The sequence below is a fragment of the Pomacea canaliculata genome, linkage group LG5, assembly GCF_003073045.1.
Source record: "Pomacea canaliculata isolate SZHN2017 linkage group LG5, ASM307304v1, whole genome shotgun sequence".
Classification (NCBI taxonomy): domain Eukaryota; kingdom Metazoa; phylum Mollusca; class Gastropoda; order Architaenioglossa; family Ampullariidae; genus Pomacea; species Pomacea canaliculata.
This window is the reverse complement of record NC_037594.1, coordinates 11,596,710-11,668,798: the sequence shown is the minus strand read 5'-3', so window position 1 is coordinate 11,668,798 and position 72,089 is coordinate 11,596,710. Positions and strand designations below refer to the sequence as shown.

The 72,089-nt window shown below is 42.6% G+C and overlaps 1 protein-coding gene across 2 annotated transcripts; it reads right to left on the bottom strand.

The window, feature by feature from the left end:
* Positions 1 to 29,987: 29,987 nt before the first annotated feature.
* Positions 29,988 to 70,414, bottom strand: LOC112564290 (octopamine receptor beta-2R-like). 2 transcript variants are annotated; one of them, XM_025238997.1, is made up of 2 exons: positions 65,703 to 70,414; positions 29,988 to 31,327 (listed from the first exon to the last, which is right to left on the bottom strand). In XM_025238997.1, exon 1 carries the CDS (start codon positions 68,790 to 68,792, stop codon positions 67,584 to 67,586), a length of 1,209 nt encoding a protein of 402 aa, XP_025094782.1. In that variant the 5' UTR covers positions 68,793 to 70,414; the 3' UTR covers positions 29,988 to 31,327; positions 65,703 to 67,583. The 2 variants fall into 2 exon arrangements, with proteins under 2 accessions (XP_025094782.1, XP_025094783.1); XM_025238998.1 differs by having other exon boundaries at positions 29,988 to 31,308.
* Positions 70,415 to 72,089: the final 1,675 nt, after the last annotated feature.

Sequence of the window (72,089 nt, the reverse complement as noted above, 5' to 3'; positions counted from 1 at the left end):
AAGGTAAGTACTGTTCACTATCACCGAGACACCCAGACAATGAAAGACTACATTCAACACTCTAGGGGACTCATGGCGCTCAGTCAGCATTGCTCGGGGTCACGTTGAAATTCCATGATCCCCCAGAACGAGTATTTGAAGCTGGAACTGACAATTTCGATTGATTCTTCCCACAATCAACCTACACTCTCTCGACCGAAACCACCCAATTTTATTTTTTTATTTTAATTTTTTTTGGGAGGTAGGGGGAAGTTGCGGGGAAGGGTGTGGCCGAGGGGGATTTGGTGGTTGTCACGTTAATTCTGTTACAATCGATCTACAGCGAGCTCAAACTTTGGAAAAGTTGAAGAAATGTAATTTTTTCTTTCACTCCTCCAGGGAACGGAACGAAGAAAGTTTGTTTTCTTCGATCAGGCGATATTTATATATACTTAAAAAAACCTCTTTTGCTCCTCATCACCCGTGTTCAATATTTGGGCGTGATTATTATATCTGAATCAAGCGGACTACAAATAAGTCAGACTTCAAAGTCAACTCTTCAGGGCAAGTAAATCAAATACTTGTGGGATTGCTGCTAACGGTTATGACTTGCGACTGAGACACGCAGACGCCAAGATGCACGCGCCATGCAGTTGCCTTTTCCTTGACCGTCTTCAGTCCGGACTGTCCACGCACTCACAGACCGGCATCCACAAACACATGAATATGTTGTCACAGACAAACGCAGACACTGAAGCAGGTACACACAGGCTGTAAACTGATGTAAACAAACAACACAGTCGTACAAACACACATTGCTTCTTAAAGTACCCTTGCTGTTAAAATATTTGTAAATTAACTTTTTAACAGACTTTTTAAATTAACAGAAGCAACAGGGTTAATATTTTTATGTGAAAATCGGATCCATGCACAAAGCAATAAATGTTCATGCAAATGACCATACCAGCAAATGTTCATGCATGATCAGAATTGTTAATGTCCATGTTCATGCAACAAACGTTCACGCTAGGTCAGTCATTCGTACCAGTCGTTTTTTTTTTGGACAAAAGGCAGTCTCACCCCAGAGAGACAGATCCGGTTGAACTCGGGACGTGAACCTAGAATTGAAAGTGCAATCCCTCCACCTTAAATGATTGCCTCCCTTCTCCAGACAAGAAAAGGTAGATTGCCTCCCTTCTGCATGCAAGAAGGACGATGACATGGGAAGACGCAGCCAGGGCCGATGTGGTCCACCCACCACCAGCTCTATGTGCCTGGTGTCAGCAGGGCCACACACCGTCGACATCAGGATGGAGGAGCAGATTTATCTTCGTGAGACCTGACTGCGGGGTCACGTCTGGCAGCAGTCCTGGACAAATAAGACAAATGCTGAATAAGCAGGACCGAATCCCAAGACTTATTTGATTGTTTCTCAGTAGACCTGCACCGTGTTACATGTTGACAACCAGCTTCATTTATATATATATATATATGTAATAAACAGTAGCACTACAAACAACAAAGAAAGTGAATGAAAGTTTTACAAATTAAAAAAAATTGTTTTAGAAAATCTGTCGGTCATGATTAACGTTTTCTGTTTTGTGGTTATGTTCTTGAAAAAGTAAAACAGCTTCAGCTCGTTCTCTTGTCATCAATTATATCCTTAACCCCTCGATACATTCTTGAAGAGAACAGCTTCCCTCTCCCGCCCCAAAATTTATGTCGGTGTGAATCAAATATTTTTTAAGAACTCTCGCCTCTGATTAAAAATGTTTGGAAATAATTGCGGCGATATCCGGTTGAGACTGTAGTTCTACTAGAAATGTTTAGATGTAGGTCCGCCACATACTTTCACTATCCTAACAAGATAAGAATTACTCTAGGGAGCCCTAGTCAGTGCTAGGACTGTTCCTAGTCTCTTGCTAGCCTTTTCGTCTGAGATGTTGGTGTCGTTTGCATGCGCCACGCACGGCGGCGTCTTCCGAGAAGGTTCCAGAGGCCACACAGTCGCAGGACAAACATCAGCGATAATCGTTAAGTCTTTGCCAGATGGCGCTGCGAGTAGTCCTTCACGTTTTAGTTGTTTCCACCTCTCCCGAAATTAATTTCATTTGAAAAGGTACTTCCACATCAATCAATCATTATACATAGGGTGCTGGAGACTAAAGGGAGCTTATTCTACCCGCAGACGTGACTCTACAAACAAAGTTATTCATTGGCTGCTGCTGTCGAGATGGTGGCAACCGGTCTTCATCTCTCTCTCCTCCTCTCTATCTCTGTGTGTGTGTGAATGAACAAGTAAGAGAGAGAGAGAGCAAACAAGTGGCCAGGGGAGCTAACTCCTCTACCCTGACTACTGGGCTCAGAAACCACGTACTGTAGTCTTTGATGAAGAGCCAGAAAGATTTCTTTCCAAACACAGACCTAGCTATTATGGAAATGGACGGGTTTGTGTCTGTATATTCAGGTATATTGCACGTGTTCCCAATCAGGTTGGCATGGCTTCAAGTTCCGCTTTGATATTACTCGCCAAGATCGATGGTGGGACTGCTGCCGACTTCCTCATGAATTAAGTGCCCCTGTAAAATTGTCTCCTCATCAAGAAGGACTGGATGCCATTCACTTTGGTTAGAATTTCTTGAGAAAATAAAGATATCTGGCATGGAGGATAGTCATGTTTAAAGGATATTTTGCGGTTTTAGTAGCATGCAGTAACTGAGACATTTTGAAATTTGTTGTAATCAGTTGTGTTTGTGTGGGATACAAAAATGAAGAATCTAACATCGTAAATGAATTAAGGGGTCTAACCATTATGGTAGGCTAAGAGTATATTGTGGTTTTTGTATAAAGTCTCTTGCACCAAACCTGATGACTAGAAGTTGTCTTACTGTCTGTATCAGAGTTGAAGAGAGAGTACATAGTCTTTACCTGTCTTCTGTGTCTGAGCTAATTATCAACAAAATTGCTTCTAATTTGATTTGCGAGTATTCTAAACAGTAGCTGTTAAATGTGAATGAAGTATTTCTTTTCTGTATGTAAAATTGTAAATACATGTTAGGAAATTAAAAAATTTAATTTTAGACTACAATAAAAACATATCAGTGGCATAAAGGTCAGTAGAATTATATAGTGTAATACTTTATTGGGTAGTAAGGTATACATTAATATATCTGCATACTGCAATTTCCTTTTTCTTAGGTACTTTATGCATAGAGGGAAGACGAAAGTCATCAATTGAGAACAAACCAGTCAACATCGATAGACATATGTTGTATCGCTTATGGATGAAATTTCTGAAATCTGGTTGAATAGAATTCAGTCTTTGTTCTTTTTCCAATATTATCACTCCTTGAGAAAATAATTCCAAAAGTTATGCAGCTAAAGTTGAAAAGGAGTTGTTACTTTCACAATGTTGTAAAAAAAACCCAAACAAACTACAAATTATAATCAATCAGAAATTCCGAGAAAACTTCGAGTTTGTTTGTGTTAAAACAGAAAAGTCAGTAAACAGTTTTGGACGATTTTGATGCGTGCTGTCCTTTTAAGCTCAATTTTAACTATCACTGGTTTCTTGGGAACGGAGCGATTGGAGACTAGTTGTGAAAGTAAAGAAAAAATAGAAAAGGAGCAATAATAAGCGACAATCGCGGCTTGTGCACCTCCTTTCTTTTCATATTTCTTCCTCGGACAGCTGAGTATTCAGACGCTTCAAATGTATTCAAATGTGGTTAACGTGGCTGGAAATTTCAGTTCCGCACAGATAACCACGGATTCTGAAAGTGTAAAGAGGATGAGGGCATTTGTGTAACATCATAGGGTTGGTGTGGGTCGCTTAGCATCAGTTGTCATGGAGAACGATGGCTACAGAGTGGCTTCCTTTACACAAGTTCATCCTCGATTAACAGCTGAATATGCTGAATGTACAAAACCATGTTAAAGACTCGCCTCAGCTCGAAATTTCTCGTAACTGACTCTACCAGATACAAATTCGAAATATCTCAAAGAATAAATATATTCCGCTTCAGAGATACGAGATGAAGCAACATCAAATATAATACAAAACTTTGACATTGTTTTAGTACATGGCTATGCTTTGGCTGTTTGAAAGACGAAAGCTGATCTTTCGACTGTTCGAGAACAAATTTATTTTGAATTAATGTGGTTAACGAAGTTTAAAATGATATTAATTTCCCAGGTAGGAGAAATAACTCAGTTCTTTTAACGAGATGAGCATAAATATAAGCGTTTGGACCTCGCAAGTTGTCATCCGGGCCACAGCAGGTTGCCTAGGCAACCCTCTTAAAATTCTTCCGTTTGTTGCGACCTTCAGTGATGTTAGAAGTTGGGATTCAGGCTACTTTTCTAATAAAAAATCTCACTACGTATTTTTGTGTTACTTTCCAATAAATTTTATCTTTATTTCAAACTCCAGTTAACTTTTAACCATTTTCTGTACACAAATGTGAAAGACGATTTGCTTTACTCGAGTTGGCCTTTAAAAAAGGAAGGTCATAGGGGTCCAGGAAGGGATCGTGTTCCCAATGGTCTTTTTCTTATAATGTTCGGCGCTTTTCGTTTTCATTTCTTTTATTTTTGTCCGGGATCGTCGCTTGTCTGACAGCCGAGTGAACTTGCCTTCAGGCCGCGGGTTTGATGGGACGATGATTTATAATGGGAAGCTCCCTGGTGCCATTTCATCGTTTGAAGGAAACTGAGTCTGACGGACAACTCGTCTTGTGCGGAGCTCTTTTCTGTGAAGGAGGTTTTGTGGTGGCGATGAATGTAGGGCTTTTGTGACAGAACCAAGCGAGTCTGTCTTTAATACAGCAATTGGTAAGCCGTGAAATAGGGAAATCAAAAGGAGGGAAGGATGTCTATGAAGAAGAGGAGGCCTGGCTGCTGTTGAAAGTTCTCGAACAAAGTGTGGAGAATATTAAACAAAAGACTGAAGACCTTCTTTAAAAGGACGTTCCCCTATTTGTATTCATCTACCTCATTGGTCGTGCATAAAACCCAAGTCTGTCCATCTCAGGCACCCTTCAATGAAGCATCTACGAGCTGCTCACAAGTGTTTAAAATAGAATATAACTGACTTTCTTTTTTCCGAAATTTCTTTGGAAGCATTTCTCTGGATTTCGTCAGAATTCCGTTCAGTTCTGTCCCTTGGCCTGGCCTGGGGAGAGGTGATGGGATGGTAGAGGCAAAGTCATCACTGTGACCTGTGACCTTTGTTGAACCTCAGCTAGATGAGGCATGTCAAGGTTTGTCAAAATCTTGTCCATTCCACAGAACATTCTCAGTAATTAGACATTTCAGTTTTGTAAAACAAATTAAAAGAAATGAAATACTAAAAATTGCACCTCAGGGAAAGTTCTTTTTTTAATACTGCAAAACAGAAATCGAAAGACACGTCAGCCATAAATAAGCAAATGTTTTGACTCAAACGTGCATCAAAAAAGGAAGGAGAGTGTTAGTGGCAGCAACAACAAAAACAGAAATTTAATAAACGTCAGCCATTCAACAAGCGAATGTAATATCACTAAATGCATCATAAAAATAAACGGTTTAATTGAATAAAAAACAAAAAGAAATATGAAATAGTAAATTAATATAATGCGATTTATAATATAATTAATATAATACAATATGCAATCTAATACAATTATATGAATTGTAAAAATCATTTTAAGCATCACTAACGTAATAAAATAACTTTTAATGTACACTTTGAAAATAAATTGATTGAATTTTACAGAAAGTGAGGTGCGAGGTTGTAAGATCGAAGCCAAAAGCATAACGAGTTTGAAAGCAAACAGAAGAAATTAAATAAGAATGAAAAATAAGTGAACAAAACAGGGAAAGTATTCAAATAAGGACCGTTAGGGTTTGAGGAGAAAGCAACAAATAACAAATAAAAATAAGAAAAAATAAAAAAAGAGTGTAGTAGCTAACTGGCTAATGTCTGTGACACATCACACTCAGGTAATGACAAACCAGTGGCGGAGGGTGTTCAGGCCAAAGCAGCCTCATCGATTTCGCTTGTCAAAGACATTTATGTCATCGACGAGCCAATGGTGAAATGTCAGATGCGGAATTTCACGGACGTTACCTGAAACAGAAAGTCGATGACGCAAAATTGTGACAAGCAGTATCGAGGGCTTTATGTGATGCACTTCAGCCTGTGATGAAGTCATTTCCTCCATCTCTGGAGGCACGGAGGGTCGTAATCAGCGCACTGCTGACCTTCTGGGGGCGTGGACGTGCGGACCGCTCCTTGTCACTGTGAGCATGACGTCCACCAGGGGGGGGGGCGCCAGGCGGCAGGTGCAGAAATTACCTTCTTGAGCTTTGATTTATTTTAATATGTGTGTGTGTGAGAAGGTTATGATTGTTGAATTTGAGAAAAAATTTTGTTTAGAAGGACCAGCAGTTGACGCTTTGCTCAACCAAAGTAATGCACAAATACTGGTGGAGTTTCAAATTTAATCACGTGATTTTAACAAGGTTTGTTCCCAATTTTATTAATAGATCCGTCATAAATAAACAAATAAATCTACGACTTACCAGTTAATCACTTGTTAGTCAACAACTTTGAACTTAGCTGTAATGAAACTCAAGGGAGCATTTTGTTTGTTGAAAGATATTGGTTAGAAAAAATTGAAAAAAAATTAAAATATGATCAACTCCTGAAGACAACCAAGTTTGCACGCTGACACACACACACAGACACACAAAAAATACACACAGAATAAAACTTTGACATTTGAGTAATACTTAATACCGTACACATAAACAAACTTTCCTTCATCACAAATGATTTCCTCTAATTCCTATAATTGCAGGTAATGTAATAGAAAGCCACACACAGACAACTCAGGATGTCATCTTCCCCTCTAATGATGCTCTAAGATGAGTTGAAAGCTGATGTTTTTACTTCTTAATTTGAAAGTGCGTCCAGTGAATGAAAAAACATCTGAAATTCAAGACATTGTTTCAGTAAATTTAAATTTATTCTGTGAAGCTTTTTATTTGCAGAATAATTACAGAAAAATATAGACAGCGTGTAGCTGAAACACTGCCTTCACTCTGTAAGTCGAGTACATGGACTTTGCTTCAGCTCTTTGTCCGTTTGGCGCCGGCAGTTATTTTCGGGGGGGATGTTGGAGGGAGAGAGAGAGAGGTTTAGTGTCTGAGGACTGAGTGACCATTTCCACCTCAGCTTTTCTCAGGCAAACTGTTAATGGTGACCTGTAATCTCCAGTCTCATTGATGCCCTCACGACTGAGACCCCAGAGCAGAATTGCAGTCGCCAGAGGAGGGTGAGAGACTTTACACATCGTTACAAGTGCAGGGTATTATCGGGGTGGATTGCCATACTCCGGGTTGTGCGGGAGAGGTAGTATATTGAGACAGTCTTACACACACATAGTGTGCATGCAAAGTTACTGTATATAATGAAGGAAGGACTTTACAATTGTTCTTACAAACACTCAGGGATGATGTCTACTGCGAGATGATCGTATGCTGTCATTAGTTTTATTCATTAACCCTCTTGAGGGTTATGGGGAAGTTGACATGATAAAATCTTTGCTATCGAGAGGGTGGAGAGCTGTGTTTCATACTGCAACTTATTTTTTTTGATACTCAGTGTTGTTATGGTATGTTGCAACTTCATTCTACTCTTTTTTTTTGTAGAAAAATGTATGACGATATCCTGACAAGTAACCGTAGGTCTATTGCTTACACAACTTACAGTATTCCGTTTTCCCAGACCAATGGTAGAGAGAGACCCACCCCATTTTTTACTCAGTGAAAAAAAAAAAAAAAAAGAGAAGAAAGGGGAGGCAATGACGGAATAGAAGAAGGAAGGGAAAGAATTTCAGAGTAGATGACGGCGCAGGAAAAGAAAATCAACTTTACATCGATGTGATTTGGAATCAGTAAAGCCTTCACCACCATCGTCAGTCGTTTGCGGAAGGTTGTTTTTACAGCCATGGATGAAAGAAGAGAATTAAGGGGAGAGCATTTCATCGTGGTTAGCGGGAAAAGCGAGCATCTTGGAAACAAGAGAGCTTGGACACAAAGCTTTAAGTAAGCTCCCGGCCACCGAGCTTTGGCCAGGGACTGCGAGGAGCGAAAGAGAAGACTGGCAGTGATGGAGAGAGCGAGGGAAATGAGAAAGGAGAAATCAATGTTCCACGGTTTTTCTTTGTCTGCGACAGACAGATGGAAATATTTTTTACTTCGATGGAAATTTGGAGAAATCAACGTCGTCTTCGCTTTTTTCTTGGCGTTTGCGCTTGAACTCTGACAGAGTGAGCGAGCACCAGGGTATCTCTCTTGCCCTCTTTCCATCACACATACCCTTTTCAGCATTCGTCTTTCTAAAACATTCTATCTTACATCGCCTTCATACATCCATCTTTTTTTGTCTGGCACCCGGTCACCTGCACTTTCTTCATGATTAAAATGTCACACCAGAAGTTTTAATCTTATTCTTCGCCTTTGAACTTCGAACGACTTACTGTAAAGATGGAGTGGGAATCCCCAGAAAAAAACCAAGAAAAAACCTCACCATTTACCCAATAAAACAAGTCAGCGGAAGAAGAAGACAACTTTGTGGTCAACCGGTGTACAATGATCAACATGAAAGGACAGCCACGTCCTGCTCAGAACTCAAACTGATTATTTGCTTTTGTCCTTTGCGGGAATGAAGGATTATTAAACAGCAATAATAAACTCTTTTCGTTAAAATTAAAAGAGTTTTGTGTTTAGTCTAAATGGCTTCATTTTAGCACCACTGGGACTATGTTACTTTATAGCGGAGGACTATAAAATGAACATTAGCTTTGGTTGTGATAGTCAAGTATTTGACTTCAGAAAAGTCTGTATTTTTTAAACTCGTTTGTTGGTGTTAAGACATTTCGGAAGAACTTTGAGGCTTGCAATAAAGATACATCTCATATAAATATTGATAATAATGTTGTTACAAGATAAAACAGCAATCAGACCAGGGAGGCAGGTCCAGGAACTGAACAAAATGCAACTGAAGACAAATGACTAAATTCAACTAAATAATGGCATCCGCGTGTCCACGAAATATTGGACTTAACAGTTAAGTCATATTAACACTCTCTCTTTCACAAAAACAGAGTTCTCGGAAACAAAGAACGAGTCCGTTTGACAATGAAAATATATTATAATCTTGACTTCATTAAACATGATGTTATTTGTTATGCTAGAATTCTAGAATAGTTAATTTTATTCTAGGAAAAGTCCGTCCGAAGTCTCTCGCCATTAACAATAAGTGATATTAGTGGAAATTCTTTTGTGGATGTAATTCTTTCTAAATTCATCTCTGAAACAGAAAAGAGTAAAAGAAAAAAAAAAAAAAAAAGAAAGAAAGAATAAAAGTCAGTTTGCAAATGAAAATATTCTAAAATATTTCTGACATGTTTTAAAAAATTATGTCTGTTAACCAGAGTAATAAAATGAGAAAACAGGTAACATTTTTATTTGGACAAAAAAGTAACTTAATGAAAAAAACCTAACTTGCAGAAATCCACTGGTACCCACGTCCACAGCTTTTGACACGTGGATCCAATTCCGACCTATTTACAAATGACATTTTATACTCTCATTCGGCAGGGATTTGGTGCGGCCCGGACATGACCCATTAATCCCTGGCACTGCAGCCAGTAATAACCGATTTCAAGATGCGAGGAGCGATTGCATGATGCACGCGCTGCGACTCTCTGATCGATGTCCTTTTAAGGGCCGCGGGGCGAGACGAGTGACAGGGAGGCAGAAATGACACGGTATCTGAAAATCACTCTTCAATTACCAGCGTGTTGTTTAATCGAAATTGATGGATGAAAAAGAATATTGAATTGCTGAGTTAGAAATAAACCACTTCCTCGACTTTCAGTTCACACCGATAGCTGGTGGCAAGACTTACATGAACTGGACTGAGTGAAGCACTTATTGGTAGTGCTCTAAATTCGTACAAAATACAATACATAATTGGAATCATGTTGTGTATTTGATAAAACATACCCAAAATAATATCACATATACCCAATGAAATTTTGTAACTGCAATAATAGATTAAATATGTAATGAGAGTTGTGAAGCTTAATTTTTTCATTTATTAAAATAAAGGAAACTTTCCCATTAAACACGCGGGAAAAATGTGGATTAGAAAAGAGGCTAAAACTGAAAACGAATCCCTTGGAGAGGTAATTGCAATGAATACATCGGTTTCTGACCGTTTGGAGTCTGCAAGTGTATGTGGGCGCCTACAAGGCATATCTTGGTAGTTATATGGGGAGGAAGAGTATTCAATGTCGAATAGTGAGATTTTAAGTGAGTTACTAAGATGATGCCTCTTTAGGTTTTTGGCTTGAGCATAGTCCTTGGTCTCGGTGAACACATGCTAGACACGATGAACCTCTCTACTGTCGGAGAAAGGTAGGTAGAGACGGATGTAAGCATTGCTGCAAAACTTCATTAAGAAAAAAGTCTTGCAGCCAAATTTTGTTTGTCGACATCTAAAATGTTATTTGTGTATATTTGAAAAACTGGAAATGTCATAGGTACACAAATTTTGGACACGCCTGAAATCACTTTGAAAATTTCGCTACACAGCTTTTACAGTATTCATACATGTTCACCTTGTTTAAAGGATATTTTATAATTTTCTGCGTGATGGGCTTATTTGTATAAGTTCTGACTGCTACTTACAGCAACTGCCTCTACTGTAGTTGCTTCCAAGCTGATGTCTGTTGCTACATTGTGTTCCTAGTGTCATCTACTCTCAATGTAGTCCTACTCTTCTGTGTGACCATGTCTTGAGCTATCACAACTCCATCCAGTCCACGAAAGTGTCTACCAACTACAGTCATTAACTTTGGATGCTTTTCGATGAAGGTACCATTCAGACATGAAGACCTCAAGCCCAGATACTCACTTACATAGAAGTTTTTGTGTGATTCGTGCCAAAGCAACAAACAGTAGAAAGGTTTGACTGAAATAGTTGTTTATCTTTCAGAAAGCTTGTCGGAAGTGGCTAGGGGTGGCGTGTTTTCTCCGTGGTCATCACACCGGGGTGTCCAAGTCAAATTTCCCACATTTCCATGCATCGTGGTCGCAATTTCCGAGTCACGTGCTTCAGCCGTGGTGATCACGACAGCGACGTAAAGCAGCGGGAAATGTTTTTCAGATTAACTCTCACTATTAAACGATTGGAGGCAAGGTTTCTTTCAAAGACTGTGGCCAGAGAACCAGGGCTGTGGAAAGAAGAACAATGTCGAAATGAAACAGACCAGACCTGACAATTAGACTGAGGCTAACAAAGCTGAAAGTTTCTTTTCCATTAATATGTGATAGTTCGCTACTAGGGTCAGATATATTCTTATGTAATACCTAGCTCATACTATTTCATCAAAACGTATGACTGCTTTCTGATTTCTTATTGTATGGTACTGTTTACAGTGTGTACTACATATAAAACTAATGACGATGAGATAGCGATTCATATATATTAAAAATATATTATATTTCAGAACTTCCTATATTTGCAAGAACACTGTCGGGAAATTTAGAACAGAAGATTTTCTAATCCATTAAATTTTCTAGAGATAGTTAAGCATGATTTCAAAGATTATTTAATAAAAATTGTGACCTTATGACTTTACAAGAAGACAACGTGAAGGAAATAAAAAGAGGAAAAACAGGGATGTGGGGAAATAGAAAATGGAAAAGACTAGAGAATGTCTTGCATAAAATATCAAATACATTAGCAATCAGCCCTGAAATGACAAAACAAAATAAAAGGTGACTAAAAAATAACTAAAAATCGTTAACAGAATAAATGCAAAGGGATAAAGTTAAGAAGAGAAAGTGATAAAGGAGTGTAAATGAAGCAAATAAACGAACAAAGGAAGGACAAAGTAGTCTAGTGAAAGAAAGAAACAAAGTAAAAGAAAGAATTATATTAATATTAGTGAACCAAATGTGCAGATATTCTTTCTACGTGGTGTCTCCATATCGATGGCGATCTAATAAACCTTAATTAACTTCTGATGGTAAACAGAGAGCATCTGTAAACACAATCAGGGAGACGATTTACACTATCCCTCGATCTGGAAATCATTACAAATTGAAGAAAGTGGGCGAGGAGATAGAAAGATTGAAAAGAAAAAAAAAAACAAAAAAAAAAGGAAGGTAGAAAGAAAAACAGATAGAAAGACAAGTTGGATAACAAGAAAGAAAAAAGGAAAAAAGCTTAAAGTTGGATGGAAGCTCAAGGAGTTAGTCAACGACGAAAAGTGATGTCAAAAGCAATGCAAGGAAATGTATGCGGGAGACAACCGACAAAGCAAGACACAAATGAAATGCAGTAAAGTGAGTTTAACTTTGAAGAGAAGAGAAAAAAGAAGGGATTTGTGTACATTTTATTTGCAAGGGAGAAGCAAGATAGGACAAAGGGAACATTGTTATTTTGAGAGGACGGATGAGAGCAAACGGGAGGGTCCCTCCCTGCAATCAATAGCATCGTGGGCTCCACGTCCTCCTGCGTCTGTGGGCCTCGTGCTTCAAACTGCATCAACATCCGGGACATTCTGTTTGCGGGTTTCTTACTTTCAGCAGTAACTCGTTCTTTGGGAAGCCTGAGTCGTGGAAGAGTTAATCCCAGCCTGGAACACCGGCACCATCCTCTGGAGACTCCCTTCGTTGTCTCGTTTCGTGTCGGGGCCGAGGTGAACATCAGACCGTTTCTCCAGAAATCCCTCGACGCTGTCGTCAATAAAATAAGTCGTGTTGATGATTAAAGCGGCGATTTTTTACTTCCACAGAATTCTCTTTGCATATTTTACATGGCGATTTAAGGGAAGGAATTTGTTTTCAAAATAAGGATAATAGGTTTTCTCAGCACTTTTTAAAGATTTCATGGGTTGTTAGTCATGTTTCTCTTTTGAAAGTGTTGTGTTTATAAAGGGAGTGAATGAATGCGTGTGTGTGTGTGTGAGAGAGAGATATATGGATGCGCATATGTTTCACTGAAGGTTTACAATTCAATCCACTGTGTCATCTTTTTATCATTAATTATTTAAGTGAAATATTTAATTGACTGTTGACTTACACTCTTCTGCTTGGCCGGGAATATGAAAACGCGGTGAAGTAAGCTGGTTTTGCTGAACTCGCAGCAGTTGGAAGAAAAATGAAGAAAAAAAGTTGTTCTGCATCACAGGGAACCGAGATGTTGGCAGGCGGTTTTGGCGGAATCTGTCGTAGTGCTGGAGGTTTACAGACCATGCTTAAACGCCCGCCGGACTTGTTTACAAACAGCCCGCAGCACGAACTTGGCAGCGCTCGCCGGCAAAAAAGGACAATTGTGTCTGCATCTCAGGTATTTACCTTTAGCCTGGTACATCTCCACAGGGCCACGTCGACCAGCAAACCAAGTATATTCTGGGAGCGGCAGTCAGTTACTCGGCTTCACTCAAACTTTGATTACCATAGACACTCCAAGTAGCTACTTCGAGATCATTTCTCATATAAAAATGATGAGATCTGTTACTTGTAGAGAGAGAGAGAGTGAGAGAGAGACAGAGAGACAGAGAGACACTGTTCTGTATACCCAGGGAACAGTTTTTTAAAGTCTGGTGCCATTTTATTGTTTGAGTGCTAAAGTAAGGTCTGAATCATTTCAAGACTAGAAGTTTTTACTTTTTTTTCAATGTACTAGTGTTTACTAGATTTAAAAAAAAAACTGAAACATAAAATTCAAGATTTCCGTAAATGTAATTCGCACAATTTATTTTTCCATTAACTTATGGTCGGTCCTACATTTTATTCCGCCTGTAACCGGGTAGGTAGGGACGAGGAGAGACACCCGAGGACACATTGCGTGGCTGTGTTACCCTCATCACACGGAGCACAATTATTTTACTTCTTCCTATCAAACTGAAATAGTAGAACATGAAAAGACATTAGAAAAATCCGACTGAAACACAAAGCTAGAAGGTGTCTAGGGTGGAAGACATTGAGTTAGTGAAGACACTCAAGTAAGTCAATCGTCTTCTTGCAGACATCGGTGGTATCAAAGATTCTGTCCACTTCATCGTGATGCCGGCCACGGAAGTCATTCTGAACGGTTCTGTATCTACTATAGACTGGGAGTCTGTTTCGATGATTGCCGATAAAACGAACGATGCTTGATACCAAGGCGTGTGATTGAAAGTTTCATTTAACAGTCAGCTTGATTAGGTTCCACATTTGACAATATGATTGTACAATGTCACCCTATCGAACTACATCGAAGATGGGCGAATTCAGGAACGACGATGGACAAAGTGACTCAAGAAATGGATAGAGGATGTGGAGGCTAAAGAGATACCATGCAGCTTAAGGGAGGCTAGACCATGAAGAACAGAAGAAATATCGGTAAATCAGATAATGTAAAAGAACATTTTCGTGATTGGAGAGACCGAACGGATAGTAGATGATCCTTACCAGAATCAGAAAGAGAGACAGAGGAAAACCACGAGCACGAAGGTCCGTGAAGGAGAGGAAAAAAACTAAGAAAGAAGACTAGGACTTAGAAAGTCAAAGGTCAAGGGCAAGTATGCCTTTTGTTAAGAAATGAAAGATCCACCGACTTCTTGCACCGTATAACTATCTGTTGAATAAAGTGTATGGGGCGATGTTTGATTTAATTTGATTCACTCAAGGACTGAGGAGCCGCAAAATGTAACACTAGTGTTTGAAAGGCCTCGAGGTCGCCTTTTAGAAAAAAAAATGAAACTAAAATTTTTATATCTTTGGCCGGTTTTCATTTTCTGTAAGCCTCTTAGTGAAACATAATCATTAAGTCTTATTGATTCTAAATTATCTTTTGGGCTTGGGAACAAGAATGATTCAACAAGAAATATTTTGATGCTAAGTATTTCAATATTGCATACAATATGCAGCGAAGTTTCACCTAAAACATCAAATGCAATTTTCAAAGAAAGTGCGATCAAAGGCCCGACAGGAAGCTCCAAACGTCGGTTTTAATTCATTTCCGCAAATATAATTTAGAAAGAAAAAGAAGCTATTAATATTTTTAATGCATTAGTTTAGCAGAAGGGCAACAGGAGAAAGGCAACATCAAACTCATGTTCCTGATTCTTCGTTCCTCTGTAGGCTTTCTTTCTTCTTCTTCCTCCCAATTTTTATCTATCATTTTATTAAACGAAGAACGGATCAAAGAATAAAAAAGACGATGGCGGTTAAAAAAAAGAGAGTAATTAAAACAGTCAACGAAAAGCGAGAGGGCAAGGAAACAAGGAGAAAGGGAGATAACTGATCTCTTGGTCATGCGAAAAAAAAAATGAAACAAATTAAACTCATATGTTGAAAATAAGACAAGAAAAGAAAGATTTCAAAAAGTCAAGAGGTTATGTTTTAAAAACTAAGGTTATGGCGAAGAAAGATCAGTAGCACAGAAAAAAGTGGTCCACGTGAACCGCTGACTTCCCCTTTCCCACATGGCATCCTTCTTGAAAGGTCTCTCATTGGGGGCCAAAGCACCGAAACACCGCCCAACCGACATGCATTCGTCCTCCTGCCTGAACCCATTCACAGATCGAAATTCCGCCTTCTATCGTCTTTGGCCCCCGATGGCTTCCTGTAAATTGGTCCTGGGCGCTGCAAGAGGCAAGAGAAACCAATCAGGTGCCGGGTGCACGGCGCAACCACAGCAACCTACACCATCAATGACATGCTTTGACTTTATTCAACACTGTCACTCGCCCGCAACATTGGAGGATTGATCTTCAGGGCGGATCGTCTGCTTCTTGTCCGGGTATGATGGTGCGAGTCATCACCAGCCAGGCAAGACAGAGGACGACCTGCACCCCTGCAGACAGCTGGGTGGGACTGACAGGGGTGTGAGAACAGCTGTGAGAACAACCGATGAAGTGCAGAAAGCAACGAGAAAAAGTCACAGCTGTGAGCAGTTAGTAAGACTGTTTAAAAAACTGATTAATTCTCATTGACGAAGGGAAGTGGCAGTCTTGAGATGCAAAAGACTTCTTAGAGAACTCCGAAATAAAACTGATCAGAGGGCTTTAAAGATTGATAAAAATAATGAGACGATAGGGCATCAAACAGCTGGACACGGAAAGCATGGAATAAGAATAAAGCAGAACAAGACCACAGAGTTAAATTCAAGAGAAGTAGGTTGGATGACCCGGGGCATGGTGAGATATGAAGTGGGGGCATGGGAGGTTACTGAGGATCGCGCAACCGAGGAAGGAGGAAAGAAGATCAATGAAGGAGACATGTAGAAGATGGAAGGAGACCTGTAGGAGATGGGGAGGTAGTTGAAAAGTAGATCATAAGACTGGAGAATGGGTTGAAAAGTTTTCAATGTCTCTGAAGTTTGCAGAGCAGTACACAGTTGATCGTCAGCACAACCAACAAGAGCTGGTAAGTCTTGGGTATGATAAAATTATTGAATTCGATTGGAAGCATCAAATAATAAGTTTGGTATCGTGTTGGCATGAGTTCACGAATGCAAACTTCTATCAGCTTTCCGAGGTTAAGATTAATCATCTCACGCAAACATTGCAGTAAATCTTAGTAAGAAGAAATTCTTTTTAAAAATATTTTATTTCCTTAAAATGGAACAATGTTATCCAGGAGTGGTCTGGCAGACAAGACGATAGCTAGAAGACAACCTGCATCTCTCTACCCATTGTCTTCATGCGACATTAACGAGGGGCAAACGGCAAAGACAGGCAGTTTGAATTAGTGCCTACAGAGAAGCCGGGTGTGCCTTGTGAGGGTGGAAATGGTTGGGTTAGTAGGTAATTTACCTAGAAGCTATCCGACTGGAGGCTAAGCAAATTAAAGGCAGCGTGCTGAGCCCTGTTATAAGGCCAGCAGACTGCCATTAACTGTCCCCGAGTCCATTGAAACTGTTACCCAATGACACGGTCTGGCAGCCCTTAACTGTAATTTAAACTTTCTGCCACACGCGATGTGACACGAGGACTAAACGTGCTCACGTGAAGCAGACAAAATCCCTCCCGATACAACAACACTGGGAATTGCACAGTAAACCTTTTGATTCAACATGTCCTCCTGCTGTTCTACACCAGACAACCGGTGGTCACTGACATTTCATATCTTCGGATTATATATATGTTTTATGTATAGGGATGTTGATTATATTTTGTATAGGGATGTTCGTGTTCACTGTGATTTTGTATATTCAGAATGTTTAATAATAATAATAATAATAATAATAATAATAATAATAATAATAATAATAATAATAATAATAATAATAATAATATAAATGGATTATAGGGCGCGTACCTCACCAACAAGCAGTTAGAGCGCTGGCCTCCCAACTGAGAGGGGCGCTGGTTCGATACCCGTGTATCGCAGCTCCCTTCGCACAGTTAACCAGCTGGTGGGTACCTCACTAAAAATTGACGATCTTTATCTTTTATCCCACCAACGAACGTTCACAGGAAACTGGTGAAACTGAAGAAAGCATGTAAACATGTAAACACGTATCACATTCGGAAACATATGTCTGAGCAGAGATCAAGTCCACATCACTCAAACCTCATCGTCATGGTGACACTCACTGCACCACCATCACTGATGTTAGGGCCAATTGTATCCTAGGATGCATCAACGACGATGTTATCAGTTTTATTGAACCATTATTATCATCATTGTCGTCGACGTCATTGTGGATAAGATGAACTCTCTCTTTACCCGTCGCTGAAGGCTAGAATGAATTGTAGTAAATCATTTAACAGAACACATAATACCTGCAAATTAAATCACCTCTCACTGGCCATGAAGATACAAGATAGCCGACACGCCTATCATTACACTAAATACATTATTTCTCCTGCATGATGTTATTTCAGAATTAAATAAAATTCTGCCGGAAAACTTGCCGAGCGCTGACGTGAATGGTTACTTTAAAGACAGGAAAAGAAAGGAGATGACCACACCATGAAACGAATATGAATGAAAGAAGAGAACATAATGCAGTCGGAGAGTCTAAGAAAGTAAAAAATACAGTGATGCTGCGTACAGAATGGCGATGAAATCCAATGATACTCGCCTACTCAATCAAATTTATCTGGAGATCGTCGTTTAATGACACACCGAATCAGTTCAGTTTTTTTTTTTCACTGTTTGTGAGATTATTAACTTTTTCAGAATTAAATTAAAAAACCTCCGCATGTATGTCGCTGACATTCTCACGTGTCGGAGGCAACTCTGGCTTGTTGTGGGCGATCCCGAGATTACCTGACCTTTTCCTAAACAGGTATTTCGCTCCCAGAAACAGAATCTGCTAAAAAAAGATTTCTTTACTTCTGTACCACCCACCTCTTGCAGGCGTTAGACGTTGTTGTATTATTAAAAATGATATTCATTTGAATGAGTTTTTTTTTTTAAAAAAAGGTGTTGGTAGAGCCAGAAAATGAACATTTTTAAACTTTCATACGGCCAGCCTGGACTTAATTTGTATCTTCATTCTGGACATGCTGACATTACAGACAGACAGACAGACAGACAGACAGACAGACAGACAGACAGACAGACAGACAGACAGACAGACAGACAGACAGACAGACAGACAGACAGACAGACAGACAGACAGACAGGGAGACTTTTGATTAAACTTGTAAAGTAGAGGGTTAATAGTTTGTGGCACTAAAAGCTCCATGCGACATGTCAGCAGCTTTGACTGTAAGAGAGCGATGCATAACTCACGCCAAGGAGCAGCAACACATCAATAAAGACTGGCTGTATGGCGGACAAACCAGGGATCCAGTCGGGGGTCACAGGTCACGGTGCTAGGCACCTCGACACGCCCTGCTCAGCTTCCAAGGACATCGCTCACTCCATGGTACGATCTGGCATCGCATCTCCACGGCAGACAGAGGAAATCGCTGGAAGAATTTCTGTCGACACAGATTCACTTCAGCGAGCTTCATCCTCTCAGCTTCGAGAAGAGAACTGACGAGTCAATGTCCGCACAAAACCCTTCGCGAGTGTTTCAGTCTTGGACTTGCAACCGTAGATTTCTCTGTGTCTTTGGAGAGTTGGTCGGGTCAGAGTGCAGCTGGCCATGACGTCATCAAAACGTGTGGTTATAAATAGCATGGTCCGTCTTTAAATGACGTGCGACTCTTAAGCCGTACAAAACAGTAAAATCTGTTTAGAAATTATGTATATCTGAGATAACTTTTATATAGGCACAAGTGTGTAATATACCAATGGAAAACACACACACACACCGGAACGAACGAACGAACGAACGAACGAACGAACGAACGAACGAACGAACGAACGAACGAACGAACGAACGAACGAACGAACGAAATGAAGTTACAGCAGACTAAGCAGGAGACTTTATTGCTGAAAGATAAACCAGTATCTCGTAATCCTGGAAGTACCTTCGTACCTTCTGCTCCATCTTTGTAGCTTTCTAGTTAACTATTTGAAACCTTATACAAATGTATTTTCAGGCACACAAGAAGACTTAGGTGCCATCGTAAGTCTCGTCTCAGAATGAGACTTATAAAAGCAGGCAAAGGATGCGCCGGTTTCATGTGTGGAGGTGGGAAGGGCATGTTAGGGGAATATATAAAGTTTGCCTTGCAGTCAATCTGTTTTATTAGCCACGAAGTTGCGGATTACAATGGATGCAACATCGATCCGCCTCTTCAGGGTTCCTCTTAAAAGGTTTGCCCTCCTACACTAATCTGTCGTGGACATCCTCTCGTTCGGATGATGCTGGTGTTCATGTCCCAACATGTCCTCAGTCAGCACGTCTGCAATTTTTCTCTCGAAGAACATCAGTGAATGGCATTCCGTATGAACGTAGGATGTCTTTGTAACGAATTGAATGTATTTGTTGCATTTGTGTGAGTTTGTTGTTTATCTGTGGTATATGTTTGCTTGTATGTATTATTTATGCATGTGTGCATGTTACAAGAACAAAAATGTCTCATTTAACGGTTGAACCCTCCCGTGGTTTTAAGCTTTCCTGTCTTCGACTGCTGAATTCTGCCTCATTGTCCAGCTTCGGTAATCTAGTAAATGGAGCCTGACTGGAGAGCACCGCTCAATCAACACAGAAGAAAACCCCAAAAAAGGGCATTTTTCTCCCGAGTGTGCTTTTAACTAAGTAGCTAACTGGGGAATTCACTGTTTTCTTCCTTCTCTCATTACACATCATAAAAACTCCTCAACGATATTGACTGAACACCAGAGTGAGACCAGTTGTCTAGACAATCTGCGCTGTCGTACAACCAAAACTAAAAACTTCAGCAAGACCATTCCAATTTTTTTTCTGTCGCCCAAACTTTATCTGTTAAGTCTCGGCTGCTACTGTCCATGCTGGGGGTTGGAGGAAGGGTTGCGGTGGTTGTGGCGGGGGAAGAGCCGATGGTGAGCCAAGTCCCAAGCAGACAGAAAGCCATGAATGTCTTTTCTTTCCTCTGCTCGCGTCTTTTCCAGATAAACGTGACTCGACTCCTTCGGGCTTAGTAGTTTGAAAGTTTGAATTTCTGGGACTCAGCAGCTTTGGGTGGAGTCACGCATGCGCGCAGAGTTGCCCGGGGCTGATTTTTAATATGAGCACAAAGCTTTGCAAAGTTAGGGATGGACTCGTGGGTGTGGGTGAACGTGTCTGAACGGGTGTCTGTGTGTGTATTTATATGTGTTTGAGTGAGAGTGAGAGATGGGTAGGTCGCACCTTGAGATTGCTTCCAACTGTGTCCTCTAGCTTCCACACTCGTATCAATTTCTCCATGTTTTAGACCTTTAGCTCTCTTGTATCAAGACATTTTTCTCAAATAAATATAAAAATACAAGAATGGTGCACCATTTGTGTGGTCTGATCCCGAATCAAACTGAGTTGGCGTTTCCATTTGAGTCTTTCTTGTGTCTTGCATTCGTTTTTTTTTCTCGAGTCCATTAAACTGCTCACACCTGCCAGAGGCTGGCAGCGGGTCACGAGAACATTGTACAGACAGGGCGACAGACACGCCCATGCACGCCGGAGCTTATTCAAGGCACGCCTACCTCGTCAGACGTGGGTTTGTTAGTTTGTCTGCCATGTGCAAGTCCTCCCTGGCAACACCTAGGGTGTCTTGGGAAACTTTATTCCTGTTATAAACAACTCGCACATCGCTTAAGTGTGACCTGCAACATTCACTCGTCAAGCATCTGGCCGCCATGCACTTAGCGCAGGAATGCCGGGTAGATAAAACCTCATCTGATTAGAGAAAAAGGAAAGCTAGAAATGTTAAGATGATCAAGATTTAGTTTTTCTATCCGTTTTTGTGTTTCTCTCCTCTTTCTTGCCCTCGCTCAAACGAACACATACACAAAGGAAGAATAATGAACTGCACATGAAGGAAAGAAGACCAGTTCTGAATGAACGGCCATGGAGGAGTTTGTACATCCCCTTCTTCCATCCGATGATACAGGAAAAGGACAAAGACCTGACTAATGTCACAATCAACATGTTAACTCAACTTGGTCTTGAATTTTGTCTTTTGAAAAAGGTCTCAGAAGGAAAGCCAGGTGTCAAGGTATGAGCACTGATGAGTCCTCCCTCCCGGAGCTGACTATTCAGACAGCAGAGGTCAGGGAGCCATTAGCATGCAAATTAGCGAGGTCACAGGGTGTCTGGCTCCGTGCTAACAGCGTCTAGTGCTGGCCACAGCCATGAGAAAGCCTTTGTTTGATGGAGCACTCGGCGAGGGTGTGACCTCCCTTAGCCGCAACGCTTATCTCCCCTTTGCCACAGTCTGCCACAACTCGTTGTGCGCCTCAGCTCGCGGAGAATCGCGAAAGTGAAACATGATGACCTCCCTTAGCGATTTGTTGGGTGAACCACTTGTAGCAAAAACCAGATAAGCTTTTTTTAAAGACATGTAAATAGATATGGAATCAGGTGAACATAAAGACAGGAGGACACAGACATGGATTCAGACAGAGAGACAGACAAAGACAGACATCAGTCTTCATTCCTCCTAGGTTGTGTTCCTAATATTATGGTCTGGGACGTGGAGGTTTGAGAGAGTTCTAGTAAAAAAAAAAACCCACCTAAGCTGCCTCATTTTTTTTGAGACAGGTCGACAAAGACCCTACATTCCTCACGTGTTATTGCTAGGTGGCAGCCTACAACAAAGTCACGTGGGAGGAGTGTGGCCTGACGGGATGCTGAGCTTGCTGTCACCAGGGGGCACCAGAAGCAGCATTTTCGCCAAGCTTTGTCCGCGGCAGCATCGGTGCACGCGCTTGATGTGAAACAAAGTAGCTTTGCTCTCGTTGCCGATGATCAGAAATGTTCATTTGCAGGGCGGAGCTCCATCGTGAGATCATAAAAGAGTATAAAATAAAGGATCAGCGAATATTTTGAAGATAAACGAGGATTTTGTCGGCTTTTCATGCATGCACACTAAGATGCAGGAAGGTGGGCGCAATACGTGCAGCAAATTCCTGGATAAAAATCATCATGACGATCACCAATACCTGTAGTTGTAGTCGAAATAATAATAATAACACCAACAATAATAATAATAAGGAGGATGAATACAATAGGCGAGACGTTGTGACACTCACCCTGGCTTCTGCTCTACGGTCGTTTCATCGTTTACAGCAGGCGACTACAACTCCCTGTCCTCGAGGGGACACATAAATGTTTCTATGACCTCTGCCCCCACCTAACCAGCTCACCATATCTTTTCTGATACCCTCAAGCTCTGCAATCCTCGACCAGAGTTGGTACAGTTAGTTCGCGCTCTATTTTCTGTCTCTCGTCCATTCACCTGGAGTCCGGCGGCCGAGCAAGGGTTAGCACCTGTCATCAGCACAGTGGGGATTGACTGTCCTGAGTTCAGATCTCGTCTTGGGCTGACTGTTCTTTATCTGCATGGGGTATATGTTTATAGTGATGGCTGCTTTGCCGTATAACCTTAGTTCCTGGCTCCGCACCAATCCTCCCCTTCCCCACAACGACTCACCTGGAGCCAACTGTCACATCATCTTCACCAAAAACTATTTTGTTCTATTTTCATAACACACCTGAAATTGCATCCTTTCCTTTCCAATTCTCATGACATTCCCTTATTTTGTTTGAATGAGTGTAGGTTTGCATGCGCAGGTGTGCACGAATATTTGTAGGCGTTATTGTGTTATTATCACACGAACATCTTCCTTGGTTTCCTGTAAACATCAGTCGTTGGATAAATTTTTCGTCAAAGACACTCGGATAATTCTGTCACTTGCTTCTATCACGAAGCCTTTTAGTCCAAAGTAACAAATTGTCTACCTGCTGCCTGTTGCTGAGTATTTCTTGTGAACTATCCAGACACTTTGGGCACAGCTGTGGAGTAAGCTATCCAGACACTTTGGGCACAGCTGTGGAGTAAGCTATCCAGACACTTTGGGCACAGCTGTGGAGTAAGCTATCCAGACACTTTGGGCACAGCTGTGGAGTAAGCTATCCAGACACTTTGGGCACAGCTGTGGAGTAAGCTATCCAGACACTTTGGGCACAGCTGTGGAGTAAGCTATCCAGACACTTTGGGCACAGCTGTGGAGTAAGCTATCCAGACACTTTGGGCACAGCTGTGGAGTGAACTATCCGGACACTTTGGGCACAGCTGCTGAATTTCATGCTAAAAAAAAAAAAGTGGAGACATCCGATGTGGGGTACACGAAAATGTGCTTTGGCGCCCATATTTCACTGACTGCACCTTGCCGGTCACAATCGAGCTGTCAACAACGAGGAGGTCGTTCGAACTGATTCCAGTCACGTGACCAGACGGCACCGTTTGCCTGTCGCAGGCAGCAAGACGACAAGCTTTTGGTCTTAGGTACGCCAGCACTGCCGAGTGTGCACACCAGAGCAATAAAAGACGAAAGGCCTGCCTCTCGCGATCTCAAGATGTTCTCGTTTTCCAGACCGGAAGTTGGGGAGGTGGTGGTGGGGAGGACAGCAGACCCTCGGTCTCTCGGTGGCAATCTCTGATGACTTTCAACGCTTATATCGCAGACGCAAGCTGCGGCCAAACGGTTCCTTTGAAAACCTTTCACCATTGATTGCTCCGACGAAATTTCGAACCGAACTTCTGTCTGGAGACATAGGTTTCTGACCTCTGACCTCTAGCCTCTAACGTCAGCGGTCGTGTCGGCGGGGTCATCGCAAACCCGAGCTTCTAGACGTCCTGGAAATGATGTCACGAGGGGCAAAGCCGGCCATGCGTGCAGAGATTAGGGATGGAGGTTGTAGGTGTGACAGTCGCCTTCTGGAGTACTTATGACAAACAGAACTGTGTCTTTCAGAAAGTAATTGTTTGCGAGAAGAGAAAAATAATATCAGTGTTGTTATTGTTTTGTTGTGCAGAGGTCTAATATTTCATAAACGGTGATTAAAGAAACTTTTTTTTTTACTGTCCTCGATCCCACACACATACGGAGCAGGACTATAGTGTGTACATGTGGTGTGTGCATGTGTGTGCATGTGGGGGAGTCAGTGGGGGTCCCGGCAAGTTCACGACGAGTAAATGGAGCAGTCTGTGAGACACCTGGTATGTGGGAGATAGCCACAACAGGTGCTTCATCACTGGTCGTCTGCAGGTAAATTACAGGTGTGTAGGTCACAGACACACAGACACACGTACACACAGACATACACAATCTCACGAAGAGTTGGGGAATCGATCCAGAGACTACGAAAAACTGATTCTCTCTTCTTCTGAATTTGAACTTGAACTCCCCTCCTCTCTCTCTCTCACACACACACGAGGTCTCTCTCTCTCTCACGTGTCACTGCTATGTATATTTATATATCTGTATTTACCCATACATGCACGTACATGCATAGAAAGTCCGGTTCAGTTTCAACCACCGAGTAAGTGAATGAATTTAGCGACGAAACAAATCTGTCCTTGAGGACCCTGTGTCAACACGTCGCTAGGCAACGCTCCTGGACGTACGTGTTGTTACATATTGTCTTTGTTTCCCGTGCCTTCTGTAAACTTGAAAACTACAATGTTTGCTCACACGGTGGGAGAGACTTGCTGCTTTCAAAACGCCTTCCAGAACTATTATTATCATGCGGTGTTCATAATGAGTTATTCATGCCAGCATTATAGATAATTTAGATAATGCTTTCATAGTAATGCCTGTCTCTTTCTTACTAGTTGTATCATTGTCTGTGTGTATGTGTGTGTGTCTGTGTGTATGTGTGATTGTTGGCGTGTTCGTCCATACGTGAGTGAGTGACAGAGAGAGAGGGAGCGGGCGTGAGAGTGGCTGGGGGAAGAAATCACTACTGTTCAAGATAAAAGAGATCAGGTTACTGTATGTATATTCTTTTCTGTGAAAGGTTTTTTTTCCTATGAAAGACGTCAGGTGTTTCTGACAACACGACTTTTCTCGACGGTTGTCCAATTGTGAGAATATAAACTCCACTAAGGTACCAGCTCCCTTGTCTCTAGCGGTCGCTTGCATAGCAACAGGACAAGATGAAAGTGTTTGCTGCTATTCGCAAATACTATACTTCGCATATAAACTATTTAAACACATCCTATATATATATATCTGACAAAGCATAGTATTGCTGTAAAGCACATTTCTACTACTTTCTCCTTCAGTTCAGACAGCTTTCTGGTTTTTGCTCAGGTAACCGAAAAGAAAGTATAAATAATGCAGTAAAATGTGTAAGCAAATAACTGTTGATGATCTAGTGATAACTAAAGTTTGTCTACAAGATAAGAAAGAAACCGATGTGGCCTCTAGCCTGCAAGTTAACAGCAGCTTAAACTGATTTCTATTTTGATATAAATAAACAAATAAATAAATTGTCAGATATTTAGCTAAATACATATAACAAATAGACAAGGAACATAACTAATAAATGAATTACTAAAATTTACATTTTCAATTTCACTAACATTGGAACCTTTGTATACTTTAGTATCATCTAGCAGCAAAAATGTCATTTGAAACTTTAATAGTGGTGTAGATATGTTTTTAAGGACATGAGCATAATCACGATCTTAAGATGTACGCCTCACTGGAGCAGCTGGGCCCTGGGCTAAGGACTGCATCAGTCACACGTAACAAGAACGGACGGCGACAGTGCCCTCGGAGGACAGACAAGAACTGGACAGAGACTAACGCCCCCTGCTGGTGCAGCTACTGGGGAACTGCGGCGATGGGGGAATAGATCTTGACTATATGAAAAACGACAGGAGAAAAGGTTTCAATCACATGTAAATTGCCTTTGTCCCAGGCCTGTCGTCGTCTGTCTGCACAAAGCCAAACGCTTGCAGTAAACGGATCCCGTTATTTTACGACAACAAAAGGTCAAAGGAAAAGAAATCCCCAGACACGCATACAAACTGCGGCAATATATTGATTTGAAGCATTGCCTAAATCACATTTTCTACACTTCATATATCCAAAGTATTAGTTTTTGATGAGCAGCTAAAAGTCGAAGTTGATTTTGTTCTGGAAGGATCATCAAAGACTCGTACATCACAGAAAGAAACAGTTTCTATGGCTTGTTAAAAGGTCTGGAGAGGAAAATGAAATTTTGAAAAGAAAATAAATATTAAAATCATACTTTTAAACAAAGTTATACCAGATTAACAAAAATTCTTTGGCCTAATGAAATCCGTTATCAGTCACAAATGAAAAGTCATGGTTTTGTGGATGTAGGAGGAATAGTTCTTCGCCTTCAGCCCTGCACTGCAGTGAGTGGCCAAGCCTGTCAAGTCTGGAGGGAAGAGAGTGTGGAGTGTATGTTTCAGAGAAGGAGGTTGTTGGTACAAGTGGTCCAGGACGTGTTGATAAGCTTGATGTTGCTGTCGTCGGTGGAGTGCTGTGAGGACCGGCCACACCAAAGGCTGGAGGATGAGTGAGAAGATCTCTCCAACAACACTCAGGCGCCATCTACAGGAACTCGCTGACAGTCACTCCAGAGATCAATGCTGGCATCCGCCAGGAGTTCGCTTTCTCTTTCTCCTTCATCTTTTTTCTTCCTATTTTTTTATTTTACTATTTTTTTTAATGTGTGACCTTTTGGTCTTTGTTGTTTTTCTTGTTTTATTTTTTGTTCTCTGTCCTTGTCGTCTTTGCTCCGCTCGGTTGAGTTTTCACAAGCGCACGTGGTTGTCGATGCAAGGGTGGACAGCAGCTCCGGGGATTGTCATTCGACCTTCCATGATCAAGTCTAACAACTTTCAGCTACTTTTCCAAGAAGAACTTTTTATCAAAGACTCCATGAAATTGTGGACAGCATCTGTGCTGATGGCATTCACCTTCTTCACATGAGTGACTACATTACAGGGGCACTCACCAGGGTCCGATGGTTATTGTTATGTCTGCATGGTTTTCTTTTCTTGTGGGAGAGCCTTGAACCTGTCTTTGATGGTAGGTAAAGAGAGATATCAATAAGCTTTATTTATGTTTTGCTGTGCAGTGTGTTTGCATGTTTGTATTTACCTGCAGGTGATCCCTGCCCTTAAAGGGTCTGCTCACGCGCCTGTGTGTATGTCAAGTGCTTTGAATCCGGCTGATGCTGGAGAAAGGCGCCAATTAAAGACGACGACGACGATGATGATGGCGATGATTACAGCCTTGAGCTTCGTTCTTTGTAATTTGATTATTTTTCAGTGTGTGTGTACTGACCTTCTTTCAAAACTGAAAGTTATCTTTCAAACGCCTATATCTAAAATGAAATGATTAACAAGATAAAAACAAATTAACCCAGATCTTTTTTGAGTGCAAGGAATTTCGAAATTACATTGTGGAAAATTTAAAAACCATAATTCAACCTGACTGAAAGTAGATTAACATTTGGGAGTTAATAAAATCGTCTATATCGTGGCGACACTTTTTTCAATTTGTGATGTTCGTGAGTGCGGGGGTGCGATACTGAAGGTGGTAAATGGAGGATTTGTGATGGCCGTGTGCATGAAGTGAGGGTAAGTCCTCACCTGTGGGCAAAATGGAGTGAGGGAACATCTTATTTCTCTAATTACCCGACGGATACTGCTATACATTACTTTACTTTATTGCATTTATATGAAACTGATTTATAACTACGGTTTCAGAAATAAAACAGCATACGAACAGTTTTGACCACTTTGACACCAGGGAGACAAGACCCTTGTCCTTGATTTACCTGTGACGACGACTTACCTTCACTTCATGAATGTAGTCCCTGCTGATGCTCCATGTGTGTACGTGTACGCAGACTTGATTGTATTTATTTTTGTTATTTATTCTCACGATTCAAGAAAACCACGAAGAAGAAGGCAACTAGCTTCTTCCGTTCTTCCATTTACACCTTGATCACAGAGACCGCCATCCCTAGCTCTTCCAAATCGATCGACTATTCTTCTAAAAAAAATGTCGACCTTCTTTGTCGTTCACAAGACTTTCAGATTCTTCCATCAACATGTGCATATTCCTGCTGTGCCTGTTGCAGACTCTTTTGTTTGCAAATACAGTCTACTCGGCGGCCACCCACCTTAATCAACCATTAAGCCAGCAAGGGACCGCCATCGGAGATCAATGGCTGCTCGTTCCTTTCTCTTTCCCGATGTCTTCTCTGTATGACGGAAGCCAGCACAGAGAGGACAACAATGTGGAAGTCGTTGTCTTGGCAGCTACAAGACGGTATTCAGCTCCACTCTTACCTTTAGATGGATGCACGTGCTGTCAAGGAGTGGTTCTCAATGCCAATACTGTTGTTAGAGCCTAAGACCTCCTATACAATATTAGGAGCGGGAGGGAGAGCTGAAAGGTTTCTGAACACTTTCTAGTCGCAACTACAAGACATGAGATCTGTTAGCACTCAGTTTTGTGGCGAGGGCAACCTCAGTGTCTGCTGCTTTTGTAGCTTGGCGGCTTGTTTGTAACTTGCCTCAAGACTTGTTTATTTTCCTGCAGGCCTTGCGGGTGTTTACTTCTGTTATAGTTTGTTGTATCTGCCCTTAGCTCCACCTCTTTGTCGGGTGGCAGAAACATCATGATGTGTAGGGACGTTCTCGCGAGTTTAAAGGACTAGTGGGCTGCAACATTTTTTTTTGGTCTACTGACTGGGTAAAACTCAGTGCCCGATATTATTTCCTCAGATCTTAATGGATACACCCGTTACAGTAATCGGTTCTTTTGAAATCCGAAATTTCTACCCTTAACCATTTTTCTCATTGTCCTCCCATTTAAGCCCAACTTGCTAGTTGACTGCAGTTTTCCTTTAAACCTAAATATGCAATCGCTTGTGTAGTCTAAAAGAAACAAGGAGAAAGTAACACAAATATCTTACAGAGTGTTGTAGTGGTGGTTAGGAAAGGATTAAATTATCTCCTGCGGCAGACGTAGGAAGCGAGCTATTTATTCCCCATCTCGCATTCGTTTTTCTTTCCTTTTGGCCGAAAAAGAGTTCAAAAGGGAGAGCACAAACTCAGCATTTCCTGGATGTTTTTATTTTTTGAGTTTTTGATTGTGTGCCCTTGCCAAAGGTTTGTAATTCTTTATCTCGCATACTTGTTCACGTAGACCTTGCAAAAAGGAAACTCCAATTTTGTTAAAAACCCGAATTTTGAAAAAAAAAATCCACACGATAAGCAGGGCTCAGTAGCAGAGGCTTTTGATGTTGCAAATATTTATTAATATTGGGTTAGACTTCTGTCAATGCCGGTGTCAAACTCAGTGTCCTCTTGTAGGTCTGAGGAATAGGTGTGCTTAAATGTTTGAAGATACCTTTTAATTAAAAGTTAAAAGCATTGAAGAAGGTCGGCTTTTGATTATCTTGCTAAAATTAGATCAACCGCAAATAAAACTTAAAGAAAGGAAACGACATGCACCCTCGCATCCACACGTCATCCAGAAAAGCACAAAGAATGAATAAAGGAACGAAGAAAGAAAGAGAGAAAATATTATTTGTTCGTTCGAAAAAATATTTAGAATAGTCTCGTAACTTTGGCTCAGTCTCTTTGTTCCATGTTTTCCAGGTGTGTGTGGCTTCAAACATTAGAAGACGATAGTGATAGAAGATCACGTGACTTGCATGTGACCCCTGGCTGTGTCGCAAGAGTTTTGTTTTCAGACATTTTCACTTTCCATCCCAGGACCCCTAAGCGGATATTTAGCATTCGGCAGTTGATTGGTCCGCAGATGGAAGGGAAGGACTTGGACGCTGTCAGCGAGCCTCATAGCCACGAATTTAAGTGGTCAACCTTTGACCTTTCACCATCGACCCGCTGCTGGCCCGTGCGTCTTAGGAGTCCAGATGTAGTGATAGGGTTTGGCCAGTGTGAAATTATTGCAATCTCCGCCAACCATCGATCATTTTTTCCGGCATCTCTGTCCGATCATTCAATGAGAAAGTTCAGAAAGTTTGCTATGTTTTTCTTTAATCAGAAAAGTGTCCAGTGCGTGAGGAGCAGCAGTTAGCCGCACCACTCTCCGCCTTCGCGACAGCCAGAAGGTCAAAGGTTCAAAGACCATCCAGCGACATGTTTGTAGGTCTGTCGTGCCAACAGGCAGTTCTTGGTAAGCCTGGCAAAGTCAGTGGTACAGTGAGAATTATGGGAACTATGTCCTGTCTATAATGTGACAACAGTTGTTAGTGCCATTCTCACACCGCCTCTCTCCTCCCTTACACAGACAAGGTGACTAAAAGACTGCAACAATTGTAACTACTTATTCTGCATTATAGGTTTCAATATATCTTTTTGGTAGGTATACCTATGTGTTGATTGGCTACATAGCTTATTGCTTGAATGGTGAGTGAGTGCTTACATGAGAGACTGAGTGGAGTTATTTCAGCGAAAAAAACTAAACAAAACCAAAAGAAAATGATCGCACGCAGCCCCAATCACACCGCTTTCACCCAAGCAATAAACTTTCAAAAAAAGCAATAAACAGCTTCAAGCACTGTCCCAATTTTCCCCCAACTTTCTCACATTTACAAGCTTTAAGAAAGGCTACACATTTTTTTGCTGTGGTTTCTGGCTAGCTGGTCAGGCCAAGAAGAAGACCATCTTGCATTCAATCTTGTAGGACAGCCGGAGGCGCAGCTTTGGCACGGCACCGAGAGATGTGTGCCACTAGATGCTGGAGGCAGGAGATTGTCTGTATATTTTTCAGTATTTTGATGCCAGTCGGACGAGGGTTGTCAAGTTGGGGGAACAGACGCCCATCTTATCGCCCTCGTCTAATGGAGCCGCGAACAGACGATAAGCCAGACGTGTCCATTTTAGTGAACACCTGGAGACAGAAATAACACCTGGAGAAAAAAAATAACACCATCATCAACTGTTATGTTAAGTATTTCATTTCCGACAACTGAAAGAATAAAAAGCTGCTTCACATAATCAGACCACGACAACCGCCCTCGTGTTAAAAATCTCTTTTTCCACAATATCCTGAATACATTTTAATTTCAACCTTTCTTTCTCCAGACCCTTCCTTGAAACCACAATTTTTTTTTTGTTTTTTGGAGGGGCTGACAAGACGAAGAAGTCAAGCTTTACAGGACGCCAGTGTTATGTGCCTCCAATTGCTGACTTTTTTCTCTCTAGAAATTTTTTCCTCTTCTCGGAGGTCGGTGAGGTCGTGATGTTGTGCCGAGGTTATTTGAGGTTATTGAGGTTATTGAGGTTATTGATTGTAAGGTGTTTTAGAGATTCTTGCTACAGAGACAGCTCGGGGCAAGTGGGGTACATTCTAGAACACCTCCACTCAAACGTGTGCGATAATTTCCACTAGAAATTTCATGCACTTTTTCGCCAGGAATAGTCTGAAGGTGCAGAATTAGTCTGTGATTGAAAAAACTGGATGTGGTATTGAGAATGTAGGTTTGCGAATATTCAGAATATTCTACAATGTGTTTTGAGACTGTTATAGTGCCTTCTATTATTGTGAATAGGAAACATTTCATTTGAGGATGTTTTATGCCTTCAAACTGTCATAAATAAATAAATTGTCATTTCGAGGATTGAAGACATTCTTATTGCTCCCTCTATATTACACAGTTTATTTTTTGAGAGTAAGATAACATATCTTCTAATAACAGTGGACATTATATAATCTGATCTTGAGAATTTTTGTTGCATGCTTTCTGAGTGTTGAAAGTATTACAGGTTGTTTTTACGATTATGTAAAATAGACAGTCCAAATATGGAAAGTATTGTACATGTTAAACAGACTTTATATAGTACAACTCAGAATGTTAAATATCTTTTTCAGATTTGTATGTTTGATTTATAAAGCATTGATAATGCTACCTTTAGATATTAGAACATTATGCTTTACTCTATCAAATGCGAGGATGAAATGCACTTTCCCGCACGCGCAGGTCAGAAACAGTTTTGAACAACAATAATGACAGCATCAGCAATAACAACAAGAATAATTTTTGTTACGCACACTGTTTGATAACATTAAAAATATTGTATACTTCTAAATGTCTTCACAGTACACTGTTGGAGTAAGCGCCAATGTCAGTGTATGTTTGTATGGAGGTAAGTACGTGCTTATGTATGTGTCTGTGTGCTTGTATGCGTGTTTGTGTGCGGGGATATAACGAGTTTCAAGGTACGCTCACTGATGAAGGTTACACAGTCCCCTCCCTTCCCCAGGTGTTGATACAGCAGGAGTCATTGGATTCCCCTAGGAATTTACAGACATGTCGGTGTGAGAAGAGAAGAGATGAGATGGGAGGAACACAGGAAGGAGTGTGGAGGAGTTTATGCCAAGGTCGTGAGAGGGAAACACCCGACCTGACAAACGTGGCGAGGGATGGAGGGAGGGGTGGGTGCCGAAGTTTCTGATTGGTCGAATTCTAGGGCTGCCTCACCTGCATTTAGTTTCCCATAATTCCTTGACAGGGAAGCGAAGCAGGAACGACGAGGGCCTAGAACCGCAACAGGCAGCCTTTGACCTTTTGCCACGTGCTGGCAATGTTTCTGCGATTGTGACGCATGAATATCAGCACTCGGAGACCCACGTGACACTCAGGGAATTATCCGGATTGTTGTCAGAGAACATCTCAAAAGATCAAGCGATGCCAGCAGATGATGGTCAGCTGGAGCCAGGGCATCAAGTGCACTGCATGTTTCCTGATAACACGTGATCTATTGCCATGGGCAACCCTTTCCTACATACGTTGTTTTCCTCTCTCTAGAAATGTTCCGAGGGATTAGAAGAAGGACTAGCATTATTTGTTGTTGTTAGGGGAAGGTTTATGGAAGGGATGTGTTGAGGATTCGAAGGTGCGTAGATGGCGGAGGTGGAAGCGGATTTTAAACACTGAACCACTCGGAGGGCAGTAGACCTCGTGGAATCGTTTCTTTACATCTTCAAAGATGAGCATTCTTAACACGGCATTATTCTCCCTTTCTTCCTTACTCTCACCTCATCTTTCTTCCTTCCCATCCTTTACACTCACCAGATGTCCATTCGCCCTCTGAGTACGTCAGGAAAGGGAAGCGTGCAAGAAAGAATCGAAAAACAAGAAAAAAGAAAAAAATATCACTTCGACTTCAGAAGCTCATGCGGAAAATAAGCTCAGGAGAATGAAAGCAAATATTATTTATAAAACAGAAATATTAGTACAGTTTAGTAAGTTTATTTCCGGTACATCATGACTTTTGAGCGGTGCCGTTGAGCTTTCGTCAACATCTCAGCGAATACATCAGCAAAAAAGCAGCTTTGCCACAAACGAAGGCAATTTTGAGCAGCTTGGTGTACGCAGCTAAGCACGTGGTGGTCACGTGGTGGTCACGTGGTGGTCACGTAGTGTGAATGATAAAGGATCACGTCAAGTAGTTGTTTCCCTTGACTGTGCGGAAGTAGTTTTCACGACCTGCGCCGTTCTATGTCAGGAACAAGAAGGTTGGAGAAAAGAGTGTGAGGAAAATTTAAAAGAGAAAGAAAAGGAAAAGGAAGAGGAATAAGAAATTTTGCAGGGAACTAAATCTTTTTTTTTCCTCAGGTGCCTTGGCGAATTCTCCCTTCCGGAGCTCTTAAACTGCAATACATAACCTTTGCACTTTATTTATTCTACCACAGCCTCTTCTGCTCAGGAACAGCTCTCGGCTTTCCCGTTGTTCCTAGGCCAGACCGTGAAAAAAAATCATCTTTTAAAAATGGCGATTTTTCGAGGGCCTCACATCTTCCAAATATTTCCGTCAAATGTGCTGACCTATGAGGCTAAAAAAATGACATGCTTTCTAAGAATCTTAAAGGATTTTCAGAATTTTTTGAAAAAGAATTTTGATTATTTTTTCTTATTCCAACCGCTCTTTTTATATATTTGATAGGCAAACTTATTTTTTGGTGTGTGTATGATTATTTTTCTCTGAATTCGTGAGCTTGACATTGGCCAGTCCACTCTTCCATTCTTCCCTTTCTCCGTTTCTTATCCGAAGAGGCAATTTCCACTCATATCAAAATTCTTGTCTCAAGTCAGTTTTAGAATCTCTTAAAAAATTCCTCTCCCTATCCTTTTTCTCTATCAATTTTGCCTTGTCAATCTTTCCCCTTAATACATTCTTTTTGTCACTCGCTCACGTTGGTCTGTTAGCGCTCAGTCGTGTATCTCGAGTACAGAAGGGGTGTATTCACCAGATTTGGATAAATAGTATCTCGCATTGAACTTTACTCAAAAAATCGAAAATAATTGTGGTAGCCTTTAAGAAATTCGGATTAGGATATTTCTCCTCATTAAAATCAATTAATCAATACGTGGACTGGTACCAGGTGAGGATAGGTTATGTTGGTCCGCCGGTGCTGGTGGGTATGGTTTCTCTCCAACTATACCAGAACCTTCGGCCTCGTAACTTGCCGTCTCCCCAAAGTTTGACCACCATCTATCAGTCCCACAAAACCCATCGGCATCTTTCTAGCTCGTAGGTGAGTTATTTCCTCTTGTCCTACCGGTGCAAGGTGCTGATGTACCACGTGACAAGAATTGTTTTCCTCTCATCTTCATGGTGTACTTCACTCTATCAGCATCCATTCGAACCAGTTTACTCCTCTCTATGCTTTATTCTCACACCAATCCACGGCGGTTGCATCTTAAAACGAGTGTAACGGAGTGCATCATGGGTGTGTGTCGCTCAGTTGTGTTGTCGTCTTTGTCTCACCCGCAGACAACTTTGCGGCCAACATCAAAGCCGCCTAACTTCAAGGGAAAGTTAAAAATGATTCTATCAATATTTTATCGTAGATAGAGCATGGCTTCTTTGTCAGAATAAAGACTTGTTCAATACATCGTACAGCGGTTGTAATTGTTCATCCATGTGTGCATCAACGGATGTCCTAAAGAATTCTTTAGAATGTTTGGAAATCTGTGTATTCAGGTAAATCAACTACATTCTAATGTGCATTAGTGTGTATGCATGCGTGGTTTTGTTTCAGCCAAAGATACAGAGAAAAGACAGGTGTTACAAACCTATCAATCAGTGTAGCTGTCTATTAGCTAACTTGTACATTCTTTATTCATCCCTTCATTCCTTCTTGGAATCCATACTCTAATGAAGCAAATTTTTACCCACATAAAATTTTTGTATTCATTGAGGTAGGCTCCATCATCTCATTGGCATCGTGTGTAAGCCACAAAGAAAGTCATTTTGTCTCTCGTGTGCAAACCGCGAACAAAGCCACTTTTGTGAGAATCCAGAAGCGCGGGCATGCAGAATGAACAGACGAGAAGCAATGAGGCGGAACACAAAATAGGATCTTTCACGCATGCACGGCTTCCACTATCTTTCTCTCTTTTCTTTTTCTTGTCTTCCGAGAAATTGTTCTGCTTTCCTTTTTGTCTTTTGACGCAAATAATTTTACAGGAAAACTTCCGTAAAAACTTTCCAATAAAGGTTTTGGATCAGATGTGTGAAAGCAAACAAACTTCTTCAAACTTTTACAACTTTGGAATGTAAGAAAAAGGGAATTGTTTACATATTTGTCTATGCTTAAGTAGTGACTGCAGATTTATCTGACCTTAGTGACTTTTTATTTCTGTTTTGTTAAGGGTGGACATGATACAGCTGTTATGTTTGGATGATTAATATTAATCAACCTCTCTTTCATTTTTTTCTTAACTTTGTATTTAAGTCCGGCGGCGGTAAATTAGAATATCCTAAAATTTTTCTCCGTGTAGTAAGCTGGACATGAAGTGTTCCTTTAGATAACCAATATACACTTCCGGTCGTGCTATTGTAATGGAGGACCAGACAGCGGTGAGGTACGTTGCGAGAGATGTTGGAGTTGTTTTGCAGACCATCCATCCCTCCCTCTTTCCTTGGCAACGTGTCTCTAACACCAGGGATGAGGAGCGAAGTCATCTCGCGGACGAAGATAGAAGTACTTCGCCATCGCTGCCCCATTGGTCTAAGGAGGTCGCTGCTTACGCCGAGGTGTCGGTGTCGTCACGATAGTGCCGGCGAAATTGCTTCAGTGTTTCTTTCCTCCAGTCGCAATCTGGCGGCGAGCACGCGCCTGGGTCGACGCAGATTATGTCCCCTTTAATGTTCTCCGCGCATCTCGTCAAGTCTCGTCAGCGTCACAGCAAACGGCCAGATGAGAGAAATCTGCACAGACGTGATTTAAGATGGCGGCGATGTGCTTAGACCGGAAGTGGTAGACCCGCAAGGCTGGTGCACGATCGTGGAAAGTATCGGGTCTACTTTTTAACACTGGTCCTCAAAGAGCACTCGATTAGACGGTTCGCTGAAACCAGGCTGGCTAGAAGACTTGGAGGTCGGTCATGTTTTCGTTGGATTTCTGCATCTTTTCGCGAATGTATGTGTTTGTGTGTGTGTGTGTTGGAGAGGACTGACCTAGATAAAAACAGTCTGCTGGACTCTTCGGTACACCCAGCCCAAGAGCATGCCGTGAAAGTTAGTGAATAATAATATGTTACCATTCAAAGTTGGCTGTTCTAAATAATAAGTGAAGGACTGTACTATCATAGGCAAAATAAAAATGGTTTAAAAGACATGCTCGCGCTGTGAGTGACCAGTGCATTTACTACGTGCTGGAACGTGAAGAATGTCTGGGGTGGCAGGCATTCGGAGGTCAAATGTATTGTTTGCGAGGCGTGCACCGCCGCGGCCTCCGAATCACGCGCGCTATAATCTCATCTCATGGAGTTAAAGCCTTCTTGCACTGTTATTTAGAGGTGAAGGAATGAAAATCATGAATATATATATATGTGTGTTCTTTTGTGTTATTACTCATAAATGAAAGAATCTTGATTAAATGTTTTGTGTATTTTTGCATACCTGTGGATAGATGAATGAGAATCCTGGTTAAACATAATGTGATAAAAATTTGTGTTAACTGAATCATCTGCTAATTGTGTAAAGTTTATTATTTAATAAAATATGTTAATTTATCCCTTATACTAAAGGGGATGTCTTGTGAAGGACGAGTGTAATGCAAGGACAGTACTAAATCGTGACACTGGAGTTACAGGTCTCCGCCACCCTGGGAAGGACTGCATAGGATCCCACTGCATGACCACGTGTCTAGATCACTCTGACTCGATCAGGTGTCACAACCTTCGCTAGGTCTTAGACTGGGTGAATGCTTAGGTCTTTCGATGTCACCTTCAGTGACCCGTCACATACGGTGCTGGAGGAGGGCGCAGTAGCCTCCCTTCCTCACGTGACGTTACCCGGAGGCCCTCACCTCGCTGTCTGGCCTGTGAATACACCCGGCGGGAGAACATTCGTTAGCGAGCGGGTCGTATCTCAGCTTTATCGACGCTAGCGACCACCACCACTGACGTTTTGGGAATGGGTAGTCGTAGTTACCCATGCTCTACTGTAAGTAAATTAACTTTTGTAGGAGGAAGATACAAGAGACGTTCAGGGACAGGCCTGACCTCTTGCTGCACACACTTGCATGTTTACGACAATTATGGGATGGACGCAAGGACGCGAAGGACCATGGCGATAAAATCGTTTGGTTTTTGTTAAGATATTGTCCACGTCCTGAGAGTAACTTAGTGGCCCTTGTTTCTGAAATGATGATGATGATGATGATGATGATGATGATGATGATGATGATGATGATGATTTATTCTATAAAATAATTCTAGAAAATTCAGGGAATCACTGGTTACAGCTCAATGACTATCATAAGTCGTATTCTATTATTTATGCTTTGGTTGAATTTCGGAGTCTGTAGCCTTTCAAAAAAAGGGGACACAACTCAAAGTAAAGGACAAGTCCAGACTAATTAGGTGATTAATCTCGCCTTTTTCAACATGAGAGCAGGCGCTGAAGTGAGAAGACATTATTTCATATCTGGAGGTCACACCAGGACACATCAATGGATCTCAGCTACACGGCCTCACGAGGGTTAGTTCTGGTGTGAGTGGCCAGGCGGCGCTACACGAGCACAATACAATATCTTCTGGTGCTGAGCGGGAATTTCGATAATGGGACCGTCGACCCATGCTCACCACGAGCACGGGCAACACGGAGTCGCCATACCTTTCTCTCTCTCACAGGAAATGAGCTCGAAATAAAATTAGGTCGGCGTGACCTGGGTGGTTATTCTTTCTTCCTCTCTGGGAATTGAAAACTCGGAACAGTGGTATTTAAACTGTTTACCACCTAGCAATGAGCATAAATGTTTGCACCATATCAATTATTTGCATTGAAGAACGGTCTTCCATTTGATTTGAGAGAAATAAAACTGAAAAGGTCAGGAATTAGAGATTGCCATGTATAGAGTATAGCGAACTGCCAACATAAAGATAATTCCATGTTTGAATCAGAAAATTATTTGAAAGTATGAGTGTCACAGAGACATTTATTAGTGATTTGCTTCCAGTTTTGAGTTTACCTTTACCAACAGAACTGTCAGGCTTCAACATCGGCAGTAATTTTTGTACCGACAGAGTTAACAGAGCAAGACATTCTACTACACCGTGAACAATATAAATTTTTGCTTTCATTGTTTTAGGAACATTGACTTTTTGAGTTTCAAGAAAGAAATTTAAATGCAATAACGAAACCACTGGAAACGATTGGATTTGACTTCACCTGTGTTTTTGTTTCAGCACCTAACTCCTTCACTAAGGCATTTTAAAAAGAATAACGACCAGAGAGGAAGATAAGGGGTGAGGTGATGGACAGAAAGGAGGATCAATAATTGGCAGTGTAACCGTTTCCGCCGATACTTGAAAATATTAAGGAGGCGCGCAAGCTCGCTTCTTTCAATGTTTGCCGGTTATTAAAGGCACACTGCCGCACAACAGGCGGCGCGTAAATAGTTAGAGGATTTGCAATCTCCTGCTTCGATCGCATTTTCCATAAGACCCTAAAAAGAGACAAGGGCACCCTTCTGCTGGTCTGATGACTTTATCAGTTCCACCAAGATCCGCGGCTGGAGGACAGGGGACGGTGGAGAGGTTGTGTGTGGTCGGGGGGGACAACATTCTTTCGCTGTTTGTGTGCCGGTCGGTGCCCAGAAACAAGATCTGGTGGCCGGAGTTTATAAACCACAACAGAGTGGAAACAGTCCTGAGGAAATCTGTGCTAGTTTGCTGATTGAAATCCGAGCTGTGTCAAGCACTCACTTAGCGGGATCGGCTTAGGGCGGGTACTTATTGACTAGACCACCTAGCCACCCGGTAGTGGAACAGTAAGCCTTTCGATCCCCGCCATGAGGTGGGACTAAGCGGGCAAAGAAACAGGACCGAGACGAAGACCTACTTCTAATTACTGAATAAGCGAAGTAAAGCCTCTGGTATCAGTGGCTTCTTATTGCGAGGTCCTCGCCTCTCGTCCTTAGAGACCCAGCCGACGGCAATTTGTTTTGTTGTGGGGAAATATTTGTGAGACCCACGTACGAGCAAAATTGTGATATGGAAGCCTAAAAACATCAACATTCTTACATCGCCATGATGTCATGTTGGGAGATTGACAATTGACACACCTTCTAAATCGGCTTTCATGTCTTTCACTGACACTCACTTTGAAGGTGTAAAGGGGGCAGACTGACGGTACCTCAGGGAGGGGCAGACTAGCAGTGCCAGTTGGAGAAGAAGAAACGAGAGAGGTGAGAGGAGAGAGCAAATGAAACAGGGGCAAAATTAAAAGAAAATCAACCGGCCTCCATTTGGCCGTGCGGGGTTTCAGTGCATCTCGATTCGTTTTCCAGCAGCCGCAGCAGCCAGCCTCCTGCTAAAGTTGTGTTTAATCTCGATGTCTGGGGAGTAGGTATTACACTTAGTTTACTCGGCAGCCCTAATGTAATTTATGGAAGGGTGGTGAGCTATTATTTTGATGTTCCGTCTAATCAAGAGACCGCACTGTCCACAGAAAACATCTTGCCTGACCACGTGACCAGACAAAAGTAGATGACAGACGAGGCAGCAATCGAAGGATGGGAGTTTGACAACAAGTCTTTGCAGGACTTTTCCACAAAAGTAGTCAAAAACCTTCTTGTCCTCCGTTCATTCGGTGAAGAGAAAAGATGTCACGTGGGGCTGTATGCTAATATATTCACTCTGCCAGCCGCTGAGAGTGTTAATAACGAATTTCCATGAAGACTATTAATAACAGGCTAATAAATATTGGTTGCGAAGGACCTCTTCACCCGAATTCATAAAGACGACACAGCAGCTTAGTTTTGTGTTCTATACAAAAAAATTACTGTAAGATTTAAATATTGTGAAGAAATAAGAGCAACTAAATAAGCTTTGAAAATGTGAAAGCACAGAGACCTCTGCAATATCTCACCTCTAAAAAAATAATAATAACGTGAAAGATCAATATAGCCAAAAAATTGATGGATTGAAAGTTTTATATGTATCGCAAAAGGGTTATGTACTTCACTACCAATATAAGTAAGCATCAAAACTGTTTGGTAACATGTAGAAACGAAATAGCGAACTGAATGAAGACAGACAGACAGACAGACAGACAGACAGACAGACAGACAGACAGACAGACAGACAGGCACACAGGCACACAAGCAAATACAATACTGTTTTTCTTACAATGAAAATAAAGAAGAAGGATGCATCATCATGCAAACACCGCTGACGAGCCGAACGCTGGCCTTCAATAAACACGAACTCTCCTCTCCCTCTTCATCCACAGAGGAAGATTAAACACCAGCGATGAAACTGTGGAAGCATCCACACGTCTGTTAGCGAGGGTGAGCTGTAAAGGTCGTCAATTTGTTGCTTTGCCTGTCTATAAAACCTCAGCCTCATCCTGTGTTGATGTACACGAGGGCACAACACAAGCGCTGCAACCCACCTTCATTGCCAGATGACTGGACTGGCACCCTGGGTGTAGTTAGGGCCTACATGAGAGCATTTCACACCTTATTGACTGTAAAGTGTCTTTATAGAAGCTGCTAAAACAATGCTAAGTACACTGTAAACTCTGTATAGCTATTGGCATCATGCTTCAAGCTCCTTAATGATTGCTGCCTGTTGAAGACGATAATAGTGTCAGAACAGGTCATAAACAGCTTGTGAAAAAATAATCTGCTATACATGCCATGCACTCTTGTTCACGCGCAAACACGTAGGCAGGCAGGCAAACAGGCAGGCAGTATACTGGATTTTTTGTTTATGAAATGATATATAAAGGATGCAAAAGTGTTCAAACACAGCTGGCCACTCGAGCGTTGGACACAGTAAACAGACTCCTATTCCATCTACCACCCGTCCCACACAAAATACCAATGATGCCTCGGAACCTCCCATAATTTTTTTCAAATATCTGCAGAAGCAGTTTGAAGATGTGCAATCTAGCAAGTCCTGGTCAAAGAACCCAAGTTTAAATAAATCCCGATGTGTTAAAGACGAGATTAAAGTGAACGGACACATCTGTAAATACAAATATTTTACTTGTCTAAGAGTCCTTATGTGGACCTTCAGGTCTGTTTAACTTTAATTTTACCTCGTAATCTTTGGAATAAAAAATGTCCAGCAATGGATGTGCCAATCATTTACGAACTATTTAGTGTATTCAAACTGTTTTCACGACAACGGCTAAGAGGGATGTAACGAACTTCTTTCACCAAAAAAAAAAAAAAAAAAAAAAAAAGGAGATCGCTGTTTCTTCACTGTCAGGGATTCACGTGATGATGAAGCTCTTTACGCCTATTGCCACACACATTTTGTAATCTTCCTGTCTTTCAAGTCGCATTCGTGTGATTAATATCAAGAAAAGAAGAAAACAAGCTCACGCCCACCATGGAATAAAACTCTAGAGAGAAAAGAAACATTATCACAGAGCAGAAAGGAGAAGAAGACAACAAATCGCGCATTGACCATTTTTCTGGAATCAAACTTTACAAACTAAACAGCTTGAAATTGAAAGATGAACAGTCACGAATTCATTCGGCAAAGAAGAGCAAGGCAGAACTTGTAACCATGAGACCTTGGGGACACATTTACTGATCATGTGACTTCATTTGTCAACTTTGCGAGCACGCAGCACCGACTGACCAAGGTGGAAGACGTCCATAACAGTCCCTAAACTGTTGGTCAGTTTTTACTGCCCACCACCGGAGCCTTGTTAAGTCCGCGTGTGTAAACGAGAATTTTCGAGGTCCTGCTGAATATCTTCAGCTCGGCTACCTCCTTCCACCAGCCTCCATTTCATTTACTCGTGACGACGACTCTCGGCGCAGACGATGGAGATGGTCTCGGGAAGCAGCGGGGTCCAGCAGCGGCTTGTTGCCGCAGTCCGCATCGATTTCTCGCTGAGCTCTCGCGTGACCGTGCGGGAGCATTGAATACTCGCGGCTTTACTCGCCCCGCTCGGGCCATCTGGCCACTCACTTCACTGCATTTCATCTGCCAGGCGGCAGTCTGTCTCAAGAAAACGCATCCTCCCTGCAGACAAGCGAGGGGCAATGGATTTCACGGGTCCTTTAGTCATTGGAAAACTGATTTGAGTAAAAGTCAACATTAAAAAAAAAAAAAAAAGACCAAAACGACTTTGCGAATGACTGACTAAGAATACTGGATCGGAAAATATTGTCGCAAATGACAGACAAAAAGATATTTTGTGAAAAGGGATTGCCGACATGGTGGATGACAAATACAAGATTAAGATCATGTTATTAAAGAAGGTGACTTTTTCTGTAGGATGTAAGAAGCTCGTTAGGTTTATAATTCTAAATTTTAGAAAGTATTAAAAGCGAGAGTATAGACAAAATGACGAGACAGGAACAAATGTAGACGAGAAGTCCACATGCAGGACAGTGTCCCGCGCACTGCAGGGCCTGCGGACCAGAATTTCCCACACCTCATGAGCATTCCTGGCACGCCGCGGCTCTTAGCAAAGTGTTTGGCCGAAAAAAAGATCGTCTTGTTTTGCTGTCTGGCATCCGGAAGAAATGGCTCCACCCATTTGGTCTCCCGCACACGAACATGCAACCGAGCAGTTGATTTGTCTCCCCTTATTGCTTTTCTGTAGATTTGTCTCCCGATTGGCGCGTCATCAAAGGAAGGTCACGTGCGCTAATTTTAACTGAAGATTTTTGTTTATTTAGACAGGGACACCATCTTTCTTCTCTTTTTTCTTTTCTCTTCTCTAGACCAGAAACTGACTCTCCCTGAATTTTGTCTTTTTGAATTATAGAAAATTCCCCAAAAAGACGAAAAAATAACTGGACACAAACCAAAAATGTAGACGAGGATAAAAATTATCTCACAGACTGATTTCCACAAAGAACAGGACAGCGGGAGGAAAACAATCTCTAAGGCCAAGAAACTTTAGAACAAAAATAAAATAAAGAATTATGTCCTGTTAAATATTGATTACATTTCCGCCTTCATGCATATGTATTGAAACAAAAAAGTATTAACCGACATTAAGATATGGTTCAGCGTTCAAATGCAATTAATAACAATGATTTCTGGACCAAATACAAAAAAAATTAATTACTGTATTCCCTGTGGCTCATGGGAGTAAAGTAGGTCTCTCCCAGCAACACAAAAACATTGATGTGTTGCTTCAGCTGACCTTTGCTCGTTCTAAAATACCACGTGCTTGACGCCTTTGTAGGTAATTATAGTAAAAAACAAAAATCAAAACCGAGTTACATGTATTAACATTTGAGAACACAAATCATCAAAATAAAAAAAGACAATCTCAGCGGAGATTGCTTTTTAAGATGTCTTCTGTAGAGTAAAACAAATGCACTCTTAACCCATTCCACACACCCGAAAAAAAAGAAAAGAAAGAGGGAAAGAGAAGAATAAAAGACAAAAGAAATAGAAAAGTGATAATGTCTATTTTTTGCTCCTCCCTCGCGTGCACAGATGATAACAGAGAGAGCAGCCTGCGTGCCGAGGCAGCAAGGGGCGACAAGTATCACAGGGAATTAGCATTCACTGTCTGTGCTTTCCAATGTCTCCCCAGAGCGAGGCTGGTCCTGCTTCGTCAAGGGTGGGGGTGATGGGGCTTGTCTCTTAGCAGTGGCCATGATGAATGGTCAGAGGTCAACGTAACGAAGAAAGACACTTTGTGGATGGTGAGCCGCCGGTCCCGGTCCTGCGCAGAGCAGCGAGTGCCGTGGAGTGTGTTGTCTGTGCTTTGACTTCCAACTGAGTTTGGTTCAAATTGATTGGCGGAAATATCGACTGACTGTTGGCTGATTTGATTGAGCTCGTTGGTTTGATACAATGCCGAGAGACCTCTGTCCAATTTAAAGAGAGAAAGTTTTGTTTAAAGCAAAGTACAGACATGAGAATTTACTAAAATTTATTTTAATGTATAGATGCTGACAGGTACTCCTATCCTTTAGTCGTATGTGATTCTTTTTCTCCTTCTTAGTCCTTTTTATACATTTATTTTAGTCGTACATGATATCTGGTATAGAAAATGAAGACCGCGTGTTAAATGGACATGATACCCAATATACAATCCCCGACAAAAACCTCCAAATGTGTTATAATCTCTCCATACAAGCATCTAACCATCTCAATGCATGTGGTTGTCATATCCTATAAACTTAAAGTGGGTTTTTGTAACCCTCGGCGAGGGAAGCTGTTGCAGGCTCTTTGATGAATCTTCTCTTTGGCTGTTGAGGTGTGGGCCAAGCCGTCTTCAGGATGTTGTATCTTCTCCCTTGAGATATCTGCAATGACAGTTACATGCTACAGTCTTTTGATATCGTCATCTCAACCGATATCTTGGTGGATGTGTCCGGTCAGTAACTTCCAGGCTTAACCAAGATAAATGGTATATCCGATAAGTGTCAGGAAGATGGCAAAGATGAGGAACGTTCTCACCTCCGTGTCACATGCTTTCTGGTCATCTAAATATGTGTCTAGTTCCAATTTCACTGGAATGTAACCTTTGACCCCACAATTCCTCTGTTGACATCCCACGTGTCAGAAACACATCTCTAGCACTGGATCGAATGATGATAGAAAATTGATCTGATTTATTACTGACGGAAATTTCTAGATGAGCAATGAAAGAAGGTCATTTCCGCGAAAACATGGACAGACCGAGTCGGATTTTTGTAATTGTGGCCGAAAGGCTTGGCTGTGAAGACATTTTTGCCCATTTCAAGAAATCGATGGCCAGAGCATTTTCCCTTGACAGAACGCGATTCAGACAGTATTATGCGCTGTAAAAACTCCTTTGAAAGGCCGATGGTGTTTTAAAATCAAAGATAAACGCGTGAAGCGTCCGCGTGATAAGGAGAGTGCTTGTCCTAGCAATGCAATCGCTTGCTGGTGGGAGATGGCTTGAGTTTACGATAAATATTCCATTTTTGTTTACTTTGAGTTATCAACAATTTAAGTTAGTGAATATCATATATAATGTATTTACAAGAAGCATGAGATTGGTTTGTTTGAGTCTGGTGTAAATAGCTAGATGATGATGATGATGAGGAGGATGATGATTAATGATGATGAGAAACCAGAGGATGAAGATATCGGAGGAAGGGAGGACATCCGTTGTGAGAATACTGAAAAACACAAACACCGAGGGACCGGCAATCGAGAAGCAGAAACAGTTTGTGAGACCGCTTCCGTTCGGCCAGCTCCGAACAATGCATCTTGGGAGAAAACTTGAGATCCGCATCTCTTCGCTTTCCTTGCTTCTGTTGGCGGAGCCAGTAGCCCGCAGCGCTAACAGTCCGCCATTACTGTCCAGCGATTGGATGAAGCACACATAGCACCGAGTTATCGCCCGCATCGACGAACTGCGCCCTCTGATCCCTACCCTAGCTGGTGATCTCCCCTTTGAGAGTTTCCTCCCCCCCCCACCAACATGTAGAAAGAAGGGGACGGGGGACGGGGGAAGGGAAATGTAATGATAAGCACGTGACTAATTAGTTAGTTGAGATTTACTCCGTGACAGCGACGATAAGCGCGTGGAAACAAGCGAGGTGGTGTCCTCCCTTTCCCTTCCGCTAGCTCCCCTGACACATCTGACTGTGGAAAGCAGATGCCCACACGCCTTCATGACAGAATCGGACCCATACGAGGAACATTATATGTGTAAATGTTAAGTAATAACAATCAACCAGAAATCAAGGAAAGCCATCCCACTGTCATCTCTCATGCACAGATTCAAACTGTTCTCAAATTTTTCTCAAACTGTTATCAAGCCTTTAAATTTTGAATGAAACCTAAAGAGACTTAATATAAAGTTGTTGATATTTATATATATATATTAACCATCACTGCCGCATAAAAAACAAATTCTATGCTTAGTTTATATGTTTGAAAGACGGAATGTATAAACGCACCTGCACGCGCACACCCACAAACACACATCCTCGATAGAGATATCTGTGTATATTATAATGTGTATCCCCATAACAATATAAACTCCTAGTCAAAATATTTTGTCACGAGCACATATTGAGGAAATAAATATTTATGAATCGTAAAATGGACATAAACAAACATATGCTTGCGCGCGCAAACACACACACAGCCACACACACACACACACACACATTCACACTACACAGATTTACTACTGGCACTGAATGATGTGTTCTAAAGGAATCATAAAAAGATGTTAAACGATTTAGTTGATGGATAAAAGGATATACAAAACAAAAGAGAAAAAGAGAAAAAAGAGAAAGACAGCATTGCCGTTCTGGAAGACATTCTTGTGAGCATTTCTCACTACCACTCTCAATGTCCACAGACAGCTCGCGACAGTTAGACGAGGCAGAGACCAACCGACAGCTGCCATTCCGTAGACTGTTTGCACAACTGCTTTGAGAGTTCACTGGGTTAATATACACTTCAGTGGGTTAATATACACTTCTACAGCATCATCAGGAGAAAGCAGTAGCCCTGCTCTTAGACTCTCTGTCTATCTCTCTATCTCTCTGTCTCTCGGAGTGAGAGATAGGCAGCAAGTGAAAGGAAGAGGGAAGAAAGGATGGACAAGAGAAAGTGAGTCTCTTTGGAGCGGTCATGAATCAACTTAAGAGAAACTCACCTGAACGGTGTTTGCCGCGCAATCGGTGCAATCAATACCTGCCCTCTCTGGGCATGCGCACTTGGCGCGATTGCCTCACACCCGGGGCCGCCATGCCTGGCTCACGGGTATCCTGGTGAAGTGGCTGTGTACACGAGTTGCTGGCGCAAGGTGATAGGCCAGGATTTCTGGCAGGAGCAGGTGTCTCAGTCGATAACTTACAGCTAACAACCCGCCACGCTTGCTCTTCGGGGTGGGAAGAGAGGGGTGGGGTGGAGTGGATGGGTGGTTGGGTGGCTGGGTGGGTGAGGTAACAACATTTAATGACCTTCGGTTGATGTGATTGCGCGCTTTTTGCATGGTGTGTGGCGTGTTGGCAAGCATAAAGATTTTTTTTAAATACGAGATGCGGAGGTATTTGTATTTATTTGCTTGTGTGTGTCCCAGAAGAGAGAGGTTCCTATATTTTGTCCATATGCCGAACATAATGAATAAGTTTTTTTTTTTTTCATCGGTCACTCAGGCAGCATGTCTCACTCCTCAGTTGTCCAGTGCAGCCACCAGCATGAAATTACGGGTGGTTAAGACAATGACAATGTTAAATTGTTTTCTTGCGAGGAGAAAATCCATCAGAAGCAAGATCCAGGATAGACATTCAAAGAATGCCGTCCGTTTCACTATTATTAGCTATTAGTTAAAAATAAAATAAACAATGATAGACTGATAGACAAAGTATATCAAATGTTGTTTGATTAAAGGGGAAAATAAGCTAAGTGTATAATATTAAAATTAAGCGATTCCACCTAGAGGTGATTTCATACTCTATGGGAGAGAAAGATGGGAAGGAAACCAGAATACCCGGAGAAAACCTGATGTTGCATACAGACAGAGAGTGTCCCGAGACGAGATGTGACCCCTAGGGCTCTCAGTTATGACAAACGAGTGTTTTAACCACTACACTACCGGGAGCCCCAGATGGACAAAGGAAGAACAGGTTTGCAAATGTAAAGGAATGGACTGGTGGTTGAATGCAGCACGCGCTCACCGCCGCCCAACACAGGCCTACGTACGTGCGTGCACAAGCACGTGCCTCGCGCCATGCCAGACACTATGCACGGAACAGGGGCAAAAAAATGTCGGTACAACAGCTCGCAATGTTTGTCTTGTGCAGAGATCATCTTCACATCAATCATCGTCTGCGCCGTCAGGTTATTGAGATCGATGGGCAGCATCTCTGCACTTCCTCTGCACTTTCCCCACTGCAACCCCTCAGAAAGGTTAGTGTGACCATGTGTCACGTGACCAAAAAAAGTCTTCAGAGAATCATGTCAACCACGACGGTTCCAAGGAGTCACGTGATCATCATCGGTACCATCATGAAGTTCATGACACTCCGTTCATTTTAGACGCGTGGAGAGGAAAACTCAGTCATTCCAGTCCTACACGGTCATCATCTTTTAAATGACTGAAGTACAAATAATAATTAAAATAAAAGTATATTTTACTGTAATGTTTTAATTTTTTTAACAATCGTGATTGTTTTATTTGATAAAACTTGAAAAAATTCAGTTGCCTTTTCTGAAACTCTGATGTGTCACACCAGTTAATCGATGAATTTTCGATTTGTCCACGGCCGGCAATCTACAGATCATTTTACAAAGGAGATTAATATAAAACTAACATCACGACCTCATGTCATAACTTCATTGGTGGCTTCTGTTTTCCGATGTCATTGGCAAAGATGAAATCATGGTCAGTTAGGCCAGAACTGTAAACAAGCGTCGGAGAAAAACCATGTTGTCCGAGGCTGGATTTGAACTTCAAGCTCCAGGCTGCTCACAGTGTCAGCGGCAAGCAGCGCCATTGAACTGCTGTAAATAATTCTAAACAAATGAGATTATTTGAAATTGCAACGGACTGCATGAACAGACGTATGATTCCTGTCAATGAGATATTTTGTTTTAGAAAAAGTCACACGATTGCCATGTCCATGCAGAATTACATTGACAGGCTAAACATAAAACTGAACATTTTAGTGAACAATCTCACATTAAAACATTCCATTGATATGTATGTCAACAAATCTCACAAGTAAAATATCAGTTCTGACAATTTCACTGACTAGTATCGGGTACAACTGCTCCTAACACTGATGGTGTAAGATGCAGTTTGAAGATGGGTGGCCAGACACGGAGGTGGAAAAGCAGATGAGACAGCTGAGAGAATCAGGAAAAGAGGGCCGAGAGAGTTCTCCCCACCCAGCATCATCAGCTCAGCCATTGGCCTTCTCATCATGCAGCACGCTCTGCACTTGGAGGATTGGTCCAGCAATCATCGACGGTTATCGCGGGCCGGACCAGACTTTCCTTCCCTTCTCCCTCCGCGCGTCAAAAGTAACTACTGGCATCGATCGCCACCTCCACAAAATGAGTTCCCACCACTCCACTTGGTCGATTTACAGCAATAACAGTGTATTTATCTGGACTGGAAAGTGTGTATCACTAGGCAACGCCAGCTGATGTGTAACTATATATACATATATCTCACCTGGGTGTATCAAACTAAACAATCAAATGACTAAACATAAGTGAGACGGGCAAGCTCATTAAAAACTTGTACTCAATCTAGAAGCAATAATGAATGATTGATTCTGATAAACCCGTGGTTACCTAACATAAACTCCTGGTTACGATTTTAACGGAGGTTTACAGACAGCAGCTGTAACGAGGATAAACCAACCATTAGAGTAGACAAGGAGGAAGAAGTGGATGAATGACATGGGGGAGCTAAGGGGATGTTGATTGTGGTCCCTCCTATGAGATGTCTGGAAGTTCCTGACCTTCATTGTGGTGTCACGCAATGCGGTATTTCCAGCCTCGTTTTCAGAAAATTATACTGGTCCAGCGGCGTCCTTTGACGGAGCCTTTCATCTGGCGCTAAAGATGATTGGTCTTCAGATGTCGGCTATCCACATTTTTTTTTTTTGGTCTGGATCATTTTTGAAGCATATCGTCATGTTTCTCATACATGGCTCGACCAATAACTGCTTAAATAGTTGCTTTCTGCATCGAATTTCCGTTGCCATAGGGAGCAAGACCTTTCTGGTGGGTGGTTGAAGTCAGGTGACTGGAGATTAAAAAGTTATATTATTGTCGGTGTGTCTGTCTTCCTGTCTGATAAGTGGACGACTGTACATAGGGCAATATCCAGACATGCAGGTTTATGGCAATGACAGGAAAGGAAAACATCGATCTGCTTTATAGTGATTGGATGTGTGTGAGTGTGTGAGTGTGTGAGTGTGTGAGAGTGTGTGTGTGTGTGAGTGTGTGAGTGTGTGAGTGAGTGTGTGTGTGTGACTTTCTTTGACTTGACCGGGGCTGTCATTGCATTTTGCTGTTATCTATCTTCTCTGACATTTCTCCCCTCTTATGCTTTGACGAGGTCGAGAGCCGTCTCTGTCTCTCTGTATTCACCCACAAGCCCTCAGTTGCCAGTGGACCACTTCTTTGCCCGCTGGCAACATACTAAATGTGTTCTTTGTGATTACATTCTGTATTTTCTCTCTCTCTCTCTGAGTATCGATGAATTTTGTCTGGCAACACAAAAGTGGAACACTGGCCTGTTCTGTCTGAAAACACTTCTTCATACTATGTCTGGGAAGAATGTCCTGTCTTTAAACTTTGGTCTCTTCTGTCTCAAAACTCTAGGAACAACGTCTGTGAGCGCACTGCTATGTTCGGGTCTGTAAACACTGGTTTATTCTGTCTGTAAACACTCTGGTCTATTCTGTAAACACTCTGTTGTGCACTTGTCCTGGTGGTAGCCACAGAAAACCAAAGGACGAGCGATGGCAACAGATCCAAGTGCGGCACGTTCTCACCACCCACCCTCACCCCAATCCATTTTTCCATCTACCACCCAGGAAAGACTGAATAAAAAATCTCTAGAAATCCTGAAAGCTAAGAGGTTTGAAACCCCAGTCTGAGAACATCGATCTTGGAAGGAAACGAAGGATTTTCAAGCGTCTATAAGAGAAAAGACACGCATCGAAGAAACTAGAGTTATCTGCGCCAGCATATCGTGGTAAGAGAGTGAAAGGGAGTGAAGAAGCTAGAGTTATCTACGCCAGCATATTTTGGTAAGAGTGAAAAGGGGAGTGAAGAAACTAGAGTTATCTACCCAAGCACATAGTGGTCAGATATTAAAAGCAAGTGTAAGTCAAGCGAAACGCAGGTGAAAGGCAAATGAAAGGCAGCTCTGAATGCAATCACAAAGTAGGGAGAGCACATAATGTGACAATAATAGAAAACATTAGCAGCCGAGTACCAGGTCGAGTACAATGGGCTCCTTGTCACCAGTCTACATTTTTATAATCGTAGCACACAAATCGAAAAAAAAACCAACAACATAGTCAGTGAGAAACAAATAAAGAAAACAGCCCGACGCATATTCACACACATGCTGTGTATGCACCCTTGAACAAACAAACAAACAAACAAACAAACAAACAAACAAACAAACAAACAAACAAACAAGAAAGCAACAAACAAGAAAGCAACAAACAAACACCAATAAAAAGATGGTTAAAGATTATGAGCTACCCTATATTCTGTAGTCAACCCATTGCCTAGAAACGCGCACTTATAATAAACAAAACTTCTGTAGTGAACGCACTGAACGAAGTTATAGATGAAAGCGTTTTTTCTATTATATTAGTTAATTCCTCGATAAAAAATATTTTTTTTTACATCAGAATCAGAGAATCTAAATTTATTATTTTGTAAAATCAAAAACTGATTTTGCTGTACATACCCATACTTATGCACGCATGCATGCACGCACACACAGAGATTACATAACGGATAAACATATTGAACATCCAGCTCTCTAAAATACAGTTTAATGTAGGAACTTGCAAGGCTGGGACTGGATTAGAGAGAACGATTGATCAGCAGCGGAAGTGAAGGAGAGAAAGTGATGATGAGGCGACTTGTAGAGAAGAAAACAACTGAGGGCAAATTGCAATGTCAGAGTAAACAAGTCAACACGCGCAGCCCCCGTCAAAGGTCAAACTGCCCTCCCAGTGCAAGATGTCGACAGTAGCGGCCCCTGTCCGCGAATGTGACTAATGTAGACTGCGGACTCTGCCACCAGGCGGCGCGGCAGTCGAGAGGCAGAACCTGTTTACACGCGGTTGCTGAAGTAGACGGACCGTCCCATAGGTCACCCGGTGCACGCGCCCCTGCCAGCCTTTTCAGTGTAAAAAAAGGGGTCTAAGCGTTTGCATACGTATTCATAGAAAACTAAATCCCGCGAGATTTGAACAGAGCCGAGAATAGCGACAAGTTCTCACCTCCAGCCCCTCCTAGCCGCCTTCATCACCCTCACCTCATGTTGGAATTCTCGTCCCGACAAAATGGTGGTCCGGTCTGAAGTGTTTTGCGGTGAATCAATATGTCATACATCAGCAAGTTAAGGAACCCTTTGTGTTTATCTTTCAGAGATAAAAATGTCATGATACATTATTGACATACACACTTGATCTCGCCTTCAGTTCGTGTAGTGATTGCCTACCATACCGAGACCAACAGGTGCCCTGTAGTCAAGACAAAGGTGTGTGGTAGCCGCGACTGTACTAGTCACTAATTCTGAGTGAAATAGCTCTTAGATAATGAATTGGCCGTCCCGATATTCCTGCACGTGGCATGTATTGACTTCAGATAGTAAGGGTTAACTGGAAACATTCAATCAACGGAACAAACAGTTGACACATTTCAAACAACTACTGTCAATACAATCAGCATGTCCCTAACCTATCCTGGAGAAGTGAACCCTCTCTCTCTCTATATATATGAGTGTGTTCTACTCAACACCCATTTGAACCCTGAAAGTATCAGATACCTATCTGACCATTCTAACCAGGCACCAATCGTTATGATGCACCCCATCAATTTACAACAGGACATAAGATAAATAGTCCCGTCCAGTCTTGGATCGAATTTACACACGTGACTGTATATTTTTTTAATGTAAACCTGATCTTTTAACAGAGATTTTCTTGTCCCTCTGGCTCCAACATAATCCTGCTGCTCATACGACAGACAACTGCTTTTTCTTTTATCTTAAGAGCTTTCTGTGTGGATCTTTCAGATAGACCATATCATTATATCTCAGGTAAAATCTATTACTGTATAGGTCAACGAGGACAGTTGCCTTCAGAGCAAGTAGTAGTTCAAGGAGGAAAAAGGAAATGTTACCTGATTGAAGATATGTCATTCTCAGAAAACAGCTTATTTTCTCTCTGATTTGGTTTACTAAACAATACCGATATTGACCGCCAGCCAAGACGCTCAGTGGGTTCCATCGATTCAGCAAACTCTACAAGTAATGAGTCTTGGATCGGTTAAGGACATTCCTAAAATATTCCAGACGAAACAGAATCAAAAAGAGTCGCAGAAACAGAGACTATATTCATATTATCAAACACCCGCCGTGTGTTTGCTCTGCAACAGGAGGAAGGTTGGGCAAAGTTTGCACAGAAGGGCTGAAGCACACCTTGATGTCCATGACTGGCAACACCCTGCACAAAGACAGCACACACCGGGCCTGCAAATCTCTCGGCCTGTTTGCACACACCTTGTATTAAACACTGCACACAGCAGCTCCTGAAATATCATTCCTCCAGCTTCTGTTTTCTGGTAAGAAGCAAAATTGATAGAAACAATATACACATGTCAGCCCTCCCATCCTTCCTTCCATTGTGTTTTTTTGTCCTCATGTTGACTGAAGTAGAACGAAGGGATCCACTGTTTTCCGATTGTGAGTCACATGACTCATACACCTGAATGTGTGAGATGTGTTCTATCAAACTTCCTGTCTGAACTTGAAATGTCTACTTAAGCAGACATACATATGATACACATACATTTCGCTCTCCTCTGCTGGAATGAGATACGAATCGACAAAAAACACCTACATCGGTCGATTTTGTATGAAAAAAGAGAGAACAATATAGTTCATGCTGGTTATTTGTCATGATTACCTGGCGTTAGCCATTCAGGTGGTGCACTTAGCATAATTGTATGGTCCCCCTGACCTGTGGTCTAGCTGGCATCTGAACTCTCCCGGGGTTAGGTCATATATAATGTTTACATCCGGGTTTTCAACACATTAAGGTGTGCTAGCAAATACCGCTTTTACCTGCTAGCGTTTATGAGCATTAATGTATGCATGAAAAGGAGGAAAGCCCGTGAGCCCACCCATCACCGGTATTTGTACGAGCATCGCAGTCAGGCAAACAAACTAAACTGATGCAGCCAGCCAGCCAGTCGGTCAGACATTTGAATACTGCGGGGCTTTAGCACATGTTCTATTAATTCACTCGTCTTAGTTACAACCACTCCCAACAGCACAGAGAAACCATTATCATTCTCATGCCTGCTTATAGTGCACTGAGATCAGCCCATCCACTCAAACAGAGTCTGAGCTACAATCCACAAAAGCATCCTGGATGTTGAGAGATACAACAGGCAAAGGGATGTTGAAGGTGTTGCGTACGGCTGACAAAAGAGATGTATATGGAGGGAGAAGAAAGAAGACAAATTATGTTACTAGGATCTATGTTACAGAAGGCAATAGCGGTTTTTTTTTCTTTGTAAAAGTCTCCTTTTCTTGTTGAGTAAGACAGCAAACGACGAAATTGCCAGCTTAGAAGCTGGAGCAGGAGAGAAGGGCATTGGCAATGAGCGAAGATTGGTCTCTGTAAAAAATACAGTATAAAAAGATTGATAGGCACAGTCACGAAAACTCCTTGTAAATTGGCGATTATCACGAGCATAATAGTGTTTCCCTGTTTGTAAGAAAGAAGCAACTAAAAACATTTACTTGTACACATGGCGGCGCTTTCTTCAAGGGACGAGACCTTTGCTGACGCCAGTGTCTAACGAGGGGCCAATCAGCTTGCATTCAATACTCAATGGCTGTAATATGTTTCTTGTGATCACATCGTGCTGAACACGGCAAAGATAGACTACAAACGTTGGAATGTTGTTTGATGAAAATTGGTGCTGTTTTTTTAAAAAAAAGATTTCTTTACTGTATGTACATGTCACCAAAGTTTTTTGCAATAACAAAGCTGTGAAATAAGACAGATGAAAGTCTCCCGAAAGGTATCTGTGTAATGTTTTCTGAACCAATATTTCAAAATTAATAGGCATGATAGAAAAAAAAACGACACACACACCGTCTCCCTCTCTCTCACACAGACGACATAACATCTTTAATGCCAATGACTCATGTTCATCATGACATAAGGGAGATACAAACATAATACAAAAACATGTTCTGCAGCAGTCTACAGGCAAATAGACATTTTCATAGAATTGGAAGCTAAGAATAACATGGTCATTAGGCATATTCTCTTACCAAAGTCACGTGACTAATTAAAAAACCACAGCCACATCGGGAAAAGCTCTCGTCCGCTCTGCATCAATCTTCGTTAGCAGAAGATGAGCTGCGTACACGCTAACGAACAGTTAGCCCCCGCTAACAGGCGGTGATTGTGGCAACACACTGACATTCAGATGGCATCCTGCTGTTCATCCGGGTCTCTGGCTGTCTGATCCCTTCTCCTTGCGGTCCTTGCAGCCAGCCTGCCGGCTCTCTCTGTTCATTGGACGATGTTCACGGGACTGCGGTCCCACGCTTGTGTACTTTTGGTGATTTAAATTTGAGCGCAGGGAAAGAAGTAGACGCACAGACTTACTTATCAGTTTATTTACAGTGTAGGTACTCTGCAAACGTGTGCTCCTCTCCTCTGTTACCATGCGGTCTCGTTTACCAGACTCCCATCATACTGGTAGAGACTAAAGCTGTCCATGAGAGGTGAGGTTCAGCATACCAAGAAAGACATTTTCCGAAACACTGACTAAAATGGCGGATTCTGGGGATCGGTGCCTTTTGTAGACTGTATTAGAATGTTGATAGCACTAAGGTCTAAGCAGCGCATGGAAGTCAGTTACAGGAGATTGTGATATTCAGAACACAGTTCTCAAAAGGTCATCGCTACAACATCATTGGCAGAGCTTTTCTGTCCCCATCCCTACCCACGGTCATCATAATGTGTTTACAAGTCTTCGTGAGAACCTTGTTTTCATAACATCATCGTCAAAACACCATTGACCGTTAGACCACCAGACTATTCCGTTGGTAGCTAATCACTTTTAGTGAACAGAAGGAATTGCTTTTGACAAACAATAGTGATTAAAAAGGATGGCAGGTGGAGAAACGTGCCAGCACTCCGTGGAGAATGGAAGTGGAGGACAGGAGTTGATGCAGCTGATTACAGGACCAGTCCACGGCCAGGTGTGAAAGTCTTGTGCAAAGTACCCATACCCTCCTGTAGGGGGCAGGCCGTATTTATTAAACCCAGTTTCCAGCAAAACAAGATCTGATCATGGACATTTTCTACGAGGGTGATTCTAGATGGTCAGAGAGCGGAAAAAAGGGAGGACACTTGGCAAGTGTGTAATGCTTTGGAAGCAGTAACTCTCAAAATCAGTAGCCTGGAAGTATGGAAACCACGGTAGCATTGTTTAGAGAAAGCAAATCTTCATAGACAGATCCTGGAAGAAAGTTAAAACTGCGTGTTCACGAACATGTCCCAATGCAAGGTAAAACCTCGATTATATGAAACTTCAATTTGGATGTGAATCAAAGCATCTCTTCCAATACTTCTTTCAGAGACATAAAAACTGCTTCAACCTTCATTCATGCTCTGAGGTTGTGAGGTACACTCGGCTGTCTGGACAATAAAAAGGGAAAACTAGAACTAGCATTGATTTTGATTTCGGTGGTTGCCCCACAACAGCATATCTCAGTTGTGATTAAATACAAAAGTCAGACAAGGGAATTTTGCATGTATTCATTGAATTTACGTGAAGCGACGTAACACGTGACTCGCACTACGTTCTTCAAATACAAACCCACACACTACTTCACAGGCAATGAATTTGTGCCGCCATTTATTTCCGTTTTTAAAAGAAGAATAAAGAAATGTCGTCCTTCCTTCCTAACATGCCACAAGAGACAAGGAGCCTGCAGTGCTGCCACTACAGAAAGTGCAAGCCAGCAAAATATTCCACCTCCACCCGAGTTCAAATCAAGTCTGTGTGTATCTCAAACCATCATCTTTGCGTGATAAGACCGGAATGAGCTGCGCTCAGTCATAAACACAGCCTGGCCTGGTCAAACATGCATGGTGGTGGTGGGGAAGGCATCGACCCGCAATTTAGGAGAGAGCCTTGTGAGGGGGGGTGTGGGTCTGTAACCACCACTCCACCCCACCCTACCCCCCAGTGGCCTTGTTACAGGCACGTGACAGCACGACCTCTCCTTATCTACCTACCCCCGTTTCCTCCGTCCTTTTAAGAGGTCAGAGCAGAGAGCACCTCCCGAGCTTCGTACTTCAGACTGTAAATACCACTGTGAGACAGCTAGCATACACACGCGCACACACACACACATAAACATAAACTGAAAGGGCATTGTACCAACAGTGGCTTTGCACACGGAATGGATACAAGGCCTGGAGGCAAGGAGGATGTTCGTTGAGGATGTGGATTTAGCTGATGTCTGACAGGGAGACCTCTCCAGTACTTACGTGTGTACATACAGGACGATGGGAAATATATTTAATATCCATCATCAGCTGCCAGCCACACAGCCACGCATTGAGTTATCCACATACCCACCGATACTCACACCCACATGCACAAGAACATTAGAAAGTAAATATAAACAATCCAATACACGAGCATCATCCCCCTCCCAACACACACATAGAGGGTTAATACGGAAGCACGTGGACCTGCTTGGTTGAGATGTGCTACATCAATATGAAGATACTTCAGGAGTGTTCTAGTGTTCTAAGGAGGAGCATTTACAGGGCCTACCCGAGGCGTTTATGTCTGAGGTACAAATGTTTATCAGAATTTTTTCTGAAGTTTAGCAAAGCAAGCCGTTGAGTCGACAGCAGGCCGACCTGACAGACAATAAAGAGCAGGCGCTGCCACAGCAAGGAGGGCAGGAACAACAGGGATGGAAATAGTTCTGGGAGGAAAAGCCTGCTGTCAGCAGTAGACTGGCAAATGGGATTGGAGGGGTGGGGACATGGTTGGGGAGGGATACAGTGTATATGTGATGATTACTGAGGGAGGAAGTTTACCTTATTGACAGGAGGCAACCAAACTGTTGCCTTCGATGATGACAGTGTTTGCGCCAGGGACATGTCCTGCACGACAGAGCTGGTACTGAGAGGAAGACAAGAGTAGTTGTCGAGAATGAGAGAGAGAAACAACAGAAGTGGGTGGTATAAAAGCAATATTGGCGGATTCTACAGTAGAGAGACAGAAACATTGGCGGATTCTACAGTAGAGAGGAACCAATACCAAGAAAAGGACTGCCTTCTGTTTGGATGGAAAACAAATCAGTCGTTAATGATATTTGGATAAAAAATCCGGTATTTCAGTTTGCTATTTGGAAAGAAGAACAGCATGACTTAACAGCTAGATAAGTAAGCATCAAGAACCATAACTCTAGACAGCTTCGTCATGGTGGACATGGCCTTGTCCTTCGCCTCTCTTGTCCTGCTCCGCACCATTTGTCGCGCCTCCTGTCAAGGGTTGCCCTCGCCTCGGCGGTCCTGCCAGATTCCACGGAATTCATTTGCTTATATCTCCCACATATCCGTGTGTCACAGAAAAGTCTAACCTCATCGGCTATGCGTCAGAATTATATCTCAAGCAGCGACTGAAAGCTAATCGGCGTCAGAATCGCATCTCAAGCAGCGACAGAAGTTAAGGGATGTCATACATGTCGGCCACAACACCAGAGGGAACGTCAGATACACTCACGATGCAGTCGTGTACACCCGGCGATACGCCAGACAAACGTCAAATATACCCGGCATGCAATCTTATACACCCAGTGACATGACATGTAAACGTCAGATAAACACATAATAGAATCGTACGCAGTGGTACGTCAGATAAATGGATAACATGTTTATATTATACGATACGCCAAGAGAATTTTAGATAAACCTGTACTGTAATCGAAAGTGTCAAATAAACCTGTAATGGAGTCTAGTCGGCCAACTGGACGTCAAATAAACTAATAATGTAACTATATACACTCAATGAGAAGCTAGTGGACAGTCAGACCAACCTACAATGCACATACCACGGCGATTACCTCGATCGGAAATAAATTTATTTGGGTTTACTCTGAGAAACTGACGTTGTGCCTGGCCGTGCTTGTCTCCCCACAATGGCCGACTATAAACATGATGTTTATTTGGCGTGTTGACAGGTCCGGCAGACGAGCAGCTCTTATCAACGTTGTGGCTGTCCCCGATGGCGGCGGGCAATTTCTGATCTCCACGGGGGGACATCAAGACAAAGGCAAAAGCTGTAAAACCTAATAATTATTATCGCATTCTTCACCGAAACAAATTAATCCCGATTGTCGTTATTTTTCACCGTTAGGACGAGGTGATGGGATTGTGTGAAAGTGTGTCAAGAGGTAGTCAAGGCATTCAATGAAAGAAACCGTGTAATGGGATACAACGTGAACAAATAAACACATTAAATATTTACAACTTTTCTCAGGTAAAGCATCGAGAAAACCATATGTACGAGTGCTCAAGCTATTTAGCTACACCTCTGTATCGAGTGATCAACTATTTAGCTACACCTCCAACCTGCACACCCCCATACTATCGTAAGGCGTATATCATATTACAAGTTTCTAAAAATAATGCAATACAACAATGCAACCGTAACTTAAAAAAGAAAAGGATGTAAGACACAAAAAGTCTCGTCATAGAATATCATCTAATTATCTACACATGTGTCAGCATGTCTGTCTCTAACTGCCATTGCCACCACAGGCCAAACTTAAAACTAAATGCCAGCAAAACTTAATCGTGGATCATTTCGCAATAGATGAGATAAACACTTGAATATTCAATCTGCATAAAACACAACTTTGCACTCTAGCTCTGTTCCCTGACATTCTATTTACTCATGTCATCATGGCGGCTTTCATTGCAGGCAGGGATAAGTCGCCTCTCGGTGATCATCTAGCTTTCTCTTTGCAGTTCAAAGTTTAAAAACGGTGACTGAATTCTTAAAGAGTCTGATTAATTCAATTTTTGTTATTCTAAAGAATGGAGCAAATTTCTTAAAGCCTGTGATTAATTCAGTCTTGTTATTCTGTGAAGATGACAAACTTTTCAATGTCCTCTTCCGCAACGGGAGATCTTGAAGATCGTGTTTAATCTGGAGAGGAGCATGATGATAAGAGTTATGTGCACAAGAATTTCTTCAGTTTCACGAAGAGCAATTGCCATTTTTTAAAGTTTTCAGCGGGATCTTTTGAAGAGCATTTTAAATAAGGAACCTTCAGACAAGTCAACAAATGTGGCTCCGTCAGCAAAGAGACCGAGTATCTCACTAAATTATTGATATGCCTGCATTTGCTTCAGCCTTCTTTTTTCCCACCTTTATTGTAACAGGCTGCTCTTTAGTCTTTTTTAGCCTTTCTTTCTTTCTTCTTTTTATTTATTTTTCATTTAATTTGCTTGGTCTTGTTTTTTTATTTAAATGTGGAAAGCAGCAAGTATAATTACAACTACAAAATTACAGATTGGATTCATTTTTAAATGAGAGCTGATGAACAAAAGAAGTGACAATGTTCCTGGTTTCTGTACAGGATTCATCATTATTCCCTCAATTCCAGTTTGGGTGGCGGTTGCAAGCAAGAAGACTGTAACAGTGGCATGGCATGGAGAGAGGCAAGACCTCGATCAATCCAGAAGCGGCTTCACATCAGTTCAATGCCCGGCGTCTGACGCCACGACGTCAGCCAGTGGGTTTGTGACGTCATCATCGTCTGACGCTGTCATCGCGCCATGTAACGGTCAGTTAGCGCCCGTTTCTCGGACTGACGGTTTGTCCACTTGTTCCGACCACGTGACAGCCTCGAGCGTTTACTCAACGTCAGGTCCACAAATGAGTTTACGACAACCGTCAGACGTTCACCGCGTGTCACGTGGTTTGCTCGCCAGCGCTCGCTTCTTCAGCCACGAAATGTGAGTCGGTCAACAGACGCCGAAACTTTCAGTCCTTAAACTGGGTTTCCTTTGTAATTAGTAGCACACAGACATTAAGGGGCAGCGCAGGAATGCGTTTCTCCTTTATGTCTTGGCAACTTTTTTTCCGCGCGACCTTTGACCCTTCACATGGCGTCCTGGCAGTGTTTTGCCGGCGCGTGAGTTTGTGTACACGACCTGTGGACAAATAGCATTCGGCTACTTCGCCAGCAGGCGTCAAGCAAGTGCCGGGAGGTGCACAAAGATGTCAGTCAAAGACGACAGACACGCAAAGCAAATGTGTTTGACGAGGAGCAACAAGAAAACTTTATCGCAAAACTTAATTTGTTTGTGCAATCAACTGCAGATTAAAATCTCGATGTATTTGCTGTGGATGTCTTTAGAGAAGGGGAGTGACAACGTCTTCAACAGCTCCATGGAGGAGCATCCTTAACCGTAGGGAACATTTGAGCAAGTTTGGCAAAGTTTGCACACGATGATGGCATCAAAACCTGGCAACATTTTGTCCGGCATTTAATCATGTTTGTCTGATTAAACAACAGCTTGACTGCCCAAGGTGTGCAATGTCGCCAACGGTTCTTCATTTTTTTTGGTTTAAACTTTTAAGAACGAGGAGTGACTTTCGACATTTTAAATCAGTGAAGTTTATAAAAGTGATTTTAAATCACTCGTGCTTTGCAATATTGTAAAGACTTTTTCTGCTTTTCATCTTTCTTGGCCTTTACTTGAAGCTGATTATTTGCAACATCCACCTGCTTGCTTGACACTGCTCTGATGTTGTGTAATGTCTACCCAGGGTGCCTGATACTAAATCTCTGTACATGTGTAATCTACACCATGGCAAAAACTAAACCAGAGAAGTTGAGCCTTCGGTATGTTCTTGAACGACGAGAAATAATTTTTTTTGTCTAACCTTTACGGTACTTTTAAAACCTTGTGTCACAGAGATTTTTCCCGATGATCACATGATACTGTTTCGCAATGTCTCGATGAATAACCGCTGTCCTCACGAGAACATGAAGAGGTTTACAGTTACAACCTGTCAGCTGACATCATAGACTTAACCTGCTCTTCACTGTGATACATGTGGGTTTGTATTTCCAGGGAGCAGGGATCTTATATTTCCAAGGAATAGGGTTCTTATATTTCCAGGGAAGGAAGTTCTTCACTCAAGTTGTGGGAGATAGTCTCTAGTATTGAGCTCAGAGTAGTGGTGAAAAACAACACTTGAGGACTTTCAGCATGGTCAGCGAGTATCGACTAAATGTCCTCGTGATGGAAAAGGAAAAGAAAAACAGTGTTTTAGTTGAAAGTCAAAGGTCACAATGGACAAACTGTGAGAGTTTCTACAGTAGTACAGACACTCTTGCCCACAGACAGCGTGACTACTGAGCTGACTGCTGAGACAGAATAAATCAGTTCTAACCAACGGTTTATACCTTAGAAACATAATAGTTGATGAATTATATACATTAGCAAACAGGAAGGATTTAAAATGAATCGACATTAAAAGTGTTCAGAATTCATTAAAAATGAGTATAACATAATATCACACATTATCAGATGTTCAGCAATAACAGTTTTGTAGAATATGGAAAACAATAAGACGAACCGTCAGGTAACTGCAGATACACAGAAAAACATGCAAACAAACAGGTAAATAAACAGGTTCGCAAGCAGTCAGGTTAAATGGCGAGCGGTCCGTAATTCCTGAAGCTAATGTAAGTCGTCTTCCACGATAAACTAATGACGAGCATCTTATCGCTGTCGTTATCAAGTGACGATGTCCAGACTCCGCGGATGTTGCATTACCCTTGGACCCTAGTTATCAATGAGTGGCAAAGATGCCCTGGAGTAAAGTCTCGTCAAAACCGAGGGACCTGGACAGGGAGTCGTAACTACCAAGACAAAATGTGTTTCCTGGACTTCTGGATTTTGCCCACGAGAAACGACTTACTTTTGCTTCATGAACACAGAACCCGACAGGTATCAACAACAACAACAACAACAACAACAACAACAACAACAACAACAACAACAACAACACAACAACAACAACAACAACAACAAAGATCGATGGATAGAAGAGAGCAGGAGAGACGGGGATTGTCATGGAGATGAATTTCACAAATTTCATAAATTTCATACTTTTATAGAAATGAGTTCCACCCAGAAATCAACATCATATCCGACTCACAGACCTGCACTGGCTGCCATCACCAACACAATAAGCCGGGGCATTGTCAACCTTAGGCAATTACGCAGGGAGCACTGACACAAGCCGCGTGCGGTGCTGGGAAACATTAGTTTGGGTGAAGTGTGTCCGACACGACTGGCTTCTCTAAGCAGACTTCTTTATCTCAGATTTCTGTTATTCCTTTTAGCATCAGTTCCTTTGAGATCGATTGCCTTTTTCTCCAGGTAAATAGGCCTATTGAGTGGGAAATGAAGAGCATGGGAGTTAATTTAGTCACTTGCCAAAGAATTTAAACAGCAGTCAGGATCGAAGAGGACGATATCTGATAAAGGGAGACGATGCCTCACAGTTTTGACAGAGGGAAAACAAAGTTCCTCCTGGTTCAATCGTAAAGAACAGTTATCGATGTCGTCTATTGAAGTGTTTGCTCTACTTCCTAGGAATGTTTGCTGAAAGAACACTTTCCCTTTGTAATCTGGAAACTTTCTTTGTTTTCCTTTTCAAAGTTACACGCTTCGCAATGAGGCAAGATGAGAGCGGGACAACTGGACACATTACATCCTGTAACTTTTATGTCGGTTATGTTGTTACTACATCCTGTACATGTGTTTGTAACACGTATTGTAATGACAGGCAACAAGACACAGCAAGTAGGACGTGTATCATTGAAAATCCTCTCCTGACCACCTCAATTATCTTAACCGTCATCATAAGGATTTCAGACACAATAGTTTTTAATATAACTATCTTTTATTCGAGGTTATTTCCCACACACCTAGTATTTCAGGAACGTCTGGCACGCGCCACACCTACAAAATCCTTCTTTTCCAGTTTATATATATGTACTCAGCTTAACAAAAGTCTCCCCAAGCTTTTCACCTGCAGAATGAAGCGATGAATGTCAGTGACTCCTAAAGCAAACACTGGGTGCAAAGCTAGTCTGCGTGTTTGTTGGGTGACGAATGGTCTGTCCCCGATGTGTGGGTCTCATTGCTACAAGACGTTGGAAGAAAAGGCAGTGGACTGTTGCAGATGACCCTGCACACCGCCAGTGTTGACTTTGCTGTGTTGACATTGCGAGTACGACTCTAGTCTAGCCCCCGGTAAGCCTCCAAAAGGAAATTATTCGCTAAAACATTTTTTCTCGATTTTTTTTTTCGCTGGGTTATTTTTGTCTGGAAGGTTCATCGCCATGTGGCAAATGTCAAGGTTTTAGGGTCTTATACTCTTAAAATCATTAGGACTGCCCATAATAAGAAAAAGTCAATCATTGGAGACGAGATTGAATTCAATGTCTATGTCCTTCAACCTCCATCATTTATATATAAAGATTATGAAATGTATGAATAATAATAAAAAAAACTTCAAGTAGCTGTTATCAGACTGTAGTTGGGGAGTAGACGAGATTTTCACACTCACACACAAATCACTCCCACAAAAGAATTCTTTAAGAGCTATGTGACTAAATGCAATGACTTTGAGAAGTAGTACATTCTCCGACCCAATGTTTACACAAGAAGCCCAACCACTCCATTACAGTTTTAGCAACCCTTCCCCCCACCATTCAAATCATTGTGCACATTGACCAATTAACCCAGTGAGCACCAAACTGACCCTCGACATCATCTAAAAATTACTCTGAAAAAAAACCTCTTTCTTCCGTCCGCGTGCAGTTCATCTTCTCGGCAAATTGAAATATAAAGCCGCTACACATATTAATTTGCAGAATAAAAACTAGTTCTCGCGCAGCTGGGATCCCACAAAGGGCTCATGTCAATTTTTGTAATTCTCTGAGGTTCAAACGCTTGCACGCTAAAGCAAACACAGGAGGAAATGTACTTACCTGACAGGTAATAAGATCTTTGTTTGCGGTCGATCCCTGAAATGACGAAATCCTTCTCCTGGGAACACAGGTGAGCTAAACCAGCTGTCAGGAGGCTTTTGGACAATCCAGTCGTGACTCCTCTGTACTCTCCCCCAACCCCACAACCTGTCCTCTCCTCAATAAGCTCTACTCCCTGGATTTCGACAAACAACAATAAGCATGCTCATCAACAAGAGATGGTTTTAATTATCACAGCAGACATAATATCAATTATGCATTTTCTCCAAATGGCCAGAGAGAGAGCACTCCATGAGTCGCATCCTCCAGTAAGTTTTTTTTTTCATGGAAAGTGTTGGTTGTGTATTATTCATGTACACAATTGTCATCGGTGACAGAAAAAGGACAAAAAAAAAAATGCGCTAAGTTCTGACAACTACCAACAATAATTTTTTCCCCATACTTGCTCTCTTTGCGTGAGAATAATTTGTAAACTCGTCTAACCAAAATCCACCGGTTTCCAGCTTCCCTGCAGGCTTCAAAGAATTAAATGCCGAGAGTAATTACTATGACACTTTGCATCGTTTGTGCCACTCGCTAATCGCTGAACTCTGACCTTTGCGGGGCGCGACTGTTTCGGAAATAAGGACTTGCTAAGTGCGAACAAACTGGCATTCTGCCGTCAACATGTTACTGGGCTCGGCCACATTGCCGAGCTAATTATGTTAAAAGTAGATTCATCCCTCCGCGCTCTGGGGTCTGTAGCAACTGACAGATAGAAGCGCATGAATAAAAAGTAGACATCTTTTCTGGTCACGGAATTGCAGGATGGCATGGAAATTTGCTGCTGGAGAGGTGCTGGCGATTGTATCAAGCAGCTGAGCACAGATGGCCATGGAATAGTCGTGGAGTTGTGGAGGTCCAGCAGTCGTCGTGTGGCAGTTACCCGGACATTGGGGAGGGTGAGCTCCTAACCGTGGCTTATTAGCTTTTCTCGTGTTTGTGCTCGCGCCTCTGAAATTAGTTTGGAAGCATCCAGCAGAACTGCCTGCAGCAAAAACTGCTTGTCACACTCAGATAATTCAAGGCAGACACTAATTCTGCCTGGCTGGAGGAGAAATTGGCTTCAGTGAGCGATTTTGCAGACATAAGTACACCTAAGTCAATAATATCTGCTTGACTCGCGAGAAGAGGTTAGCATAACAGATTATCTTTTGATCTTTGAAGAATTTTGAGATTTTTTCTTTCTACCTAGTTGACAGTTAGACACTGGAAATGACAAGGGAATGGTAAAGAGAAAGGAAGGACAGCAAACCAGATAAAAAGATCTGGAGATGGTAGGGGGTAGGAGGGAAGAGAAAAAGATGAAAAGCATCGTCAGATGTTCGTCGGTGTTTACCGATGATCCTCTCCGACGATCTCACCTCTGGTGTGACATCAGTAGTGTACACAAAGGGCTTTTTAAGCCTGGGTGAGCTTTGCTCATTTCTCGATCAAAGACCGAGACGTATCGAGAGCAATCACCCCACTTCCCAACCCGTTGGTCTCCTGCTCCGAGCCCGATGGTTGGGTGTGAAACGACAGACCAGGCACAAACCTGTGGGTCGACACACCACTGGATTCTCTCACAAGAAAACATCAAACGCTCGCCACCAAACCAGTGAAACGGAAAGATTCTGGCAATGATGCCAAGATGGGAGGTGGAAGGCGGGGATGGAGAAGACAGCAGCGCAGCTCCCTGTCCGGGTTTGCGATAAAACTTGGACATTTTCACCGGACAGTCTAATGACTGATTTCTTTAAATAAACAGCTCTTGTGTTAGCCTTGTCCTCTGATAGTATTATCTCCTTTTCCCTCACTGCAACGACGCACGGATTTGCTGTTGTTGTTGTTGCTGTTTTCTCACTGACGCACATTACAAGAGCTGTTGGACATCCGTACATTGGTGTTGGCCGAGTCGCGGTGTTCGGAGTACGCCGTGTTGAGGGCGCGGGTGGTGGGATCCGCACCGCCCTCGCACGGCATCTTATCTATCCGCAGCAGCTTTTTGAAGGCGGTCCGGAAGTCGCGGTTGAAGTAGGCGTAGATGATGGGGTTGAGGCTGGAGTTGAAGTAGCCGATCCAGAAGAGCATAGACCCCACGACGGGCGGGTAAGGACAGGCGTCGCCGCACATGGTGGTGATGACGTACCACAGGAAGAAGGGCAAGAAGCAGAGGATGAAGGCGCCCATGATGATGCCCAGCGTCTTGGCAGCCTTGTGCTCGCGCCGCATCCGCTTGCGTTCCGACCTTTGCACCTCCCCATCCGCCAGCATGCCATTGGTCTGCGAGGCCAACGCGCTGCGCTCGTGAGCGGCGTGCGAGTACTGCATGTACATGGCGTTGGACTGGACAAACTTCTCCTGCTTGCGGGCTTCCACAAAGATCTTGGCGTAGACGAAGACCATGATGGCGCAGGGTATCCAGAACGAGACGCTGGACGATACTCCCGCGTAGACCTTGTTGACGATGAAGACGCAAGAGTGCGGGTGGGTCTCCAGCTGCTGAAAGTGCTGTCGGGTGGTGTACAGCTGCGAGTACACGGGTATATAGGAGATGAGGATGGAGGCCACCCACGTCACCGTCAGCATGACCGCCACCCGCGTTCGCGTCATCTTGATCTCGTATTTGAGCGGGTGGAGGATGGCGATGTAGCGGTCCATGGAGATGCAGCACAGGTGCAGGATGGAGGCTGTGGAGAAGAGGACGTCGTTGGCGTTGAAGAAGTCGCACATGGTGCGACCGAAGACCCACTTGCCGCTCAGCTCCATGCTGGCGTTGAAGGGCATGACGAGGATGGCGACGAGGAGGTCCGCGAAGGCCAACGAGACGACGAAGTAGTTGGTGATGACAGCTCGCAGCCGCTCGAACTTCTTGACGCTGGCTATGACCAGCAGGTTGCCGAAGACGGCGCCCACCATGATGAGGGTCATCACCAACCCTTTTACCACCAGCAACACCGCCGACACGGACGCTGCGTCGGGGTCGTCGTCTTCTTCGTCGGCATCTCGCCCATTGAAGCTGGCGTTGGTCCGCAGACTGAAGTTGAACGTGTCGCCTACATCGATCATGTCAGCGTCCTCTCAGAACTCCTTGTGGCGGCCAGAGAACGGACTGTGCCCAGCCGCGAATGTCCTGCTCTGTTTACAATGTCCCAGGTCACAGGTCATAGGTCACGTTAAACCACCGGTTTCTCTGTAGGCTGGAAAAAATATATCGTCACCAACCTGCACTAACCTTTTGATTAACCTGCAATTAAAGATATTCGCTAAAGATTTTAGCTTAGTGCGTGACATCATCACGAGTACAACCACAGATGATCGATGCTGTAGTTGGAAGTCTTGTGTTCCGAGGACACGTGCACAGAATAATCCTCATGACAAGACCATGTTGACAGTAGGAGTGTCGCTTCGTACATTCAAACTTTGCGTGACACGACATTCCTGGTGAGCACACTCGGGAAGTATATCATTTTTAAAACCGAGCTTTCCAACGGGAAAATGAACTTGACCTCAAAACACATCACGCGACGAGAAAAGTTGCAGAAGTTTCTAATGGAATGAGCACAGACAACACTCGGTGGTGAAAATAACAAGAGGTTCCGATGCTAATCCAGGGTTAGAGCTGTTAAGGTGGAGACGTGCTGCTGGCCCCAGGACATTGTAGTAGGTTGGTTCTGAACTTGTCATCGGCTGGGACCAACAGCTGTAGCATCACTGGAGGTTAGTCGCTGTGAGAAGACAGGCGGAGACGAGGGTCAGGCCAAGCACGAGCAGGCTAATCACCACACACCGTCCACGTGCCGCCAGGCAGAACCTGTTTGGTGTCAGCACCATCGGAGCACGGAGAGAGAAGGAAAGAGCGAGCGACACGCTGCCAGCCAAGATCAGAACGACGAAGGCTCGCCACGCTTTTTATCCGGGGCTAGTTTAGCGATCATGTGACCAGACTTTGTCTGGAGGTCCGGTCGTGTCACAAAGTTCGTTCGGCGATGTCGCTCCCTTTTCCCCACCCCTCCCTTCTTGCATCCCCCGGTAACATCCAAGTTTTGGAGGAAGGGGGGGTTGTCGTTGATGGATGGATGGTGTAGGAGTTTTGGGGGGTAACCGTCCAGCCGTGATTGCACGCCACTCTTAATCAAGGGGAGAGCACTAATCGCGCCTGGCTCAGCCCAACTTCCACCTCCCACCCCTACCTTCTTGACAGATCTCGTTAGCAGCCGCTGCAAGCGTTCACCTTTCGGGACTGGCCGCAGCCGAGCGAGGAAACTGGTTTAGCAGCTCGTTTGCCCATTATCCGAAGGGGAGGATCGGATCCGAACTGTTTCCGTTCATGGTATAGCATCCTCCAAACCCGTTCCCCCTTTCTTGCTATCTCTTGTCTCCCTGCTACCTCCTGTCTCCCGTCACTGGCTGTCTACTGGTTTGCTGGCTCGCAACGACTGCTGCTACATTGGTCGTCGGCTTACTGGCGGAGAGACGGTGTAGGAGGAGAGATGGTGGGGGTTGTGGGTGGACGGGGGACCTCTTCCATTGAGGTTGGAGCCACCGGCGCGCTCCTTCCTTCTTTTGTTGTCCTGCCCCGCCGTCGGCACGTGGTCCCGCCTGCACACTGCGCGCGCAACTTTCATAGTATTGAGATGTGGGCCCACCCTGGCCCGCTGTGAGCGTGCGGCGCCACCCGCCATGTGCTACCCGCGGCCCTCGCGCCACCGCCACGCGTCACGTGTGTCGAATAAAAATATAGATACCTGTCTCATCACCAATGTGGGACGCAAATGAAGCCAAAAATACTAAAACCTGGATTTTTTTTATTTGTTTACCGTAGTTAACACCACTGTGGCCTGGACACAAACTGCATGTCCGTCGTTGCTGCCTCACACCTACATCAAGGTCCTGAATACACAATTAATACTTCGTTCAGATTATGTTGGTTTTTTTTTCTGCAGGGAGATCGTAGACACCACTCAAAAATAAAGATCATCAGGAATGAGTTTTAAAAAATAAAATTTGTAGGCGTGTGTTTAATTTTCCACAGAAAATGGAGGATTGGTTGTTTTCATTTTGAGACTTTTTGTATGCCCAGTGTTAACAAGAAATATACTTTTGGTCTAAAACCTCAAATACCCAAGCGCACGCACGAACACAATCTTTTTTTTTTCTCTCTTCACTCTTATAGAAACACAAACCATGCGTGACATGAACTGTAATACTTGTGGTTGAATTTTTTTTCAATGAACACTATCATATACTTGTAGAAGGTCTTTCTATCAGACTGTATAGTAAACTAAGTAGGACACGTGAGTCATGCAGGGAGATACATGTACAGGCTTTTTATAGTTTGCTCTTCACAGACAGAAGGCAGGTACCTGCCTCGCTCCGATAACCTTTACAGAGTGTTCACTACTGCCAGCAATTTGCTCTGATCCCTTGCATCACACAACTGGTCCTGTTGGTGTAATGTCTATCATGGAGTGGGCGTACAGACAACACTATCAGTAGACAGCAATAATGCTGTTCTGTTCCTTAATAATTAATTCCTTGGAATTCTCAAACATGAAAAATGGTCGGACGTGACGAACGCGCGGTATTCACGGTGCTGGACGTAATGAACACGTAATGTACGTGAGGTATTCAACGTGATGGACACATAGCATGCATAGAATGTTCGACATGATGGCTCACGACAATATTTGTAAGAACAAAACAACTGCTCAAGTGCTGCAATTTCTGCGATTAGCGTATAAAAGATACGACATCGATATCAGCAACGGCGACGATGATGATGACGAAAACAACGAGAAGATTCAGTGACTAACCTATTATCGTTATCGTCCAATCTCTAGAAAGAGTTTAAAGTTTGCTTATGTCTGTCTATCTGTGCATGATATAGGGACACGAACGTTAGCCAAAGATAAGGCAACGTGGCCAAGTCGTTTCTGAAAGCACTCCCATTACTAAGACCCTCACAAACGTCTCGCAAAATTGTTTACCTATAGGTTCTTGTTCCTACCGCCGAGAACATTCCAGTCCTCTCGTCCTCTCAACTATTGCCAGCCCGCCAGCGGACCGCCCGCTGCAACTCATCATGGACCCCATAATGGCTCCACTCGAGAGCCACACTTGTAGACAACTACTCTGTGGTCGCACGTGAGAGATGGAACTCAGGCCCCACGTATCACGCATTACTCAACATTACTCTGTACCCGATCCTCACGTTGACATCCTGATGTTTTGACGACTTAAAAGGAAAACAAACCGACATTGCAATTGTCTTCCTGACAAATGAAACTTGCCTCAGAATGACAAGAGGCTGTCCCGTGTAATAATGGCGTTAACAAATGCTATTTCAAAGGATAAAAGGAGGGG

What these genes read in the sequence shown, in the direction of transcription:
- LOC112564290 (XM_025238997.1), bottom strand. Translation starts at nt 68,792, where the DNA reads ATGATCGATGTAGGCGACACGTTCAACTTCAGTCTGCGGACCAACGCC.